Source organism: Vicugna pacos, chromosome 16 (assembly GCF_048564905.1).
Source record: "Vicugna pacos chromosome 16, VicPac4, whole genome shotgun sequence".
Taxonomy (NCBI): Eukaryota; Metazoa; Chordata; class Mammalia; order Artiodactyla; family Camelidae; genus Vicugna; species Vicugna pacos.
In genome coordinates, this window is record NC_133002.1 from 42,169,219 (window position 1) to 42,241,307 (window position 72,089).

Here is a 72,089-nt window from a genome sequence, read left to right on the forward strand (position 1 = left end):
AGTCCAGTATGAACCCAACTTTACAAAAAGTAGATGCATATTTGAAAAAAATGCACAGAAAAGGCAGACTGCTTCAAGGGGAAGTGCAGCCAGCTGACCAGCCCATCCACCCATCCACTTTCCACATCCACCCAATCCTTCATCCATCTATCCACTCTTCCATCCTTTCACCCATTCACATCCACCCAACCCATCCACTCATCCATCTATATATCTAATCTATCCTATGTGTAATTCCTTCCTTCCTTTCTTCCTCCCTTCCTTCCCTCCTTCCTTCCTTCCCTCCTTCCCTCCTTCCTCCCTCCCTCCCTCCCCCACTCCCTAGCTGCTGGTCCTTTAAACAGTCTGTCTGCAGCCTTGGGGAGCTGCAGAGAACTATCCTCAGATTCCCACCTGAGGACAGAGACAGGCATTGACTGAGCTCTGCCCAGGGGCTATAGACTGGCAGCAAGTACTTTTCTTGGTCAGCTCCCCCAGATCATGGGGCCTGAACTAGTGACCTTGGCTTCCCTAGAGCCAAATTCTTCCAGACATATGAACAGCAGCAGCAAAGAGGAGCGACCGCGCCTCTGTCACTCGGCAGCCCTATGTGGCCACAACAGGCTGGGCTCGAGACTCACCGGGCGCTTGGTGAGGTCCCAGTTGTGGATGATCCTGGCCGGGATCACTGAGGCATCGTCTTGGTGGCAGATGTCACAGTAATAGAGGCCAGAGAAGGCACAGAGCTTGGGTCGTACAAACGAGAAGCCGATCTGCCGGGAGCAGCCTGGGGAGAAGAATGGAGGAGCATGAGCAGTGGTGGGGCCAGAGTCAGCTCCAAAATGACATGGATGCTACAAAGCAGAAAGGGCCTGCTATTTAAAGAGAGCAGAAAGATAAAAAAGGAGCATACAAAGATAAAGACAACCACTACTCATATTCCCACCACCCAGAATCAACAACCCTATTCATTAATCTTTACAACAAAACATTAAGAATTATTGTCACTGTTTTATAGCTGAAGAAACTGATGCACAGAGAGGTTAGGAAACCTGCCCAGTCACACAGTTAAGTGGCAAAGCTGGATCAGATTTGGGTTGGGTTAGTGTAGAGCCCACACTCTCTTATTCTTGGTGGCCTCTGTTCGATGTTACCACTGGTGCACAGCAATGCCAGCCTCCTCGAGGTCCACCCTTCCCCTGGGGCTCAGAAATGGAAGAAACAGAGTTAGAGCCTCAGCAACCAGGGATGGACCTAGGGACATGAAGCTCTCCTCACGGAGTGGGTGGGAAGCCAGCAGAGGCAGGGCAGTCTGGACACTGCCTGGTGCCAGCTTGAAGCCAGAGCTGGCTGATGCCCCAGGCCAGGGGTGGGAGGACCAGCTTCAGCTCCTCTGCTGGAGGTCCCTCCACAGCAAGGGGCAGAGGGAGCAGGAGTGGGGTGTGCAAAGGGAAAAACAAAGGCCTGGCTCAAATCCTGAGCACATGCCCAGCCTCCTACAGGGCCAGGGAGAGGGTCCCTTCAGCCTCCTCAGGACAGGAAGGGCTGTCTCTTCTGCTCACCAGCTGTCTCATCCTGACTTTCACCGAAGTTTTGCAAGGTTCCAATTCAGCTACCACTTGCTGTTTTGTGGGGTTATCACAACATTAAATGAGGTTTGGAAAGTGCCCTATAAACTACAAAACAAGAGCCAGATGTCAGCAGTTGGTGTCTGTCCAGCTACTGGGCTCTGCTCACAGGCAGAGAGGCCTGAGCTGCTCAGTTTCAGTTTCCAGGGGGGCTGGTGGCTGGTGGGCATAGGGAGAGCCCCCTTGCAGACATTCACACCCATAGCGTGGGAGCCCTCCTCACAGCCCTGGGGCCCTGGCCTCCTCCCTGAGCCTGGTACCTGCAGGCTGAGGGCCAAAGTGTGAGTGTCAGAGGCTGGCAGGGAGTGATGGGTGAGCAGGGGCTTGAAGATAGTTTCTGCAGGAAGCTCTGCTCTGCCCAGCTTCTCCATCCTCCAGGGGGACCAACCACAGACCACTTCCTTCCAGACGCCTGAAGCAGGCTTTCCCTTTCAGTCCCACAGGCTCCGCCCTGGCAGGATGGCTTCTAAACCGGGTGCAGCTGAATCTCTCCCTTTGGCACCCAGCAGGACAACTTCCTCAGTTCACCCAGCATGATGGAAATGGTTATCTGGATTGGGGAGAAGAGCTAAAAACTGACAGAGCAGTGGAATCCAGCCTTGAAAGCAAGGGAGTGGAGAGGCCTGTGGGCACCTGGCTAAGAGTGCAGGTTCTGAGACCACCAAGTCCTCATCCGGCTCCACCATTACTAGCTGTGTGAACCTGGGACAGGTACTTACCAGCCCTGTTACTCAGTTTCCTTAGCTGTAAACAGAGACAATAGTAGGGTTGTCGTGAGGATTAAATGACTCAATCCAAACAATGCATCTATCCCAGTGCCTAACACAGAAGGGCTGGATTTGATGGTGATAACGACACAGCAGAAGTACTGAGGTAGAAGAATATCCATAAAATATTCCTAAGTAGGAAAAAGCCATGTTGCAGAACAACAGCTGTAGCTGCGCTGTCTGAACCATGACCACGGGCTACAGGTGCCCATTTACATGAAAATACCTTTACACTAAATCAAATTGGAAATTCAGTTCCTTAGTCACAGCAGGAAGCCACATTTTAAGTACTCAGTAGCCACATGTGGCTTGTAGCTACCATGCTGTACAGCACAGATCTAGAACATTTTCATCATCACAGAAAGTTCTGTTGGACAGCACTGAGTACTATGAGCCCATTTTTGTAATTTAAAAAAGTTTGTGTACACTTGCAAAAGCTTGCAAAAACATTTGGAAGGGTACCACGCCCTTGCTCCAAGGAATATAATAGTGCAGTAGTATGATCATGAAGGGGACGGAGAGCTCAGCTCCCAGGAACTCCCTGTGCAGAGAGCAGTGCGCAGCAGAGATGCCACCGCAGGTCCCACCCCTCAGCAGGGGTGCCGGCCCCAGTGGGTGCTGCGGAGGAGCAGAGGCTATTTGCTGCAAACATCCTCGTTTGCTGCAGCATCCCAGGGGTGGGCTGGGGGCACGCATGGAGACGGGAAGAGGTGGAGAGCCTAAAGCAGGAACTCCACCGCAGGCAGAGTGAGGCCGGCGGGACAGGAAGTGGACACCTGCACAGAAGCAGCCCTGGGAGTCGAGGCCTTTCTCCGTGGGGATGGCCACCAGGTACTGCAGCAGGAAGCCATTCTCCCGCGTGGCGAACTTCAGCACCTCCTGACAGTTCTCATCCAGACTCCCGCCAAGTGTCACTGCCTCCTGGGCTGTCTCCAAGTAGGACGCCAGGACCTTGCGCACCAGATCTCTCCACAGGGCGGCCTCCTCAGCATTCCCAGCCTGCAGCTTCAGGACGGCCTTGGCTGTGATGATTTTGAAGAAGGATGGGCCCCCAAGGCTTGTGTCTGGCAGGATATCTCGGATGGTCTCAACTCCATGGCTGTCACTTAGCATCTTCTCGTTGTTTCTCACTCAGAAACATTTCAGAGACTCCAAGGACAGGGAGAAAATATAGGGCATCCAGGTCCTGTCCGTGTACAGGTACAGCAGAGATTCTTTAATAGCATCAGGCTCGGGAATCTGAGAAGAGGACCAGTCCAACTGCGTGCCCTGGAGGGTTTCAGCCTCTGAGGGCAGGTCTGAGTGGGAGGGGTGGCCACCCTGAGGGGCCTCTGGGGGGTCTTCGGGCTGGTCTGGGTACTGGATGTTCACCCACTCCTCCTCTTGCTGGGGCCGACACTTCTGTAGTGCCTCCCGCACCCGGTCCAGCCAGTCCTCGGCTTCATCCTGGGAGGAGGCTCGCAGGGTCAGCTTCTTGCCAGAGAAGACCAGCTCGAAGCGGCCATCACTGTGGGCCGGCCCCACAGACTCACAGCGCAGCAGGGAGCAGTTCTCCACACAGGTGTGCTCCTCGCCGCTCAGGTAGAGGCGGAACTCCAGTGGGGAGAGCTCGCAGAAGAGTTCCTTCCAGATGCCCATCGCCCCCCGCCGCTCCACTGTGCCCAGCTTCATGAGACTCCGGAACGGGTTGGACAGCCCTGTAGGCAGAAAGAGGCACGTTAGACATCGGGCCTGTCCCTTCACCACCCAGGATAATCCCAGAGTCCTGTAGTGGGTGCGGGCAGAGTGGCCACCATGAGAACACAGGCCTCACAGGCCAGAGGGGAACATTTTCTGAGAGCCTCCCTCCCATCCTCACCCCGGTTGTTGACCTTGTTACTGAATTTCCCTGTGAAAATAAAAGCATTCAAATGCTCAAGTCCACGTCCCCCTCCCTACACACCACTTGCAGCATCTGCACCCACACACTGACTTCCCCCATCACAGACTCTGCTTCTGAGGCCAACCCCCCATTTGTGCATTTGTGCGGGGGTTCCCCCACCCCCGCCTATTCAAGGACAAGAATGTCTCTCCAGCAGTCCTCCCTCCCTCTTCTGCGTCGCCGTTTTCTCCTTTCTCTACTGGATCATTCCCACCAGCCCATAAACACACTGCTATTTCCTAGCTTTAAAAATATCTCTCTTGACTCCACTTGCATCTCTAATTACCACCCTGTTTCTCTGTCCCCTTTCCAGAAGCCCTCCCTGAGGAGGTGTCAGAACAGTCTCTAGTTCCCCTGCTCCTATTTTTTCTTGAACCTGCTCCAATCAGGCTTTTGTCCTCTCATTCCACAGAAACTGCACTTGGGAAGGCTACCCGGTCCTCCTTGTGGCCAAGTCTAAAGGCCAATCCTTGGTCTGCATCTGGCCTGACCCATCAGCATCACTGGACACAGCTGATTCCCCTTCCTTTGGTTCTTCTCTGTATCACTGGCCCCTCTTCTGTCTCCCGAGCTCCTCCTCTCGCTGGCCTCTTGATGCTGGGGGCACCAGGGCTCAGCCCTGGGTTCTCTTCTCTGTCAACTCCCACTTCCTAGCTGATCGTCCCTGGTCTCAGGGCTTTATGCCAACAACTCCCCAATTTTTATCTCCAGCCTGGACCTTGCCCTTGAACCTCAGATCCTGATCTCCATCTGCTCCGTGTATGTCTAATAGGCTTCTCAAAGTTGACACGTCCAAAAACGAGTTCCTGACTCTCCCATTCCAAACCAGCTTTTCACCTGATGTTCTTCATCTCATAAAGTGACAAAACTTCTCCCTTCCAGCTGCTTGGGCTAAAAACACTGGAGTTATCTTTGATTTTCTTTCTTTCACACCCCATATCCAATCCATCAGCAAATCCTGCTGGTGTACCCAGAATTGTCCACTGCTAACCACTTCCACCACTACCTCATGGATTCACTCCACTGTCATCCCTAGCCTGGCTTATGGCAAAAGCCTCCTAATGGGTCTATGTCCCCCTATAGCCCTTCAATAACTGAGCCAGGATGACCCTCACTCCCTTTTAAAAGACAAGTAAGATCCCATCTCTCTGCCCCAAACACTACAAGGGCTGCCATCTCCTTCAGAGCAAAAGCTCACATCCCTTCTGTGGCCCAAGAGGCCCTCTGTCACTCTGACCTCATCTCTAGCCATCTCCTCCCCATCACCTCTATTACAGCTACTCTGGGCTCTGTTGTTTCCTGGACATGTCAAGCATGTTCCCATCAAAGGGCCTTTGCACATGTTCCCCCTGCTTGAAACACCAAGATCACCTCGTGCCTCCCTCCCTCCCTTCACTTCTCAAAGATCACCTTATCTGTGAGGGTTTCCTTGTCCATCCTTTACAAAATGGCACACTGCCCACCTCGGCAATCCCTGATTTACTGTTCCCCACAGCAATTATCATCACTCGCCCACACTGTACATTCACCTGTTAATTTGCTGATTTCCTGTCTTTCACACTAGAATATAAATTCCATGAAGATATGAACTTTGCTTGTTTCCCACCATGTCTCCAGCACTCAGGACAGTGCCTGGCACATCACACGTGCTCACTGAGGAATTCCTGAGGGAGTGAGTGAGTGCTCCCTGCTCCCTGGGGGTTGGCCACCAACCCGGGGGGCCCAAAGGACACACACTTCTCTCTCCCAGCCTCGAATGACCTTAGAGATTTCAAATCATTGCATGGGGTCTTCCTACGCTTCAGGGAACCTGACAGCCTCGGCAAGGAGCACACCTCTGGTATGGTTGTAATCATCACATGGGCACACGGGAGCCAACACGGAGACCAGGGCTCTGCCCAGAGTCTCCAAGCCAGTGCCCCTGGACCTTGGCCAGAATTCTCTGCTGGGTCATGCCAACAGAAAATGAGAAGAGAAAGAGACTGCCTCTAGGACACACTTATTGGTTGGTTTGTTTCTGAGGGTTACAGAAAAATTAGATTATGGTTATTTAATGCTTTCTGGAATTTCACAGGGTGTGAAGATCAAGCTGGCCTCACTGTTGACAGCACACAGGGAACTGAACAAACAACAGATCTGATAAACCCCACCAGGGCTGTTAAACCATTTAAGACAAAGGCCTTGGGAAGGAGCAGTTGAAACACCTGGGCCTTCAAGAGGGGGAGGATTTGCTCTGGGCTACAGACAGAATCCGGAGGTCTGCATATTCATAAGATTATCCTATGCATCGTCTGGATAATCATAAGATTCACAGGGTAGTTTCAGGGAAGATATTTTCCGCCTCAATATAGGAAACTGTATTGATGTACTCTGTGGGCAGTTTCGAGCATCACTTTATGAAGATTTTATGAGAAAATATAATACTTTTCCTGAAATGGTTTTCTGAATTACTCAGCAAGGATGCTCCTGATGACACTTTGGGATGAGGTTTTTCTTGTGAGAAGACACCGCCCGACGGGGTAATGGAAAAGAGGACTTTCAAAGTGTTTTCTGAAAGGCACTGGCCCCGCGCACGCCGGGAGCCCTGCGCACTGCCTACCCATCTGCCTGCGGTGCACCACCCTGAAGTGCTTGTGCTCCCGCACCGCGGCTGCCTGGCCTTTCCTGCTTCCTGCAAAAGGCACACAAGCTTTGTCTAAGGCCTCCGTGGAACAGCTTCTTCTTGGCCCTTGAGAAAAATGCCTGAGGACACCAGGCCTCAACTCAGGAGTCCCTCTGGGAGAAGCTCCACCGGGATCTGAAGGGCTCTCTGTGGGCTGCTCCCGGGGAGGCCGGTAGAAGTCGTCTTCTGAGATCCAGCTCTTGCTTTTCTATTAGGAAAGAAGGAAAGATGGGTTGTTTTTACAGTTTTTTAAAAAACATCATTGTTGAGACCTGATTCACATACCATAAAATCAACCCATTTACAGTGTACAATTCAATAGTTTTTGCGTATTCAGAGTTGTGCAAGTATCACCACAAAGTTTAGAGCATTTCCACTCTCCCTCAAACCCTGTACCCATCAGCAATCACTCCTTGTTTCCCCTCAACCACTCCAGTTCTAGGCAACCAATAATCTACCTTCTGTTTCCATAGATTTGCCCACTTTGGACATTTTGTATAAACAAAATCCTACAGCGTGTGATCTTTTGAAACCGGCTTCTTTCCCTTAGCTTAAAGTTTGTAAGGCTCATACACACTGTGGTGTTTAACAGTACTTCATTGCTTTTTATTACCAAATAATATTCCAATGTGTGGGTGCACCACATTTAGTTTACCTGCTCATCTGATGTACAAGTTTCTCTGTGAACTCATGCCTTCTGTTTTCTTGGGTACATATCTAGGACTGGAACCAATGGGTAATACGATAACTACATCTAACTTTTGAGGAACTTTCCAACTGTTTTCCTAAGCGACTGCACCATTTTACAGGTATGAGGGTTCCAGTTTTTCTGCATTCTCTCCAACATTCGTTATTCTCTGTCTTTTTGATTACAGTCATCCTGATGGGTATGAAGGGCAATCTTACAGCTTTGATTTGCATTTCTCTAAGGTCTAATGACACTGAGCATCTTTTCACGTGCTTATTGGTCATTTGTAGATCTTCTTGGGAGCAATGTCTACTCAGATCCTTTGCCCATTTTAAAACTGGTTTATTTGTCCTTTTGTTCGTGTGTTATGTTAGGGGTTTGTGTTCCCCATATCCCCAAATCCTAACCCCCGAGTACCTCAGAATGTGACCTTATTTGGAAGTAGGGTTGTTGCAAATGTAATTAGTTAGAATGAAGTCACACTGGGGTAGGGTGGGCCCTTCATCCAATGTGACAGGTGTCCTTGTAAGAGGAGAAGAGACACACACACAGAGAATTCCAAGTGAAAACAGAGACACAGACGGAGACCACCATGTTATGACAGAGGGAGGGATGGAGTGAGGCATCTATGAGGCAGAGAACGCTGAGGACTGCTGGTGACACAAGAAGTTGAAAGACTCTTCCTCAGAATCTCCAGAAGGAACCAACTCTACCAGCATCTGGATTTTGGAATTCTAGCCTCCCAGAACTATCAGATACAGTAGTTCCCCCTTATCTGTGGTTTCACTTTCTGTGGTTTCAGTTACCCACAGTCAACTGCAATCCAAAAAATTACGTGGAAAATTCCAGAAATAAACAATTCATAATTTTTCACATTGTGTCCATTCTGAGCAGCATGATGAACTCTTGCACTGTCCTCTCCTCCATCCCGCCTGGGACGTGAATCATCCCTTTGTCTAGTGTATCCTGGTTCCTGGTCACTTAGCAGCCCTCTCGGTTATCAGATCTCCTGTGGTATTGCAGTGCTTATGTTCAGTAATCCTCACTTTACTTAATAATGGCCCCAAAAGCACAAGATGAGAGATGCTTGCAATTCAGATCTGCCACAGAGAAGCCATAAAGTACTTCCCTTTAAATGGAAAGGTGAAAGTTCTCAAATTAATAAGGAAAGAAAGAAACTGTATGCTGAAGTTGCTAAAGATCGACAGTAAGAACAAATCTTCTATCCTTGAGATTGGGGGGGGTCAGATAATTAGGTTTACTTATTTACTTATTTATTTATTTAAATTACTTTTTAGAGGAGGTACCGGGGATTGAACCCAGGACCTCGTGCACGCTAAGCATATGCTCTACCACTTGAGCTATGCCCTCCCCCTATCCTTGAGATTGTGATGAAGGAAAAGAAATTTGTGCTAGTTTTGCTGTCACATCTCAAACTGCAAAAGTTACGGCCACAGTGCATGATAAGTGCCTCGTTAAGATGGGAAAGGCATTAAATTGTAGAATATACAAATATGTACAAATTTGAGAGGGAGACCACATTCACAGAACTTTTATTACATTATATTGTTATAACAGTAACACTGGGGGTCTTGGAACGTATCCCTGCGGATAAGGGGTAACTACTGTAATACATTTCTGTTATTTTAAGGCATCCAGTTTATGGCACTTGGTTACAGAAGCCTGAGGAAATGTGTGTGTGTGTGTGTGTGTGTGTGTAAACAGAGCCTGTTCTGACTGGAGTAGGATGGTTCTCTAGGACATTAGTCTGCCATCCTCTCGGTCTCCCGGCTTTCCGAATAAAGTCGCTATTCCTCGCCCCAACGCCTCGTCTCCCGATTTATTGGCCTGTCGTGCGGCGAGCAGAATGAGTTTGGACTTGGTAACAATTTCCCTAGTTATATGGGCTGTCTTTTCACTTTCTTGATGGTGCCCTTTGAGGCACAAATTTTTAAAATTCTGATGAAGTCCAATTTACCTTTTTTCTTCTATGTGCTTTTAGTGTTGCATCTAAGAAATCACTGCCTAAGCCAACGTTACAAAGATATACTCTTCAGTTTTCTGCTAAGAGATTTATAGTTTTAGCTCCTACATTCAGGTCTATGATCAATTTTGAGTTAATTTTTGTGTATGTGTGAGGAAGGCATCTCCCTTTATTCTTCTGCATGTGGATATCCAGTGCCACTTGTTGAAGGGGGATAGAGGTTTTCAATACTGCTTGTAGGGTTTGAGATGAGCGAGACACGGGCAAGCAGGACCTGGAGACCTCACTGGCTGCCCCTGCTCCCCACTTCTGAGCAGGCCCTGCCCCTCCCCTTCTGTTGCTCTCTCTCTGAGTCGGAAGCTGCTCACTGGCCAGGGGAAGTGGGGTGGGTCTGGGGTTGTCAGGAGGCTTGTGGGAATGGATTTTGGCTCCTTTTTTTTTTTCCGCTATTTCAAGTGTTCCCTACACCTTTCTGTGCCTAAGTGTGGACAAGCAGAGGCAAGGAAGCTGGCTAGATGAACTAAGTGGCTGTCCACATAGAGGAAATGAGTCACACAAGGGGGGGGACCAGCCCAGCTGTTTTGCTAAGTGCCACCAACCTCACCCTGAAGTTGGTATTTCCAACCCCTAAATTAAGATTGCTCTCCCTGCTCCCATAGACAGGGAAGGGGAGTAGGTCTGGGGCTGCCCAGAAAGATTGGTTTGGACAGTTTAATCCATTCAGATGCTGTAAAACTCCTTAAGCCAAGTGTGGCGAGTTCCAAGTCAGGAGCTTGGCGCGGGGGTGGTGTGAGGGGGGCTCAGAGCTAGGCCTTCAGAGCTTCCTCCAAAAAACTTCCTTCTGCCAGTGACAGGACAGTGTGTCAATCAGGGTGGCTGCTAGCGACAATTTACAACTCAGGATTCTGAACAAAGTCTGTCTAGGTCATCAAGACCCAGGGGGAATCTCCCCATGGAAAATGGGCAGGAGGGGCATCACATGGCTGTCCGGGCAGCTCACAGCCTGGCACACACACCTGGGAAATCCTGTGACTTTCTATCCCCTGATCATGGCCCTAATGGGAGAGATTACTCTCTCTTAAGACTCAGATCAGGGGTCATCCATCACCTCCTCCTGGAAGCTTTCCTTACTCATCCGCAGCCTACACTCCCTTCTACCCACCCTCAGCTGGGTTTGGGACCCTCTGCGGGCTCCCATGGCATTTTGTGCATATCCCCATCTGAGCACCTACAAAGCTGACTGGAATGGTCATGTTTCTTTGTGCCTAGCGTGGAGCTATAAAAGATGAGGGAATAAATCTCGACTATCCGAATGTCTTTAACATAAAATAATAAGGATGGGGTGAGGGAACAAGGAAGAAGACAAATGTGAACTTTGAGAAGGTGTAAGTCACTGGTGAGGGCTTCTCTCTCCATGGCAGGGACACTGCTAGGAAATGTTCACATCCGGTCCAGTGAGCATAGGCTGGCCACCAGGAAATGGTACTCTAGGGAAGATCTGTTGTTCCCTTAAGCAACAGAGAAAAACAGCAGGAACACTGGGCCTTTGGAGCTTCTACACGTGGGCCTGGACTAAGCTCTGTGCCTGTGCCCCTCTCCGGGGCCCCCAGTCATAAAACGGAGTGGGGTGGTGAGCTTATCACTGCTTCCCTTTTCTCTCTCACCTTCCTACCTCCTGCTCACTCAGGGCCCCACATCTGGCCAGGTCTCTGCTCCTTTCACAGTGGGGAAAAATCACCATTGACCGAGGCTCTGAGCAGCAGCTGCCACCATGTCTTGAGATGATCAGCCCTCAGCGTGTGTTGCTGGTTTCTTAGTCAACCTTCAGGGTCTTGTGGCATTCTGGGCCCTGAAGTCATCTTCAGGACAGCAAAAACTCAGAATCTGACCCACACGTACACAGCTCCAAGATTTATACCGTCATACTCAATAAATGGCACTGGGTCAATAAGACATCCACATGGAAAACAGCTACCTCACACCGTATTCAAAAATGAATCCCAGGTGGATAATAAACCTCAGTGTAAAATGTAAAATATTAAAACTTCTAGAAGAAAATACAGGGATTTTCATAGCCTTCATAGCCTTGGGGTAGACCCAAGATTTTTAAAATAGACACAAAACACGTTAATCAAAAACAAAACGACTGATAAATTGAAGATCATTAAAATTAAGAACTTCTGTTCAATAAAAGATACCATTAAGACAGCTAAAACGCAAGCCATAGACTGTAAGAAGATATTTGCTATATGTATTTTTTCTCCAATAAAACACACATCCATAGCATATAAAGAGCCCCTACAAATCAATAAGGAAAATATATACAACTTAATTTAAGAATGAGACAATGACTTTAAAGGACACTTCCAAAGAGGATCAGATGGCCCAAAAGTAAATGAGAAGGTATCAATATCATTAGTCATCAGGGAAATGCAAATTAAAACCACAGAGAGATACCACTACTCACCTATTAGAGTGGCTAAAATGCAAAATATTGACAATACCATTGACTGTGATAAAGAGTGATGGAAATGCTCATATAGTGCTAATCTGACTGTACATTCGCACCAGCACTTTAGCAAACTATCTGGCAGTCTCTTCTAGAGCTAAACATGTGCCTGCCCGGTGACCCAGCAACTCCATTCTTAGATGCAAACCCAGAAGTGAGTGTGGAGATTCACCAGAAGACAAGTAACAAGAATGTTCACAGCTGCTTTCCTCCTAACAGCCAAAACCTGAAAACAACCCAAATATCTGTTAACGGGAGAATAAATAACTACATTGTGATATATTCCTACAATGGAAAAGAAGGAACTAGAGCCTCAGGCTATAGGGACAGATGAATCTCACATACACAGTGTTCAGTGAAAGAAGTAAAAGAGCACATAGTGTATGAGGCCATCTCTATGAAGTTCAACAACAGGAAAAACTTTAAGGACTAGAAGTCAGATGATGGTTTCCTCTGGAGGGGAGCAAGCAGTGGGAGAAGCCACGAGGAAGCCTCCGGAAATGTTCCATGTCCTGATCTGGATGGTGGTAGAGTGCACACATCATACATAATTATTCACTGAGGTGTACACTGAAGACCTAGGTACTTTAAATATATTGTTCCTCAAACAGTTTTAAAAGGGGAGAGTTTGGACAATTCAATGGGGGAAATAATGGTCTTTCCAACAAATGGTGCTGGTACAACTGTACTTCCACATGCAGAAGAATGAAGTTGGACCCCCTTCTTAAGGCATATACAAAAATTAACTCAAAATGGATCATAGATCTAAATGTAAGAGCTGAAACTATAAAATTTTTAGAACACATTGGAGTAAACCTTCATGACCTTGGATTAGGAATGAGTACTTAGATAGGACACCAAAAGCATCAGTGACAAAAGAAAAAACAGACAAATTAGACTACATTAAAATTAAAAACTTTTATGTTGTAGATGATACCATTAAGAAAGTGAAAAGACAACCCACAGAATGGGAGAAAAAAACCCTGCAAACCACTTGTCTAATAAGGGCTAGAATCCAGAATATATAAAAAACTATGATAACTCAATTTATTAAATAACCCAATTTAAGAATGGGCAAATGTTTTGAATAGACATTTCTACAAAGAAGAGACACAAACAGCGATAAGCACATGAAAAGATGCTCAACATCATTAGTCATCAGGGAAATGCTGATCAAAACCATCATGAGACACCATTTGTCACCCACTAGGATGACTACAATAAAAAACAAAAACAAAGACAGTAAGAACTGTTGGTGAGGATGTAGAGGAATACACTGATGCTTGAAATATAAAACGGGTCAGCTGCTTTTGGGAAACAGTTTGGCAGTTCCTCAAAATGTTAAATATAGAGTTAGCATATGATCCAAAAATCCTACTAATAGGTATGCACCCAAAAAAGTTAAGAATATATGTCTAAGCAAAAAATTGTACATTAATATTCATAGTAGCATTATTTATGACAGCCAAAAGGAAGAAAAAAAGCCAATGTTCATCAACTCATGAACAGATAAATAAATGTATACTCCGTACAGTGGGATTGGTGATGGACTATTACTCAGCAACAAAAAGGAATGAACCTTAAAGACATTTCGCTAATTGAAAGAAGCTAATCACAAACATCACATATTATATGACTCCATTTATGTGAAATGCCCAGAGAGGCAAATTCAGAGACAAGGTAGATTAGTGGCTGCCAGGGGTTGAGGGGGGTGAGGTAGGAGGAGGGGAACAGGATGGGCAGTGATTGCTCATAGAAGTAATTTTATGGGAGATGAAAATGTTTTAAGATTAGATTGTGGTGATGGCTGCACAATTCTGAGAATATACTAAAAAAAAAACCTGAATTATACACTTTAATTAGGTGAATTGTATGGTATGTGAATTATATCATAATAAAGCTGCTAAAAAGGGGGTGGGTGGACCTCTTCTAGTCTATTTCATGGCCTTGGTCCAACCCCTGAGTTATAGGATCTGGAAGCTACAGGCCAAAGGAGAAACATGTACAGACAGAGCTGAAAGAGAGACTAAATCCCCAACATGAGCCCCAGACAGCAGCTGGGATGAGCTCTGGGTTTCATGTGTCCATGTGCACGTGCACACCAATTCCTACTTCTGCTTCCCATGACTCAAGCACAAATGTGAAATGGCAAAAGAGCTTGGGTTCACAGCTTTGGCTGCTGCTTCACTGGGCCCACAGTTTCAGCCTTTCTCCAGCTGCCAGGCTCTCTCCAGGACATTCCCAGGCTGGTCTGGATTGGTTTATTCTACAACAGCACTGTCCCACAGAAATACAATGCGAGCCACATGTGTCATTTAAAATGTTCCACTAACCACATTAAAAAAGTTTTAGAGGGGGAGGGTACAGCTTAAGTGGTAGAACGCATGTTTAGCACCTAGCAGGTGGTCCTGGGTTCAATCCTCAGTACCTCCTCTAAAAATAGATAAATAACCCCCCCCAAAACCAAACCAAACCAAACCAAAAAACAACAGATGCATGAATATATGTATCTATATGCATGACTGGGACATTGTGCTGTACATCAGAAACTGACACATTGTAACTGACTATACTTCAATTTTTAAAAAGTTCTGAAAAACTGTTGAAATTAATTTTAATGTTATTTGAAATACGTATCTAAATTGTTCCCATTTCAACATGTGATCAAAAAACATATGAACGAGACATTCTATGTTCTTTTGTTCCTACCAAGTCTTCGAAATCCAGTGGTTATTTTACACAGCTTATTTCGGTTTGGACGAGCCACATTTTAAGTGTTCAGTAGCCACATATGGCCAGCGGCTGCCAAAGTGGACCATGCGGTTCTAAATCTGCTTCATGTTGCAAAATGAGTATTTTCAAAGCCTAGTATTTTATAAACATGTGAATTTAATAACAAGTACTGAGGAGGAAACCAAATCTCTGTGAGGTGAAGTGAATTGCTCGAGGCCGTAAGCTGGAGAGGGGCAGTGGTTAAGAGCAGAGAGCCTGCTGTCAGCTGAGAATTATCCTCTCCACAGGGTCCACGCGCAGATGACAGGAGAAACCCACAGGAAGTGATGGGCACAGAGCCTGGCTCACATCCACCACTCACCAAGAAACCTTCCCTCCATCACCATGAAGCTATTAATACCAAATCATGCAGGGACAGGGGACTCAGGGGGAGAAGGTGGAGACCACTTGGGGTCACTAGCTGGGGAAACCCTGTACCAGTTCTGAGACATTCACCAACCCCCTGCAGCCTCGCCGCCCCCATGGCTTGTACCACTCACCGGACTGGTGGGTGAGGGAACCACAAGGCTCAGCCTAGGTCCGTCATCCTCTGGAGGCTTCTGCTGGCTACTCCCTTGGCCGACGGCTCTGGTCGTCTCTCTCACAGGACTAGGAGGCTGCTGGTCTGAAGTGCTCCCCGAAGGGCCAGCTTGGGTAGTGCCCAGATGCAGCCGGCCCAGGGGGCCAGGTGCCTGGGAAAGCGGCTCCTGCTTGGGGCCACCATCTTGAGTCCCAGGGAATGCCTGGGCGGGGAGGGGCTCTGCAGGTACATCAAAGTGCAGGGGTGTGCTGGTGTCAAGGCCGTGGAGGGAGAGTGAGGCTGGCAGCGTGGGGATCTCCGTTTCTCCGCTCAGTCCGTTGGTTGGTACAGAGTTTACCTGGGCTTTGCTGAATTCCGACAACACCCTGGAAGTTTTTAAACAGAGAAACCTGTATGACAGGCTTGTCAGGTGGAATGCCCGAAGCTACTGGGGCGGTGGGAAGAGTGGAAAACTGCTGTTTTGTGATTGAAAAAACAAAACAAACACCCTCTTAATGCTACCCTCCTAGCTCACAACCACACAGCCCTCCTCACCTGACACTCCCCACCGAAGCTTCTTTGCAGCTGGGACTTAGGTAGATTGAGTGGGCAGGTGAGCTGTGGGGTCCAGGATCTCAGGTGAAAAAGCTCACAAAGCAGAGAAAAGGACTTGATGTGAATGGGAACTGACTGCCTTTACCTTCTGAACAGGCTAACTGTGGGCCTGGAGAGTTCGCTCAGCCAAATAAACAGTGGTGTGGGCTGTCATTGCCCCAGGCTGTGCTCGGCAGAGCTTTGGTGGACAGTGTGTCTCAGCGCTGGGCTCCCCGACAGCACAAACAGTTGAGGCACCAAGACCCCGCTCCCTGGGACGTGGACTTGGGTGAAGTGAGGACTCACTTTGTTCCTGGAACAGTAACTGGGCAGCAGGGATGGGGTGACGGGCTGGGTGTGGAGCCAGAGAGGCCTCACATTCCCAGAAGCCACTGCTGGAGGACAGTGTCTACAAGCCGTGTGGTGTTGGTACCAGCAAACACAGGGTGTGCTCCCGATGGGACTGGTACCTCCTGCCCCTCAGTGGTGTTCTGGGGCACAGGGAGTCAGTGTTACTGCCTTATGTACACACACACACACACACATGCACACACACACACTTCTGAGGCTTCTGGAACGTGCACTGGCTAGTGGCTGCTCCTCCCTCCCTCTCCTGAAGCTTCCAAGAATCCAAGTTCTACTACTGAGATAAACCTATTAGCTGTCTCTTCCTCTGCTTATGAATCTAGTGGAGGACATCATGGACAAATGCAAGTTCAGGTGGCAAGAAAGCTGTCTGGAGTCCAAGAGATCCCACACATCTGCCCGAATGGCTTAGACTGAGTCCAGAAGACACATCAAACTCCCCTTAACAAGGGCTTATGTAAAAGAGGATTTTAGAACTTAGGTTTTCATCTGGTTGTCTTTTAGGCGAGCTCTGCTTTTATTTACACCATCATAACCCCAAATGATGTTTCAAGACATTTTCCTTAAGTACAAGTGACCAACCCATGCATTTCTGGGCAACTGATTTTCAACATGGGCACCAAGACATTTCAGCGGGGAAAGAATAGTCTTTTCAACAGATGGTGCTGGGAGAAGTGGAAAGTTCCATGCAAAAGAATAAAGTTGGACCCCTATCTCATACCATATAAAAAAGTTAACTCAAAATGGATCAAAGACCTAACAGTAAGAGCTAAAACAATAAAACTCCTAGAAGGAAATAGGTATAAAGCTTCATATCTTTGGATGGGGCAATGGTTTCTTACATATGACATCTAATGCATAAGCAACTAATAAAAAATAGATAAACTGGACTTCATTAAAATTAAAAACTTTTCTGCTTAAAATGGATACTATCAAAAAGTGAAAAGACAATCCATAGAATAGGAAAAATTAATGCATATCTTCTATGCAAAGATGATCCTATATCTGGTAAGGGTCTAGTACCCAGAATATATAGAGCTTTTACAATTCAATAATAAACAAATAACCCAATTTAAAAATAGGCAAAGGATGTGAATAGACATTACTCTAAAGAAGATATACAAATAGCCAGTAAGTACATGAAAAAGTGCTCAAAATCATTAGACAGTAGTGAAATACAAATCAAAACCACCATGAGATACTACTTTACACCCACTAGGATGGCTATAATGAAAAAGACAGAGAATAACAAGTGTTGGCAAAGATGTGGAGAAATTGAAACTCTTCTATACTGTTGGTGGAAACGTACAATGGTGTAGCCTCTGTGGAAAACAGTTTCGTAGTTCCTCAGAAACTTAAATATAGAGTTATATGACTGAGCAGTTCTACTCTTAGGTACACATCTAAGAAAATTTAAAAACATATGTCCACACAAAAACTTGTACATGAATGTTCACAGCAACATTATTCATAATAGTCAAAAAGTGGGAAAAAAACAAATGTCCATTAATTGATGAAAAAGTATATTATGGTATAGCCATACAATGGAATATTATTCAGCCATGATACATGCTCTAACATGGATGAACCTTGAAAACATTACACTTAGTGAAAGAAGCCCCTCACAAAAGGCCACATATTATATGATTTGACTGACGTTAAATGTCCAGAATAGGTAAATTCATAGCTAATGGGTAAGGGATTTCTTTAGAGGGTGATGAGAATGTTCTTGAACTAGACAGCAGTAGATGTTGAATTCACGACCCTGTGAATATACTAAAAGCCACTGCATTGTATACTTTAAAAGAATGAATTTTATAGTATGTGAATCATATCTCAATAAATAACAAGTGACCTTTCAGTGAAAGGTGTAAATGTGTTTGTGGAATAGTCTTGGGAGGGGTAGGTGAGTGCTCGTTCTTGCTCTAAAACACACCCACAAAAATTCCAATCCATGACAAATTCTGGAGTAGCTTCCACAGGCAGAGGAGGAAGGGACATTTGCTAACCGATTATATGTGTCCAAACCATTGTGACAGAATGGGGCCCCCTTCTGAAATGAACTAGGGAGGCAGATTTTTGCTAACATCCTTTGTGAGGTCCCAGCTCCTCTGGGGCTCCTGGGAGGTGATGCGGTGAGTGATAAAGAGCAGGGCTCCAGAGTCCACCTGGCCGTGGTCAGCACATTGCTGGGGGCCCCACAATGTAAACACTGAAGGTCATGGACTTAACTCCCTTGTCTGAAAAGCAGGCGAGGTAATAGCACCCAGCTTTTATGACTGTGACAAAGATTAAATGAGATAATATAGGTAAAGTGCTTAGAAGAGTGTCTAGCAAAAAGTAAGTACTCAACAACCGTCAACCTCATTTTGTTCTTGCAATTGTTTTCATTATCACTGGTAAGACTGCTTAGTCTCCACGTACACAAACATAAAAACAGAAGGAAAAGAGAAGATTTATCAAAATACTCACTAGCATTATCAAAATGATTATCAATTATCAATGAATCCAAATCTATAAGAAAGATTTTAACAATAGGAGCGGACTAGATGTTAGAATAAGTGAGTGACTTCATGCCTAAAGAAATGCCACCAAACAGCAAGAATCTTGGGTGATAAATCAGAGCTTCCAACAAATCAAAACCAAGGTCAAGGTGCAATCAAGTTCACTGAGTTTCCCCAGAATCAGTACTGGTCTTCAGGACCCAATGAGAGTAAGAGAGACATGTACATCAAGTGGGAAACAAAAATGCTAGAGACAAAATTTTGAAGGAAAGGCAAAAGAAAGAAAATTTTCAAAAACTGAGAGGAAATGAAACACAGAAATGAAACAGTGAAACTGCTACACTCCTTCCACTTCCGTCTGGTTCAGGGTCATGTTTTTCAAACTTTCTATTCAAAAAATTTTAAGCTTTGTGATTTCATTTAGAAAACAATCTGAAAAAAGTATACATATTGTACATACTTATGTATGTAAGTGTAAGTACGTGTGTGTGTATGACGGAAATAAAGAGCATGGCCTGGAGAAGCTGGATGGCCACCTTATAAAGCACCCTTGACAAGCGATTCTCAGCCTGCGGTTTTCTTAAACATTCGGACAATCGTGTTGGTGACACATGGTACCATCTGGCAGTCAAAGGCCACTGATAAAAGCACAGAGATGGGCTGCATATGCTAAGACTCATGTCCCCCAGGGAAAGGTCTCATGATGATGACATCTGACAAATATTACTAACTAGGGTTTTGCAGCAGTGTATATGGGGACAAACAGTAGGAGAATGGATGTCACAGGTATCCAGGAATAAAATGACAACATCTGGTTAGCATGCACCCTGTGTCAGGCATCGCTCTAAGCACTTTACGTATCTAAACTCATTTCACATCCCCAGCATTCCTCTGAAGCATTCTTATCTGCCTTTTACGGAGGACATCAAGGTCAGAAAGGCTGAATAACTTGCCCAAAGTGGCAAAGCTGGTTCGTGGAGGACTCAGGCAGTCTGGCTCCTGAGCCCACACTCTTTGTCACTAGACTGCACCTACACTTCTCAGTGACAACTATAATTCAGACCCAATGAACACAAAAGAAGATATTCAGGGCAGTCAATCCTCTCTTCACAAGGCAAACTGTAATTTGGTTTCTGCAAAACACTAAATTATTAAATTTCATTTGGAATGTTACTTTGCTTCATGCTTAATTTGCAGATGTTTTGATCTTATAGTTGTAAGAGTTGTAAGCACAAGGTGTTGATGCCTAATTCTAAGTTACAGACATTTAAGTAACATTACAACTTAAGCAAACTCTTAACTGTTGGTTAGTATCTTTACCCTTAAAACATACGCTCCAAGAAATGCTGGTCTCTGTGGATGCTCACAGACTAACTTCCAGTCCAGCTCCAAGAATGCTGGTGCTGGAGGCGTACTTGTGCGTGTGTGTGTGTAGTGTTGGCCAGTTCCTCACATCACTGTCCAGAGCTGGTCTGTATATCCTGACCCTCTCCCCTTGAGTTCCCCCATAATGCCCAGGACAACACTTCCCACACAGAGTGGATGGTCACTGATTCAACGACTTTAAGCTGGAATTTTCCAATCACAAGACCCATGAAAGATAAAGGCAAGGCACATGACACAGAGAAGGCCAGCTGGTCTGCGGGAGGAGGTAGACAACTCAGGGCTAAGACAGGTGACTGGGCCTCAGTCACGCCACGGGTCCAGCCGCCTCTAGGGTGGGGGCTGCTCCTCCCCAGCACGCTATATCTATTTAAAAATTCTGTCTAATGTGCTCAGTGTTTCTGGGCCCGACCTGATATTTTTATGTGTGCAACTCACTAACAGGCATCTGATTCAATTCCCAAACAGTCCAATGAGGGAATTCCCATTTTAAATACAAAGAAACAGAACTTCAAAAAGAGTTAGCATTTGCGGGACATTACTGGGCTTGTGAGTGGTGGGACAGGACCTGAAACTAGATCTGCTCCAAGCCTAGTCCATGATTACCCAATCCTGGTGTTACTCCCACACCAGATGGGAACCCTGCAAAGACCTGAACCAAGGTCGGGGTGAGGAGAGGAACAGCAGGAGTGGAAAGAAGGCCCTAAACACAGGCTGATGGAACATGGGTCCTATGGAAGGAAATGCTTAATAAACGGTTGCCATTTTTTAACCTACTAGATGGAGCAAATATCCATAAGTTTGATAATCCCTTTGTAATAGAGGAGAACAAATCTGACTCTATATTAGATCTGTTCCTTTAGTTTTAACCACCGCACCCTTTTTTCTAGGTTTATTCCTGCTAGCTCTGCACCTTTTGTAAGTGAATGTTGCCTGTAGCCTGCCTGGTAAAAGGGAGAGCCTTTTCTCAAGCGTCTGACCTTTAAGGATACTAACACTTCTGCACTTACATAAAGATAACAAGCTGCAGAATGGAAAATAACCTTTGTTTTGTTGGAGGTTTTGCAGGAGCACCATGACCTGGCCCACGTGGGCAACTGCAGGAGCAAAGAATTTCTACAGCAAGAAGTTTGCAACAACCAACCACACCCCCTCCCCTGTTCTTTTCTTGTGTAAAAGGAGCCTGTATTCTGACTAGAGCAGGATGGTTCTCCAAGACATTAGTTGGCCATCCTCTCGGTCTGCTGGCTTTCCGAATAAAGTCGCTATTCCTTGCCCCAACACCTTGTCTCCCAATTTACTGGCCTGTCGTGAGGCCAGCAGAACGAGTTTGGACTTGGTAACACCTTCTGTTGACAAGGCTGAGAAGACAGAGGTGCATTCCTGATCAAGTGTAAATAGGCAATATCTGTGAAAATTACAAATTAATTTATCCCCTGGCTCAGCAGTTTTGCTTCTGAATAGAGATAACTTGCATAGAACTAAAAGACCACATAAACGTATTAGTTATAAAAACACTGAACTCTAATGTCCATGAAATTCAGGGCTGATTCAATAAACTAAAGTATATTCATACAATGGAAAAAATCTGGAAAAAAATAGAAGAAAGACAGAAGAAAAGATCTCCCAAACAAGGTGTAGAATAGTGTACTTATAATTTATAGTAGCTTCTGTGGAAAGAAGTGGGAGAATAAGAAATAAGGAAGAAAAAATCTAAATCTGCATATTATTATTTATTACAGATGAATTTAGAAATACTAGAAAAATACGCAGAATTTAATAATTATGGTTTCAGGGGTGGGAAAACACTTTTCACTGTATACATTTTAGATCTTTTTTAACCATAAAAAGATTATCTATTCAAAAATTAATGTTAAAAAGCCTGAATGAAATAGGCTCTGCCCAGGCTCCCTCCTCTAGCCAAGTTCTCACTCTATGTATTCCTTCGTCCACACACTTGCTTGTCCCCATTTGTCTGCCACCCGCTCCAGGAATCACTTAGGTTTTGTGTCCTCCAGAAGGTCTTCTGTGAGGTCCCAGAAGATCACCCTTACGCATTATGCTTTGTTGCACTTTTTGGAAGTTGTATTTATAGCTCTGAACTATTATTAGCTTCCTTCTTTCTAGATGAAGAGGACAATGTTACTTTACACTGAATCCTAAGACCTTGTCAGAGATCACCCAGGACAGTGCTGGGGCTCCATCTACACCCATCCTTCTCACTGGCCCCAGTCTGCCTCCGGGGACAGCTTCCAGCATCTCCAGTCCCTGAGGGAGAGTCCATGGCCCCTTTGTCTGCCCTTCTGCCCTCACAGAGGACAGTGCTCGGTGACAGGCAGTCACATGCTACAGGAAGGGAGGGAGGGAGGGCAAGAGGAAGAGAAGAAGGAAGAAGGAAGGGGGGGGTACTTACTCTTGCAGAGATGGGTCTGAATCATCGGCATTTGCCATCCCCAGGTCTGAGTCGTAGGACATGGGCTCCTCGGAACGGTCTGGGCTCCTGGAGCCGTTCTCTTGGAGGAGGCAGCTATCAGAGTTGAGGCTGCAAGAGAGCTGGGACGAACTGGCCGTGTCCAGGATGAGGGAGGAGGCAGTGAGCTTCCTGTTCCGCCGGATCTTATGGCCCGAGTGCTGGACTTCGATGTCCTCTGAGCCTGAGGAGTGGGAAATTGAATCCAAGGATTCCTTCCGCTGTAGTTGTGAACTAGAGGTAGTGAGGGGATCGAGCTCAGAGAGTGGGCAGAGCCCAGAGAGGGCCAGTGGGGTGAGCGTCCACTCATTCAAGATGGCAGACTTGTAGGAGAGGTCGAAGGACAGGGATGTCAGGCCCTGCAGTAAGCTGAGGAGGAACTCGCCCTCCTCGGCGTCCCGGAGCAGGGCTGTGGGCTGATAGTATTCGCACAGCTGGGCCTGCTCCTGGAGGAGCAGTTTCAGGTAGCACTCCATCAGGCCATCGTTGAGGGCCAGCCGCAGCCAGGCCCGGCAGCGGCCCACATCCGTGCTGACAAAGATCAGGTGCTCCAATTCTGAGATGATGTCTCTGGGAAGGGGGAGAACAAACTTGTTTCAAGAAACAACTTCCAGTCACTGAGATGTTGTTTTACCCACTGGTTAGAAAGAGCCAGTAACAAGACTGCAGATATACAGAGCATGAAAAATTCTTGGAGAATAGCGTTCTACGGGGAATTTAGAAATATTACAACACCCAACATTCGTAGGGTGGTGTCATGAAGGATAACTGCCATTTTTATTACAACTACCCCATGGGCCCCTGACATCATCTGCTCACCCAGGACATGTCTGCTAAGCCCTACGTGCAAGGTCCTTGGAACTGTGAAGACAGGGTAAAGATATGGTCCCTACCCTTAGCCCTAACCACCTCCCAAAGGCACACTCAGGTGAGCCCTGTTGTTCGGAGAGCTAGGGTGGGGGCTGGGCAATCATTTCTGGGTTGGAGCAAGAAAAACGCCATAGAAATGGTAGGATACAAGCCAAGCCTTGAGGGATGTCAAGAGGCAAAGATGGAAGGAGAGTCTTCGAGGCACGGGGGACTGACAGCAACAAAGGCATAAAGGGTAAGAAAGCAACAGACTGTAGCAAGGGTGGTGCGCACTTCAGTTACAGCATGGGGAGGAGGCGTGGGTGACTCGGTGGCAAAGCCAGTTAATGCAGGGTCTTGAGTATCAAATGGGTAAGGCAAAGTGGGGCAATACAAGTCCCGCTGTGCATCAGAATCACCTGGGGAACCAGGTCAGGATATAGGTTCAGGGGCTCGAACCAAGTGAATCAGACTCCAGGCTGGTATTTGGGAACCTGTGGGCTGTAGATCTTTGCACAGGAAAGTGATGTGCCCACAGCTGTGAAGACTTCAGGGTGGGGTGCCCTGGATAAGATCTGACCCCATGTGTGCCACGCTCAGCTCCTGAGTGCCTCGGTCTGATTGAAATGCTCCTCCTCTGACTACCACACGTCTCCTCCATGGGAGCTCGGGCCATACTCTGCAGAACTCAGTGACTGAGCTCCCGTGAGCTTAAGCTCAGTAAATGTTGGCTGTCTGACCAAAGGAAAGACAGAATGAGATAAGGGGGACAATTAGAAAGGCACTATCACCCAGGAGTGAGGTAAGAACCTGAGATAGGGCAGTGGCAGTAAGCACAGAAAGGAAGAGTAGAGACTGACAAGGCACCTTCGGGCAGAAGGTGGCATTTAATAGCCTTGAGAGGCACAGTGCCAGCCATTTGCTCCAAAGCCCAGGTGGTTAAGGGCAGGGCCAGCAAGACAAGTATCAGGGCACACATTCAGATGCTCTACCTGGATGCCACTCTTCTTAAAAACGAACAAACAAAAAAACCCAGACCTTGGTATAAGTATGACACTTAGCACACAGATGTTGCAAATATTCTAAGGCTGGGTCAGCAAACTTTTGGGAACAATCAGACAGGAAAGATTTTAGGCTTTGCAGGTCACAAAACCTCCACTGCAACTAGCAAACTTGCCAGAGTGTGGTTAAAAAAAAAAAGGCAGCTTCTGCTCCTGCCCAAGAGACCAGCCCAGGGACTTGAAGCTGCCCCAGGCCATCCCCTGAGAGGCTCACAGAGGCCTGGTTTAATAATTACCCCTACCTCACCCATCTCCACTCTAAGGACACAGAGTCTCAGTGGCTTTTCCACACAGCTGGAGAGGAAGAGCCCTGTGTCGCACACTCTGAAGCTCCTCCCCGACTCCCCTGGTCCCACAACACCACCCCGGGCTCTCACTTGTGGGTGACAGCTTTCAGGAGGGGCCAGAAGACAGGTTGGGGCAGAGGCTTCTGGTGGGCATTTTTCTTCCTTTTCCCTCCGGCCTCCGCCCGGATGTGCTTGGCGTGCAGGCCGTGGATGAAGACGGCCTCCAGGGCGCTGCACATGGCGTTGGCGTCCCCGTCTTCGCTCGTGACCACTGTGTCCGAGGACACGTACTGCTTCTGCAATGCCTTCACGGAGCCCACTAGCTTCTTCTTGATGACCTAGGCAGTGCCCAACATAATACAGGACTTTAGAAGATCCCATGGCACCCCCTGCAGTGTAACTCTGTTGCCAGAAACGAGGGTCCGTGTACCTGCACAAACTTCTATCTCTGTAGCAAAACTGGCACAGACTAACTAATGTATGTAATGCAATGTAACTTTATTACAGTAATACAAAATTAATAAATTAATGTAACTAATAATGTAGAGAATAAAGAGAAAGCATAGAGAGGAAAAGGAAACACACTACTACCACCCAGAGATACTGTTGTCAGTTTTTTTCCCCAAAGACATTTGTGGGGTTTTTGTTTTTTAAATGTCAGTGAGCTGACAGCCATATAAGTCTTGAGTGTAAACCCTGGCTCCATCACAGTTACAGCTATGGGAGCGCGGGTAATCCAACCTAGGACAGGGGTGAGGCCTCCCACCTTATTCACGTGACCAACATTCCACAGAGAATAAGTTAAGAGGCAAAAGGCACTGCTTTAGAACAACATCAACAACAACAAAACCACTAAGAAACAGGAGCACGTTCTACGTGAGGAAAGAGCCTAGACGTGGCGACTGAAGCCGAGGTTTAGTCTCAGCTGTCAGTCACCAGCTGGGTCACCTCAGACATTTCACTTAACCTCTCTGAACCTCAATTTCTTCATCTGTTAAATGGAAAGAATACTTCATGATTTACAGCACTGGGGGGATTACTCTTTGAGGGCAGGGCTAGTTTTTTCAATTTATCCTCGTGCCCTCAACACTAGGCCTGGTTCCTGACACGTGTACTCCATAAATGTTTGCTAAGTGAATAAACTATTAAAAAACATAAAGTCCTTTGGAAATACAGAGTAAAGATAGTTCTATTATAATATAAGCAAGTATGTCAGAATCACCTAAGTGGAAAAGCTTAGAGGGAGCTGAGAAAAACTGGCTTAAATTATTAGGTAAGGATTATGGACAAATATTTCAGTGTTTCATTTTTATTTTAGCCAACACAATTAATGTTAATGTTCTTTGAAAAGTTAAATGTTCTTTTTTTTAGAACAGCTTTAATAAGACATAATTTACACAGCATAAAATTCACTCATTTACAATTTACAGCTCAGTGGCTTTCAGCATATTCACAGAACTGTGCAACCATTGCCTCTATCTAATTTTAGAACATTTTCACTGCCCTGCAGAGAAACACGGTACCCATAGCAGTCATTCACTATTCCCCTCTCCCCAAACCCCTGGCAACCATGAATCTTCCTGTCTCTGTGGATTTGCCTGTTCTGGACATTTCATACAACATGCAGCCGTCTGTGTCTAACTTCTTTCCCTCAGCATGTTTTCAAGGTTTGTCTATGTTATAGCATATATCAGTATTTTATTCCTTTTTATTGCCAAATATGGCATAGGTATACATTTTATTTATCCATTCACCAATTAATAGATATTTGGGTTGTTTGCACTTTTTGGCTACAACACTGTTATGAACATTCATGAACAAGTTTTTGTGTAGACATATGTTTTCAATTCTTTTGCATATATACCTAGGAGTGGAATTGCTGGGTCATACGCAACCCTATGCTTAACTTTTTGAGGAACTATCAAAATGTCTTCCACAATGGCTGCACCATTCTACATTCCCACCAGCAATGTATGAGGGTTCCAATTTCTCCACATCGTCACCAATACATATTATTGTCTGCCACTTTGATTACAGCCATTCTAGTGGTTACGAAGAAGTATCTCATTGTGGTTTTGATTTGTCTTTGTCTAATGTCTAATGATGTTGAGCATCTTTTCATGTACTTATTGGTCATTTGTATATCTTCTTTGGAGGAATTCTTGGTCTTCGGGTAACCTATATTAAATCTCCATTTTTTTTTTATAAATCCTCATTTTATCACCAATAAGATGATCTAGAAAGGGCAGGATCTCTTCAGAGCCTGCTTCTGCTATAACTTTTTCTCAAGTCTTCTCTTTCTGGACAGTGCCAACTCATTTCAAAGTGAGAAAAATCAAAGGAATGGCTGTCCTGAGCATCCCTTCCCCCACCCTTAATCCTCCTTTGTTACCTACCGGGATGGCAGCCGAGTGGTCCAGTCCATTCTCCACCACTGAGAGCATCTCCACTCAAGCAGCAGCTCCCAGAAGAATCACATGACACCTGAAGAGATACACGAGACCACATGAATGATCACTGCCTCAGCCAATCTCCTCCCCACCCCCAGCCTTCATCTTACTCAAACTGCAACTGGAAGGACTTTGAACCCAAAAGTGAAAACCAAGAGTAGATTTTAAGGAAGGAGACAAGGAAGGAAAAAACGTCTGAGGCTTCGGATCTCATGAGCTGAGGGTCCCTATGTGACATGGGTGGGTCTGCCCCAAGGGTGGGTACAAAAGGCTCTTTACTCCACACCAATGGCTGACATGAAAAGCAGGGAATGAAAAGCTGGTGCAGGGCTCACCATTCACATTCAGGGCCTGGGCCCTGCCACTGTCCCCTGACTCCTGTCCTAGCCCAGGGCCGGCCAACTCAGTGGGGAAAAGCACAACTGAAACAGCTTCAAAAGGAAGGGCTCTCTTGCTACACATCTGCTTCTCCTTTGGGCTGAGGGTCTAGTTTAAGCTGCACAGGAATATGTCTAAAGGAGAACAACACGGGTTCTAATCTCAATTTGACACTAACCAGCTAAGCATGCTGGGGCACGCACCGGGCCTCTCAAATGGAGGTTATGAATGTGGAAAACACCGAGCACAGGGCCTGATATTTACCAAGGATATCTATAACCCTAGTGGATGTGGCCACCCAAATCTACAAGCAAAGAATGCTATTGCCTAAATGAGTGTGCACAAGTAGCTGAAGTCAGTACACAGGTAAATCTCTCAGGCCCTCTCGTGGGGGTGGCTGAGGGTAAGAAGGATGGGGTGGGGCCTTTGGCCTGAGCCTGAGGGGACTGCTGCCTGGCCTGGCCCCACCCACATCTAAACACATCTCTAGTAAGTCACATAGCTAAGCATGAATGGACACCAAAAGAAGAAAAAAAGAAAGAAAAAGGTTATGTTGTCTTTGCTCTCAAAAACTCATGGCCCAAAGAAGTTAACAAAATCAAGTCATGCTCAATGGATTTTGTACCGTTTACGTATATTGCCTCATTCATTCCTTCTAACCACCCTAGGAGCATTTTAATTACCTCAGATGACAGATGAGAAATAGAAGCTGACCCGGGTCAAGGAAATTCCCAAGATTCCAGGGCTACTAAGTGGCCGACACCACTACCTCTGGTCAGGACAACGCCAACCCCAGCTCAAGGGAAACCCCCAGACTTCTGAAGAGGTGTGATCACTGCTCTTCTGGAAGAGGCAGGTGTGAGCCAGGGCTAAGGGGTGGGGGGGGGGCAAAAGGGCAGGGGGGCCTAGGAGGAGGGTTCTTCAGCTGGGGGTCCAGGTGAGGGGGTGCAGTGGAACACTGAGGTCAGTCTGGTGGGAAAGGTTTACAGGAGGATAGCGAGCATGACGCTTGGAAATGGGAGAAGCAGCGTTGCCCTAGACAGTGGAAGATGCTCTGATTCAATCCTTGGCTTCTGGAGTTGGTGAAGGGTAAACAGGACCCAGAGTCAACCTCAACAAGTAAGGACATGCAGAAGGAGAGAAGTGTTAGGAAGGCGGCCCCTGCAGAGCCAGCTCTGCTCAGGGTGTGACAGACCATAGAACACTGGCCCCCGTCTGACTGCCTCACTCTCACCATGCTCCCCCTCCCACACACCAGGGATTCTCAGGGGCCCTTCGCCACACTCTGGCCACCCAGGGAACAGGAAAAGGGGTATGTGCTGCAGACAGTCCCTCCTGAAAAAAATGCCTGAGCCTGGAGACTAGGTTCCTTCCAGGTTACCTAGTGTAGCCCAGGAGGTCAAGTCCAGACTCTCTGGCTCCAAGACTCTGGGCTCCAGGCCCTTTCAGCAATTCCAGCAGCCAAAGGCTTTCCCTCAGGCCTGACCTTCTAGACAGAGCCTCAAGCTCCAAAACTGCCCTTCCCTCAGCCAGCCACAGGCCAGGCCTGGAATGCCTTCACCAAAACAATCTGAATGATAGCCTGGGCCCATTAAGGCCTCATTAACTAATTAACTGAAAATAACATTCATTGGAGGGAAGGAAGCTTATTCGTAAGCGGGTGCCCCAGCCCAGGAATGGTCTGCTAAAACCCCGAAGAAAGCTGACGCTGAGAGACCAGAGCAGGGCGAGACAAGAGATGAGTAACTGTCGCCTAAAACCAAGTGTCGGAAAAGCCACCAAATGACTGACGAGAGTGCAGAGGAGTCCAGAAGGAGAACAGCCACTTGACAATTCATACAATAGGACTGAGGCTTTGGGATTCAGGCCACAACTCAGGGCACACTTTGCAGGCAGCCTCAGCTCCCTACCTGTGCGTGTCTGCTCCATCGTGCCTCGGGCAGGCAGGAAACCAGCTCAGAGGCAGGAATTTGACAGCCTAGGACTCGAGAACTTGGTGGTGGGACCACAATGGGACTTTGGGTCTCCTGAGTGCTGCATCAGCACCCCATCATTCTCCTGGGAGGCCCAGACCCCCAATCTACCATCCCATGGGACTGGTTTCACTTCCGGTCCTCAGAACACTCTTCACTGACACCAAGAACCAAACCAAGAAGAGGTGTGGCTTCAAGGTGATTTAGGCTAAAAAGAGTAAGAAGAGAACTAGAGTAATATTACCAAAGGGTTCTTCAAACATCACTGGTGAAATTTAGCAGAAAAGGTGACTTCTGTCTTCCCTTTAGGCAACTCCTAACCATGTGAAGTCTACCTCACTCCCTAAGTATCGATTCATCCTGACACAGCTCTTCACCCTTCTCTAATCTCATTTACTTCTTAAAACAGTCTTGTGACAGAAGGATGATTATCCTTCTTTTACACAGGAGAAAACTGAGGCTCAGCAGAAAAGAGCCCCATGTAAGGGACAGAATTCTCTGGTTTCCACATTCCTGTGCCTTTCATCAGATCAAACCATCTCAGGTCTTTGGTTCTAAGAGTTTCAGGCAAAATTATTTACTTATAGACTAAGTAATAATTAACTTAGCACTCAGAAGCTCCATTTTATCAAATAAGGCTAAAATCCACAAGAAACCATCTTGCCCATCAGGTCTATAGTCCCAACCAGCTGAGGCCAGGTCCCTTCCATGGTACCCAAGTTCCACAGCTGTCCTTTCTTAAATGTTCCAACACACAGGGAGGAATTGTTCTGCTTGTTTTTCTTCATTATACCTTCCTGGCCTTCCATATACGTCCAATTTCACTGCCTCCAGAGACCCAGAAAGAAAGAAAAGATGGCTTGGGTGAGACTTACATTAAAAGACGAAACGGATGACCTGGCTTCACTGCTTCTGAAATACTCCATCCATCAATAAACAGCAACCTCTTCTCCTTAGAGAGTTAGCCATTCCCAATAGCTTTCTCTCTATAGCCTGAATCCAATTCTGTACCTGGCTGTTCAGAACAAACAGCCCGAAGTTTAAGCCATCCAGCTGCTGTTATCAATCAATGAGTCATGTTTGGAAAAGAATGACAAAGTTATCTTCTGATTCAGAAAGGCAGCTGATCTCTCAGACATGTGAGTGCTGAGTGAGTAGACAGCACCTCCTTCCACCTGAAGAAAGTTGGATTTCTGGACAAGTGTCCTGTGAGTTTAGGCGAATGAGGCCTTTGAAGCAACTGGACACCAGCTGGAGGGTGAGAAATGTCTAGCCTGTGATTCCCAAACCAAGGGCTAGTGACTGAGGCCAGAAATGTGAAGGCAGTGAACACTAGGTATCTTTCTTTCTTCCCTCCTTCCTTCCATCCGGTAACACCCATCTCCCCCACATTCTTGTCCTACGTCCCTCAGGATTCTAGCAAGGACCGAACTCTGAACTTTGCCTGACTCATTCACCACTTCTAATGCCTGGAAAAACGCAGGCACACAGTGGTGCTCAAAAAATACTTGCTGAATGAACAGATGAATGAAATAAAAATAAGGCTCAGGGCAGGTAATCTTCATTTCAAAGACCATGAAAAGTTGAGGTTTACAACTCTTAAGTGGTGGGAAACAACTGGCGCACCGCCAATTCTAAACCACACTGCCAGGAGGCTGAACACCATTCAGATATACTGCACCTTAATGTGGAGGGGGGTGGGTACTGAAGGAGGAAGGGCATTCAGCTTTCAAAGGAACAGACTATATAAATGGCAAGCAAAGACAACAGGTCCTGTTTGAGACCCTTTAAAACTGCTGCCAAATGGCCAACCCTTTGAAGGTAGGTCATCAGAATTTAGAAAGAATTTGTACCCCAAAAGCCTAGATTATAAATGCTGAGCATGGGGTTTGGGTGCCTCAGGACTGTCCGTCTGCCTCAGCCACTATGAGATAACTCAGCTCCCCATGGCTAACCAAATGGCCAAAACTCAGTGATCCAGCACCTGCAAAAAGAGGAAGTGATCTGACAGCCTCTGTGCCTGCTTATCCGCCTTGGCCTCCTCAGGACCCTCTTACTCGTACTCTTCACAACACGTACCATCATCTCTGGCTTCCATCACATTCCTTGTGTTCTGTGTTGGAGTCTGCTATTAGCTCTAGCTGAGAGGAGCACTGGGTGAGGGTCCTTTACAAGTGCCAGGGCAACACACATGGACGTGGTTCTGTGATCACAGTGAATCCCATACAGAGGTACTCAGGTTTCTCCCCAGCCAGAAAACCAGCCAAAAGGAAGTGACGGCTTCCATTGCCCCAGGCTGAGTGAGCTAACTGAGTGGCCAACCCGCACGTTCCAGGTATCTGGGTGATACCTACCATTCCAGCAACCAGCACAGGTAATTTAAGATGAATGCCAGACACCTAATTCCCAGGGGCAGGTACGTGGGACCAGGTACCCAGGAAAAGCCCCTGACCCAAAGCAGGAATCACTCCTTCTCCACACTTATTTACCACCTGAGGCCCTGCATGCACCTACCAAGCTGCTCAGTCTCTAAATGCTGGGTTCTGAGCAAGCTCCTAAATTTGACGGTTGAGGGGCAGCTTGTGCGGTTGGCAGGGGATTCTGCACTAAATTCTCGGACTGAATGGGGATGGGGTCAAGGGAAGAATGGGCGCAGAGTTGAGGTGTGGAGCTCAGGTGGGGACAGCAGAGGTGAAAGGACAAGAGACATCACTTTTAATAAGATTAGGTGGGGGTGATAGGAACTGGGGCACCAAGAGTCGGGGGGCAGCTGAGCAAACACTTAGGCATGGAGCTGTCCTCAGGATGCTTGAAGATGGAAAGGAAGTATATGGTGGGCTAGGAAGTTAGGGGTTGAGTCTGGCTCTTGGGCTCACAAGAAGATACATTTAAGACTCAGGAAAGGGCTGAAATCAGAGTTATCAAAAAGAAAAGGATGAGCTCAACAGGGCATCTCCTTTGGTGGCAGGTCTTAAATGAGGGTGGGACAGAGGTGGGGTGTCCAGGATGGACAGACCTTGGGGAGCAGAGCAGGGGTGTGTGGGAAATTCAGGTAAGAAAACTGATCCTAAAAAGGGCAAACCAGAATGGTGGGCTCAAGGAGGCTTGTATGCAGCATTAGAATTGCCAAAGGGATTGAATGGTGAAGATGAGATGTATTAAAGGGAGGCTGAGGGATGTGGCCAAGGTCGGGGTTGGAACTCAACTAGAGTGAGGTCAAGGGTGAGGCTGCATTTATGCTAGACTGGTGGTCAGGGGGTGGGGGTAGGGCTGAGGCCAGGTCACAGGTGGGAAATGGAGGGGACAAGCAAAGCAGGCTGAAGGCTAGGGTCAGAGTGTGGCGCGGGGCTTGGGCTGGGAAGGGTGAGGGCTCTGAAGCAGGGCAGTCTCAAGGCACGTCTCTGTGGGATCACAGAGAGGGCTCCTGTGCCCCCGCCCATTCGCCTCTCGGCCCTCCCGCCCCTCCGCTGCCCGCAGTGGCCCCGACCCCGACCCCTAACTCACCAGAGTGGGCGGGGAGGGGGTCGAGGGCACTCCCAGCCGCTGCAGCCCCTAAGCCTCGGACCCGACGCTGAGGCCTCCGGGCCACTGACAACAGGAAGCGGCGGCCGCGGCGCCTGACGCCATCACGTCAGCTCGGTGTCCGGCCCCGCCCCCGCCCGAGGAGCCAGTCGCGTGGCCGCGAGGAGCCGCGGGGCGGGGCCGGAGCTCTGGGATGTCCAACGGTTCCCAGCTCCGAGAGTATAACGTCTGGGGGGACTGGGACTCAGAGAGACACCGGAGCCTGGCGCGGAGAGGCGAGGCCGCGGCCACGGCTGAAACGCGTCTTTAACGCCCGCTTCCCGCAGGGAGTGTGTCACACGAAATTCTGGCTTCCGAGTTCCTGCCCTGGCCTAGCCTCAGCGCTGTTGTTGCTGTGGGTGATAAAAACAAACAAAAAACCCACAGGCAATTGTGAACTGGTTGTCGTATCAGTGGTTTTTTTTTTGGATTGGAAACTTACACTTTAGTTTTTTTTTTAAGGCAAAGGTAGATAAATTTATACCTGCATAGCAATGAATGTTTTAATATTTTATAAATGACAGTGAGTTTTTTAAAATTTAACTTAGTTTTAAGTTTCAACTACCAAAATTGCCAGAGACAATTTTAGACATTTTTAAACATCGTTATTTTAAGTTTACCTAAGAGTTCTCATTTTGTTTATTTTTGAGTCTTTGTTTTTAGTTTTTTTGCTTTGTAAAGACTAGATTTGTAAAACAAGAACAGTTTTTTATTTTTATTCAGCTTAGGGAAGAAGTCTTTTTTTTCCCAAAATTCTGTCAGGCTCTAAATAGCAGTTGTGGTTATTTTAGTTAGACTGGCAGTCTCCCATTTTGGAAACTTATTTACAAACACTTTTGAGGATCCTCTCTAGGTTTGGGAACATTTTAAATTACGGCACTCGCTTTGGCCTTTGGTTGAAGAGGCTTACCTATAGTCTCAGGCGGTCTCATTTTTAATGGTAGCCTGACGATAGTTGCTCTGTCAGAGACCTTGGTGTTCCAGACAGTGGCGTTTACAATATGGGGTGAAAGGGAGACCTCCTCTGGCTTGGGACTGAGGCAGGCTCCCAAGGCCAAAAGTAGTCTTTTTTGGGGGTGCAGTGCTATGTTTTTAACTATGAGCCAAGATAACGTGGCGTGGGAATTGTCTTCCGGTGGGCAGGCAGACCTATTGTCTCTCTCACCCTCGCAGGAGAGACATTTTTAGTGGCAAGCGCTGTAGAGGGATTTGCATGCTCAACTCCTGGCCACATTTTTGCGGCAGTAGGTCCGAAAGAGATGACTGATGATAAGGATGAGGGAGGGAGGGAGGGAAGGGGAGGGAAGGGGAGAGATGGGGAGGATGAGGGAGGGAGGGAGGGAAGGGGAGGGAAGGGGAGAGATGGGGAGGCAGAGGGAGAGAGTGAGCCTTTCAAGCACAAGGGAGGTGAGAGGCATTGGCTTACCAAATCTCCTGGCTGGCCAGCCAAAGATGTTGCTGGTGGATGTAACTGGTTTTCCAGGTTCTTGTCCCAGAAAGAATTCAGAGACAAGATGTAGTAAAAGAGTAAAGTGAGAATTTATTACAGGATGGATAGTACTGTCTCAAGGGGAGAGCCAGCAGGCTCAGGTGAGCGGCTTCCCCGAGTTTCTTTGGCAGGTTGGTTACATAGACTGTAAAAATGAATGGGCGGAATATTCATCAGGGAGGAAAGGGTCTGGGGTCCTAGTCCCTGATCTTCATCCAGTTTCATCCTGATTTTTGTCCTTATTTAGGCTGGATCAGAAGTGTCATGGTGTTGGTGCATGATGGGTACTTCTAACCTGCAAGGCTAATTTTATTGAAATGAGGGCATAATAGGCAAACGGTTATGATGCAGGAAAACAGATGTGGGGCATGAGAAGGGCTGTGTCCCAGGCTTCGGTTGAGCCCCTGTTGACCAAGTGTGGGTCCTTGGCTTCGTGCAGGAAAGAATTCAAGAGCGAGCCACAGTTGAGTGAAGGTAGATTTATTTAGAGAGATACATTGAAAGGCAAGAGAAAGGCCAAGAACGAGGTGTGGGAATTGGGTGCTCAGGTTAAAGTAAAAGTAGGTACACACTCCATAGACAGAGTGCGGGTCATCTCCAAAGGGGGGAGAGAGCGCAAAGGACCACTAGGCGTGGTGGTGTTGCTTTTAATGGTCTCAGTAGCTTCACAGGCCTACAGGTGGGATCAATCCAACTGCCCTGGGGAAGGGGCTGGGATTCCCAGGGATTGGGCCACCACCCATTCTTTGGCCTTTTGCGGTTAGCCTTGGGGCTGTCATGGTGCCTGCCGGCATGTTGTTTGATCATGCTGTTACCATGAGCATATAACGAAGCTCAAGGCCTATTAGAAGTCAAACCTCTTAATCTTCAAGGCCAACTAGGAGGTGAATCTTCCACCATTTTGGTGTTAATTGCTGTCATTTCTTGAGTGGTTGTGCCCTGTCCCCTTCCCTCCTGTCTCAGTTACATTCAGACACTATAAATTCCTGCCTTTTCCCACCTTTCTTTGTTGGCCTCCGGGCCACTTATCACCCCCAAAGGTGTGACCACTTAGCCCAGAGGTTTCTGCTTTTCATTCTCTGCTCAGTGACCCCTGGTGCTTACGTGATGTATGTTTTCCTGCATTTGGCCTATGCTACTTTCTGCCCAATTTCTGTGCCATTTGGTCTGTGTTCCCCTTTCTCTGCTCATATCTAGCTATCTGCCTCCTCTAACACTATCTGCAAAGCATTGGGGTCAGCACTTGGTCTCCTTCAGCAAAGGTTGCCCCCTTGTGATAAAATGAGACCAATGCCTACCCTATTTTTGTCTCCTGGAGGGCAGAGCCCAGGCCCAGCCTCCCACCTGGCAGCTCTCAAGAAAAATATACATGTTTTGACCACAGTTTATACCAAGGGAACACCTTGATGTCCCCTGAGCATTCTGTAACCACCATCAGCCCTGGCAGCACACACTCAAGCATCCGCTTACTCTCATATAGCCATGTACTTGTTTGCTTTTCGTGGGAGAAGTGACATTTCTCTTTCAGTCTAAGGACAAAAAGTCAAAATCAGCAGCAGGTGTCCTGCTGTGCTTGAGACACTTCTCACATGCAGGCTTTGGTCACCTGGAAGCCTGCAGCCTGAGTGTGGGCCAGGGGAGGAGAACTATTGGGACATACAAGTCTGCAGGAACTTGGGTTGGCCACAGGGCTGCTGGGTGGTGGTGGTGTTGGTTGGGGATAGGCCAGTTCTTGGAAGCAAGCTCCACTGACCTAGGCTGGGGATTCTCTGCTCCATCAACCTCTCCAGGGAAGGAAGATGTCCCTCATATCTTGGGGAAGGTTGAGGCCCCAGTATAAGCAGATGGGGTAGGAGGTTCCTGGAAGAAAAGAACCAGATACAGCTTAATGACATGAGAAGCCGTTTTAGGCCTAAGCCATTTTGTGATCTAAGTCTAGCCACGATGCTTGCCCTTGAACAGGTCTCAGTAATTAATGACCTTAAGGGAACAAAGGAATGCAGGAACAGGAACAGCAGTAATAAACAAACAAAAAACCAAAAACCATAGTTCAGCAATAAAACAGAGTCCTAGTTTCTCCTTAAGGGATATATATATATATATCTATATCTCTATCTTTGAGTTGTTCTTCAGGACCTAAGGCCCCCACCCAGTTAGAGGATGGTCACCACATGCTACGTGACCCCAGACTGGTCAGAAATTAAGAAATGATGAGGTTGACATTTTCTAACCCTCCTAACTTCAATCAACTAAAGCTTGGACTCAGTCAGCTTTTGTCCCAATTCTATGCTGAGTTCTCCTCTGCTCAAGCCCCTTCATGAATATGCATGTACCCTTAGCTTAAAACATCCCCAATTTTGCTGTTGGGGAGACACTGTTTCAGGAAAGATTCTGGGTGTTTTCCTTACTTGCTTCAAGTAATAAATCCTTCTCCCAATCTTTGGCTTGGTTGTGTTTTTGGCTCCACACCCAGCAAGAGGTGAAGCCAATTTTGGGGGAACATCAGTAACAGTTTCCATTTATAAAAGTGGTTGCTGGAGGTATGGCCCCAGACTGTGTGTGGTCTGCCCCTCCAGTAATTCTCCAGGAGTGAGAACCACCCCTCCTTGGTTTTAGGCTAGGTGAGTCTGGGTGCTGAGTGCCTTCACTAGGGTTAATGGTTGATAGGAAGATTAAAAATAAGGACATAGAGGCAAAGTATTCTCTTGGTGTTAAAGTCATTTTAGACAAGGTGGAAAGTAAGGGACTTACTAGGGAAATCCTGTTACTTTGGCAGAAGTATAGGGTTTCTGGTCATAATTGGCACAGCAAGAGCCTCACTGGCTTGGCACAAGCATACCCTCCCCATAAATGGAACATGAGACTTCCCTCAGTTGTTATGGACTTTTGCGCAATGGCCCTCTGCAAAAGCTGTGGGAGCCCCGCAGAGTAATTGCTTGTCTGACTTTTTCAGGAGCCCCCATCTTCCCATCTTATTTCCCAGGTCTCTCAGCCTCTCTGCAAAGCCTGCAGGCTTGTCTTCCTCTCTTGATCTTGCTCTCCACCCCTTTGTGAAGCTGAATAAAGTCTTGGATCCTGGTGGGGGTGGGGGAGAGGTGGAGGGTTGAGGGAAGGTTGGAGAGCGAAGGAAGGGGAAATACACACACAAGGTGCACATTTCCTTGAGAGATTTCATATGCGGACTATGAGTCCACCAGGAAGACCCTAGCCAGAAAAATCATCTCACATTACCACAATTTGAAAACAATAAAGGCACCCGCAAAGTTCTAGAGAGCTCAAAGAGAGCTTAAAAGATATCCTGGAGGAGGTGACTTTTGATTTGAGCCTCCCCAGTCAATGGAAGAAATGGCGCTGCAGAGGAAGGGACTGGCAGAGAAATGGCTGGTGGGTAGCAATGCAGGCTGAGCTCCGGGGAGGATGCACCAAGAGGTGGAGGGAAGCTAGGAAGTAAGAAAAGGGAAGAGTAAGGGCCGGGGGTCATAATGAATGGGGAGATAAAGACAGGTTAGGCCAGAGGGAAAGGGAGGATGCACAGACACAGTTGGAGGCCAGGGCAGGAAAGGCTCAAAAACATTGGCAAAGGCGGTTCACATCCCACTGGTCTGAAAGCTTAGATTTCAAGCACTATCCAAAGTTACTTGAAGCCAGATACAAGAATTGTAGGCATCCAGATTCCCTGGGGACAGGTCCAACAAGCAGTTTCCTAAACCCCACCCTTACCCTAAAGAGTCATTTTAAGATGGGGTCCAAAAATTGGGGCTTGACCACCCACCTGTCCTGTTCCCTCACTACCAACGGATCTGAAGCATAATAAAATGTGAGATTCTGTCCTGACCTAAGAGATGAGGGGTAAGGGCTTGGCATTTGTGGAAAATAGAAGCTACTCACTCCCCTTTGCCAGGTTGGAATTGTGAATTATCCTTACCAACCAGCTGGAAGGTAGTCCCTTTTTTACCCCACAGGACAGAGATAAGAGAGGTTCAGCGACTTGGGGGCCCAAGTCCACACAACTAAGAAATGGTAGAAGCAGGATTCCTATACAGCTCTTTCTGATTCTAACTGGAGAGGTAACGAGAAGTGAAGTCATTCAGTGTGCAAGCAAGTGAGCTTTGGATCCAGAAACGCTTAAATTTGAATCCCAGCTGTACTCCATACTCTTTCCTGGCTTTCCCTAACACAGTGGGGGCCCAGGGCAACCTAGCAAATGTCGGGCTAAGACAACTGCCACAGTGTCAGTGTATTTCACAGGCCCCTTGAGAGAGCATTGAAGATAGAAACTGCTAAATTGGATTTTACTGATGTCCAGAAAAGAGAAGTCAGTCACAACATCCTCTGGCCCCTTAGCCTCAGGCAGAGGGGTAAGAGTGTGTGACATCAGGGAAGTTCCAATACCTCACTGAGCCTCAGTTCCTCATCTGTAAAGTCAGGAAAATATCAGATTAAGTAAGATAATATCGTTAGGACAGTTTCTGGTCTATAGTAAGCACTGGATGTTGACTAGCTATTATTACAGTTTGACTATTTCTCACTTCCCAGTGCCATCAAGTTCCTGCCTTCCACTGCTATTCTGAGCAATGGAATGAGATCTTTTCTTGTTTGGACCCAGATACATCCTTACTTGGCAACTGAATGAAATCATCAAACTAGTATTAATGCAACTGTCCCTCTTGACACTGCAATAGCTCATGTTCTCCTGGCTTCTGGACACTGGTTCTTCTCTCTCTTTTAAAAAATGGGTTTACATTTTAAAATTATTTGTCAATTATACCTCAATAAAGCTGGAGGAGAAATCACAAAATAATGAACTAAAAACTGTATGATATGCACAGTGTACAGTTTAAATAGCATTAAGTGAAACAAAATGGCCCACTGCAGTGCCTTGCGCCTGACTGGTTCCTCGCCCACCTTTCTGAGCCAGCTCACTGCGCCGGGTTCCTTCTAGGGAGCAGGTTTTAGCTGAATTTTCTGGTGCTCTTCTTCGCATCTCTTTGCACTTCTAGTTCTTGATTTATCCATTTTAAACACTGTCTATTGAGTTCCTACTAACATTGACAAGGACTTAGTTATTTTACACCCCTACTCCCAGTCCATTCTTGAGGTTTAGTTACGTCACTATTTCTAGATAATTGGTAGTTTTTACAGAACTGTGACTGTGTAAATATTGTTCCCCGTAGAGCTTAATAATAGACTCTGATTATGTTCGCATCCCTTCCTGAGAGCCAGGTGCTCAGTTTCCTCTCTGTCTCTCTCTGTACTATCTGCCATGCTGCAGTCTCAGTGCTCCAGTGCTCTGGGGCTTAGCAGCTGGTGCCCATTTCCCTCGGAGTCCCCTCCTCCAGGTTCTGTGCTCCAGTGTGTGCTAGTTACCTCCTCAGCCTGTCACAGAGCTGCCATCCTGGAACTGCCCCTCCCTGCTTCCTGGGTTGGGTCTTTTCCTGGCTTCGTTCTCTTCTTGCTTTCTTTACTCTATTTTCACTGGAGCACATCCCCAGTTAAGAATCCCTAACCAATACTCAAAAACAGAATGGTCTTTGGACCTCCTCATGGTAATACTTATACCTTTAGTATATATTAATTGGGAAAAAGTACGTAAGGACCAAAAATTACTGTAAAAGCACTGCTGCTTTAATGAATTGTGTTTTACTTGCCACAATAATATTAAGGAACAGTGAAAACCTGTGAAGAATTTGGGCTTAAAATTTGGTTTTGTTTTTGGCTGATTTGCAAAGTAATCTCCTGGGAGTCACTGTCCTAGTGGCCCTATGTGCGAATACTTAACTCCAAAGTTATTTTTTAAATTTATCTTTTAATTTCCTAATACAAATATATGATATAAAATTCAAAAGGTACAAAAGGGAATACGGTGCTGCAGCCTCCCAGTCCCCTTCCCTGAAAGGAACCACCATTCAGCTTCTTGTATGTCCTTTGGAAATATTCTGTACCAGCATCGTTCAATAGAACCATAATGGTAAAAACAGTCTATCTGTTGAATGGATAAAGAAGATGTGGAGTGTGTGTGTGTGTGTGTGTGTGTGTGTATACAACTCAGCCATAAAAAAGAATGAAATAATGCCATTTGCAGCAACACGGATGGACCTAGATATTATCATACTAAGTGAAGTAACACAAATATCATATGACATCACTTATATATGGAATCTATATGTGACACAAATAAACTTATTTGCAAAAACAGAAACAGACTCACAGACACAGAAAACAAACTTATGGTTATCAAAGGGGAAAGGGGGGGAGGAACAAATTAGGAGTTTGGGATTTGTGGATTCATATTACTGTATATAAAATAAACAACAAGGTCCTGCTGTATATCACAGGGAACTATAGTCAGTATCTTGTAAAAATCTATAATGGAAAAGAATACGAAAAGAACACAAAAAAAATACTTTTTGCTGTACATCAGAAACCAACACAACATTGTAAATCAACCATAGTTCAATTTTTAAAAGTCTACCTGTGTTGCCCAATAGAGTACTGTCAGTCACACACATGCCTACAGAGCACTTGAAATGTGGCTAGTGTAACTTGGAAGTGACTTTTAAATTTTACTTAATTTGCATTAATTTAAATTTGGATTTACACAGTGGCATAATCTACATATTGTACCACATCTTGCTTTGTTCACTTAACACACATATCTTGAAGATAGACTGTTTGGTCTGCCTTATTTTTAAAAGCCGCTGCATAATATCCTCTTGTAATCTACTGAGGTGATCCCTTACTCAGCCCAGAGAGCCATGGATCACCACTTTTAATAAAAAGTTCTGAAATCTTTTACATCATACCATCATAACCAACACATCTTGCAACAATTCTGGGTTCCTCATCATTCCACTTTTATCAGCCTGAGCCTGAGATAGTTTGATATCCAATAGCCCCTTTTAGGGACTGGAGGAAACAACTTACCACGAGTCACTGCCCTAAAATACAATTTCCACCCACATGCCCTGTGCCTGGAATTCAATGGTGAGGGTGACATTCTTTAGGGTTAATCATGGGTCCCTTTAAGTGGGTCTCCTATAGATTGCAAAGTGCACTGGGCAAGGCAAAAATTAACGGAGAGCATCTGAGGCTGGTTTTGCTTTTGCTCTGATGAGAGGGACAAAGAGATGATGGAGAGGCCAAGGGGCTTTGTGAAGCTGTGCAGGTTCTGATGGTGAATCTCCCTGTTCTTAAAATTGTCCTTAAATTCATGTGGATTCCTAGGCTTGTGCCTTTGGGCAGCCTTCCTTTCAGGATATTTCAGGCAATGAGAACCTTTCCAGTCTTATATGGGCTCTAGAGAGCACATCTCACCAACCTGTTTTGATGTTTACCCAGTGTAGCCCTTTCTTCTCTGAGGTTCCTACGGGAGGCAGTGGATGCACAATTCAACATCAGACAGACCCGGGTACAAATCCCAGCTCCACAAGGCACAGCCCCTTGGCAGCTTATGGAGTGAGTGCACAGCAGCACATGCTGACCTTTGGGTGCTCAGTCTGTACAAGGAATCAAATGAGGGGAATGAAGAAATGGCCTAAATTCACTCAGAAATATTTCTGACTCACCACTGGGCAGGGCTTGCTGCTAGACATTGGAGGGAGGAATGACATGTGATTCTTGTGTTGTCAGGGTTCCTGACTTAATAGAGAACAGTGCTTGGGTCTGCACACTGATGGACACTATCTTTCATGATGACAACAGGGAGAGTGGAATTTGTGCATTCTGCTGAACACTCATTTCTTCTACAGAACTAGGAATAACCTTACCAAAGGGTCATATGAGTGCTGAATGAAAATCACAATTGTCTACACAAATCCCAGATCAAAACTCAGTTACATCCTGGGATAGAATTTTTGACCCCGAGCACTCACCTCCCTGCATCCACCTTTGCCACGTCTCACTGTGGGCAGAGTGTACTGTCTCGTTCCCTGGCTGGGGGCTTTGGCCCATTCCATGGGCAGAAGTGAGAGAGTGCCAGCTCCTTGCCTAGGATGGAGGATGCCTGATGGGTTTCTGCCTTGCTCTCTTATGCCTCCCTTGGGTAGCTGCTGCCGCTTCAGCCTGGGCCCCAGAATGAACATACATGGAAAAGAGCCACGCTGGCTGATCTGCAGACCAGCAGTGAGGTGCAGAGCAGATCTAGCCAGCAGGGCATTAAAGCAGAGCTGTCCCAGCTACGCCACAGACTGGTGACGGTCGTTACTCCAACGCACTGAGTTCTGGGGTGGGTTTGTTATGTAGCACTCGTGTGGCAATAGTTAACCAACACGCGTACCCATTCTTTTATTAGGTTCTAAGTTCAGCTGCTGCAATAGAGACCCTACACAACAGTGGGTCTAATAAGAAATTGACTGGCCTCTATGTAAGAATCTGATTAAGTAAGTCCAGAGCTAGTTTGGTGACTCATGTGTCAGGGAGCAAGGCTCTATCATTCTCCATGTGATCCTCTCCCACGCGAAACCTTCATATCGTTCACAGATTGAAGTCTTAATTTCCTGACGCCCTGCAATCCAAAACACTCCACAGTGTGGCGCCAAACTCTTTTCCGACGTTACCCTCCAATACCTAAAGCCTCACCTTGAACCACTATTCCCACTTCTGCTTCAGGCCTCAGGACTTGTCTTCTTCTTGAATGGGTGTGCTCCCCTCATGCCCCCAAGCTGGTGCCCCACTGCCACCCACCAGGTCTCAACATCTCACTCCTACCAGGGCCTCAGAAGCCAGAGCTGGTCGGACCTGGTGCTCCCCAAGAGTGAGAGGCCCTGACCTCCATGGGTGGGGGGCTGCTGTCCAGTGTCCAAGAGGAGAGTCCAGTCTGCCTCCAGTCATCCTTGCGTCCCTCTGCCCAGCCTCTCCCCTCCTCAAAGCCCTGCTGACCTCCAGCCCCGAAGAAGCCAGGAACCTCTGCACCCCCCACCTCCCTCCCTCCTTCTAGACCTCAGTAGTTTAGTGAGCGTAACAGGGCTTGTTAACATGGATCTGCTTTGGAGGTTGACTCAGGAGAGGCAGGCATATTGGTTTGGAGAGTGACAGGCTCTCTCCTGGACCAAATTCAAGCCAGGTTCCCCTGAGACTTCTGGATTCAACCTTGGCCTATAAAGGCTTGAACAAACACTAACATAGTTTCTAACAGCTCAAGGACACATCCCTAGGATGACCCCAGCTCCCTGAAAAACAATCAAGGATGCCTGAAGAATTGGCTGTTTGTTCCAGCCAATGCCTGAAGGGAGGGACCTGGTCTCTCAGCTTCTGTGAGAGGGTAGGAGCCTAACTTTGATAAGTGACAATTAGTCAACACAGATGGGTTTCATGTGACCAACGCCCCGCCCTTCCTGCCTTTTGCAATCTTTCGCCTCTCTCACTCTACGGAGCCCCCCTCCCCCTTCCTATCCCCTCATTCTCCCTTTAAAAACCTGGTCACCTCGGGTGCAGCTGAGTTCAGTTTACAATGGACCCTTTTCCTGTATTATTGCTACTGTATATTATTGATTGGAATCTGTCTTCACCACTATAAGAAGTGCCTGTCTTTGTTTATTTTTGAAAAGGGGCGGTGTCCAGGACTAGCCTTATTATTTATTCATTTAATACTCTTTTAAATAAGCACCCCAGGGATGTTTCAGTACAGAGGTCTACAGATCATATTTTGAGAAATTGTATTTCTCTTTTCATAATTATATGGGTGCCATTTCTCTGGCAGCCCTTTTGAACGGGAGCTGTATTTTCTGACTGTGTCCCATGGCTAGCACTCCTGCAGGGAGGGAGCCTCCGGGTATGCCCCACAACTATAGGGACAGGCAGGCAGGGAACACGTGTACCACGGTAATTGAAACTGCCCGAGGACAGAAGTGATGACAGGAGAAGGGGAGCCTGCTCTTCCCCGACCCCGCAGGTACCTGCTCAGCTAGTTTTCTGCTGAGTCACTGAAAAGGGGGAAACAAGTGAGTCTCCAAGGCCTTTTGAACTCTTTCTCATCACTTCCTGGATTCCCGATACTTCACTGACCCCCCACCCCATCCCCAGGTTACACTTGGACCTTATTTTCATCTGGAATCTGCCATTAAAAAAATCTCAAAAGTCCAATCTTTCCTTCTCCGAGCATAAGTGCTTGTCCTTCCAGTTCTCACTCATGTGTACTCACCATACACGTGCTTCAGCTGCATCAAAACCTCTGGTCTGGAGCCCCATTTTCTCCCAGTTCCTAGCCCACCCCCCAAATTGATCTCTTGGCCTACTTACAAGTCACCTTCAAAGTACTCTAAAACTCAAGCTTGATCATGTCTCTTCTCTGCTTAAAACATTGCAGTCTGTGCTGTTTGGCAAAGCCCATGTGCTTTTGCCAGGCCCTTTGGGACTGGTCCCTTGCTCCCCACACGGCCTCACACACTGCCTTTCCCTCCTCATTCTTCGTGCTCGGGAACACCTGGGGTTTCACGCTTCTCACCGCTGTACTGTCCTCCCGTGTGGCTTTCTTCCTCTTCCCCTCCTCCAAGCCATCCCTCACATTTACTCCTTTCCAGCCAACCAAGAGCCAAGCCACTTCTTGGCACACTGCCATTGTCATGTCAATGCACTGTCTTCCACGTACATCTGCAGGGGTCTGTCCCTCCTCCCAGTCTTAGGAGTGCCTGGAGGACAGGGGCTGTGTCCTAGCCAACTCTTCCTCCAGCACCAGGCACAGTGTCTGGCATATACCCCGGGCCCAGGTCAAGTCCCACCTTTTTCGTGGACTCTCCCCAGCTTCCTAACCTTCCCTTCTCTGAACCCTGCAACCTTTCTGTGTCATTCTTGCCCTATTCATACATTGCCTCATTTCATTTAGCCTTTTAAAAATGGCTAAATTGTCTGACAGATTTCATTGGAATCAGTGAGAATTTTCACATAGTAGCTGTTGGCCTTGTATCTCCCTCCCTTGTTCTATCACTCAGATTTCAGTAAGGAGCCGGGCTCAAGCTAGTTTGCCCGTCAGGAAGATGGGGACAGAGGCAGCCCTAGGCAGCCATGGTTTTCTGAACCAGCTGACTCCTACAGCCAGGGGTGTGTCCCTGACCCAAGGAGAGACAGCCTGGCCAGGTGAAGTCTCTGGGTTCTGGCAAAAGCACTGCCCAATCTGGGTCAAGCTGGGCAAAGCAGAACCTTACTCTTGGGCATTTTTATTTAGCAATATGGTAGGGTAGCATTTGAGACTAATAAAGAATTGTGCAAATTTGAGGTAGTGTGACATAAAAAATATTACCTAAGCCTCACTCTGTGTACCAACTTTGAAATAATGGGAACACCCCCAAATAGGAACCTGGAGCTACTTGGAATCCTGGTCCACACTTTGGGAAGCCCAGCAACATGAGGGTCTTTATCCTTGGTTTCTTGTCAGCTCTGTCTTTGTGTCCTCCTCTCTGGTTGACATCAACCCCCCACTCATTACAGAGTCTGAGCGGGCATGGGGACTTTCTGTTCTCATGACCTAATGGTGTGACCCAAGTGCCTAGTACTGCACCTGGCCCAGAGCAGGTGCTCAGCAAACAGCTGTCATCATTCTCCTCGTTGTTGTTGTCATTGTTATTGATCATTCAGAATTTCTTTTACTCACTAATGTTCCTTAACCATCACTGGCTTACTAAATGTGACTGATTAATGACTTTCGTCGCAGGAGTGGAAGAACCTTGCAGCTGACGGAGGTGGCACTGTCATTACATACTCACTTGAAATCATGCAGCCACGGGCCTGTGCTGGGTGAGGCAGGAAGTGGGGAGGTTTGGTGCTGGGCTGAGCTGGAGGGAGCTGAGCAGCACATGGCTCCACCCTGCCAAGGGCCCTCGTGCAGGGAAGACCCTGCATGGCCGTGCTGGGCAGAAGCATGTGACTCTCTGGAAGTGTTCACCCCAGTCCTCTGCAGACGCAGTCTCACACGCAACACTTGCTGGGGGCTAGTGGGGAGGAGCCCCTATTTTCCGAGCTGCTTTATCCTGTAAGTTGAATCACACTAAGTAAACCCCTGAGTCCAACTAGCACAGTTATCTGACTCACTGACTTTCACACCGCAGGCTGTCACCGATGCATAAGTGAATTGTGAAATCAGTTGAAAGGCCATGAGCAGCACTAAAACACAAAATACTCTTTTTTTAATATACATAGAATAGGAAAAAATCAGAATGCAAAATCAGAGTTTGTTTTAGAAACTCTTGGTGTCCATATAGTATGTGGTGCTGATTTGTGACATAAAATGTAGCTCACAGCCCAAGCACAGTGTGATCAATAAAGTCCTCAGTGGAAAGGAAGCATCTTCTTTTTGATACTCACTAGCAGCATGGCTGTGGGGCAGGGCCTTTGCCCTTTCTCTTTCTCCATTTCCTTAATATAAACAAATGACTATAGTTTCTCCCAGTTACAATTCTATGAGGTTTGGATAAAGGGAATAGAATGTGGGGGCCTGAAAACCAGCAGGATGACAAGGGAAGTTTTCCTGACACTTTCTAGGAAGGACTCATATATTCTACCTTCCAACAACTTTGAGTGAGGCTGGTCCTCAAACCCTAGAACTATGTGGCCTTCCCTACCCCAGAACCTCCAAGAAGGCCGCTGGCCCGGCCTGGCCTGATGGCCACCACCAGCAGGAACAGGTAACAACCCAAACCTCTCCCCCTCCCCCTTCTTTCTTTAAAGGACTAGGAAAAGCAGAGGCATCTGTGCCTGTCCCATTCCAACTCAGCTTTGGCTGGGAAGTAGTTTTGCTGGTAAATAAATTCGGGTGAAGCATTACGATAAATATTCTTCCCGTCTCTTGTGCTTTCTTCACTGGAAACTGAAGAGATTGAAATAGATGAGCTCTAAGGTCTCCTCTAGTTCTAAAATCCTACGTTAAAAATTACCAGACTAATAAGCAAGATTACACTGTATAGCACAGGGAAATATACACAAAATGTTATGATAAATCACAAAGAAAAAAACGTGACAATGAGTGTGTGTATATGTCCATAAATGACTGAAAAATTGTGCTGAACACTGGAATTTGACCCAACATTGTAAAATGATTATAAATCAATAAAAAATGTTAAAAAAATAAAAAATAAAGGTATTTGGGCTCATTTAAAAAAAAAAGTATCTAGCAGAAACCTAAGCGTGGTTTTAAAGCCAAGAATAACAGTAGGATGCCTATCATTATGGTCACTATTGATCACTGTTGAGGAGGTCCTCGTCAATGCAGTAAGAAAAATACGGGAAAGGAAGAGACAAGCATGTTTGCATATGAAATGATGGACAACCTTTAGGCTGGAAGCAATATAAGAATTCAGGAAGATGCTACATACAAAATCAGGAGATCAACATATAATCCTCAAAAACTTTCCTCTATAACACAAATAACTAAGAAATAGAAGAAATAGCCCATTAAAATACCAATAAAACTGCATAAAGTACCTAGGGATAAACTTAGCCGAGAATGCATAAGACCTATGTGATGAAAACATTAAAACTCTTCTAAAGGACATTAAAGTAAAAAATGTGTATATAGCATGAGATACCATCTTCCTAGAATGTTGTAAAGATATCAGTTGTCCTCAAATTAACCCACAAATTCAATGCAATCCTATATCAATCCAAGATAAATATTCAACAAATTCTGGCCATTTGACATTTGGTAGAGAAATTGTGCAAGAATAGTTATGAAATCTATGAAAAAGATGATGAAAGAGCAGGAGCTTACCCTACCATTTATAAAACATGTTCCAGAGCAACTGGAATTAGGCAGTGTGGTGCCGGTACTGGTATAGGAAAAGGTAACTGGGTCAATAGAACAGAGTCCAGATAAAGACAGTATTTTTAGATTAGTGAAGAAAGAATGAACCAATCAGTAGAAAATTTTGAAACAATTCGATTTTCATGCAGGGGAAAGAAGTTCGATCCCCTACCTCAACTACACTAAAAAACAAAGCAAGTTCTAGATAGATTATAAAAGCACTAGAAGAAAATATCAGAGACTATTTTTATGCCACGAGGTGACAAAGGCCTGGCTGACAAAACCCACTCACCATGAAGACGGGCTGATGTGGGGACAGACTGTCAACAGACGGCTACTCTTCCGAGCCCCTGCCCTCTCCTCCCCTGGATTGTCCGTCTTCTTCCTGTTCATTTCTAACACTCTTTACAATAAATAAATATTGACTTTCATTGATTTTCAGTGTTTCAAGCACTTCCCACTGTTTTTGTCTCTAAGGGGACGAGACAGAAGAGTGGAGTAAGGAGCTCAGGCTTTAAAGTCAGCTGAAACTGGATTCTGCTTTTGGTTTTGTCACTGGGGCCTTAAGTTGATGTCCTACATCAATGAAACAAGGATGGTACTACCATCTTCACAGGACCGTGGGGGTTAAATCAGGAAATATATGGAAGATTCTTTGTCCTGTGCTTGGCATAGGTCGGTGCTAAGTTGGTGTCACAGACGAGGTGGTCAAATCTGCCAAAGGTTTCTGCCTGTGGCATCAGGCTCTGAAAGCCCTTTTCCACCACACGATTATAAACATATTGCTTCTATTTTCTTCTAATACTTTTATGAGTTCTTTTCTTTCATGTTTATAGAGATATGTTTAAGATGAGAAATGGGGACCTGCTATTATCTTTCCCCCAAATAGGCAGATGTTCTACTACCAGGAGGCCTGTTCTGGAGAAGAGCTTGGCACAGGCTAGCTTCATATAGGTCTCAGAGCAGACCATTTTAAAAGTCCAGATCACATGGGAAATGAGGCTTCTCATGTCATCTTTGGGGATGGAGGACCATAGTTGCTGGGTTACCTGAATTTCAAACTGATCACCCAAGGATGAAAGCCCTGGGAAAGTGAAGCCGGTGGGTTTAGGGGGTAATTCGGTGCCCACGTTGTGGTATTCTCATTGTGTTTCGTGGGTGTGTTGAACAGTTGGCACAAAGTTGCCTGCAGTAACAGAATATGTGCTGGGAACATCCGTACCGACAGTGACTTCAGAGATAGCTCCTTCCGGCAGTCACCTTTCCCGTAGTAGGGTCTGAAGGAGAAAATAATTCTGGAGAAGGATTTTCCTGAGAAGTCAGTTCTCCTGAAGTTGAAATAGCTCCTCGTGAAGGAGAATTTATGAGGCTTCTCACTGCAGAGGATGAAGGCCTGCTTGGAGATACTCCCCTGAGTAGCCCTTTCCCTCTCAAGTTGTGATTCCTTTTGGCCTTGAATAATTGTGGATCACACGAGAGCGAGTATCAAGGAAGAAGTTTTTTTTTGGGGGGGGGACGTGACGTTGGCTTAGAAATCTCCATATTTCTAACTGTAGCATCTGCATCTACTAAAACAGTGTAGGATAAGTCTTTTGCTTTGTGTTTAACGTCAGATTTAGGAGGGGTGGAAGCAGAAGGCAGGGAAGAACAGACTGCTGCCTTATGTTCATTTGTAAATGAAGGCGGGAGGAGCTTCCCACTGACTTCCTGGGCCTCTGCATCATTGAAGCTGCTCTAGCTTTCTTGGGGACGGCCTCCTGAGCTCTTCCTTGTCAGTGTTCTCCATAGGTGGCTGAGCATTCTGTTTTCTCTGACACATCAATTCTTTGACATGTGTTTTGATGATGCCCCCTGGGCCCTTGAGGACCCTGTCCACTCCCCACAGCCTTTCCCCTACACTCTCAGTCTTTGCTGGGCTGTTTTCCTGTGGTTGGGCCATTTCCAATTTCTTTTGAAAGATCTGCCATTTAAATTCGGGACCTAAAGTGTGGGCATGTACAAGCATGCCAGTTTCTTCTTTGTTTTTAACCTCATCAATTTTTTTTTGTTTTTTGCATTTCTGAATCGAACCATTTTTTCAGAAGATAGAGTCTCTTCAGTTTATTTTTATAAGGTGAATTGTTGGATTCATGTTTAACAGAATAGTTCCTTGTGTTCTTTTCCCCAAATAACCCAGGGGCTTATCTCCATCTTGTTCATTTGAAAAAAGAAGTTTACTGAATGGTAAAAATGCTGTTTCTACATCTTCTAGATTTCCCTCTGAGAAATAAGGCAGTATGTAACTTACTGCACTGACAACATCACTTTCATCATTAAAGTCTGGCTGCTCATACATGGAGGCTGGCAGGCTGACACTACGTGTGTCCAAGGACACCTTCTCTGGCTCAATAATCAGCTTGGTGCTGGTGCTCTGCTTCCAGGCTTGTAAAACCTTCATGAATGACCCTTCTGCATCCCCTGCTGCTGCTTCTTCATCTGTCAGAAAAGAAAAGACTGTTTTTGATAATTGAAGGCTATTGGACAGCTTTTTGTCAGTCCACAGCCACATATCACAGCCAAATAAATTAGAAATCAGCAAATGTCCGAGTGCCACTTAGAGAGGAGAAAAAGAAACTTCACAACAAGAGGTGAAAAAGATATCTTTTGAAAAAGTGGCTCTCTACTCAGAAAATTCCATGGTGTGAAATAGAATGACAGTGTTTAGGATTATTCCACTGGTTCCCAGGGGCCAACTGCCCAGTACTCAAGAGAAGTCAAGGCTGGAAGACAACTGTTCCTGACTCAGCAGGACGCTCTGCAGACCCACTGTGACTCCTCTCATTCATACACCCCAGCCCGTCCTGCCTCAGATGCAGAGGAGTGAGGCTTCCTCTCTCCACCTCCTCAGCATGCTCATGTTCCTGCTCCCATCACAGATTATCACAACACCCGCTGCTAACAGGTCCTCACCTGGATGTGGCCTTTTCCACCTACCACCAATGCCTCTCCTTGGTCCTGCTCTCGTATATCCCAGCCCCCATAACAGAAGGCTCTACACAGAGAGAAACACTAAGTCCCCGCTGGCTCTCTGCTAAACATTTGGGCAGGGATCTGGGGTGTAGGTTAAGAGATTTGCCAGGCTGTATGCTATTGTGGAATATTCAAGAAATCAATGGAATAATACTTGGAAGTCCTAAAATGCAGAAGGGAAAAAGCAATTTTTGTCAGATTCCTACTTTGCTGTCATTTCATTTCACTCCTAGTATTTCCAGCTTTACCTGGGGACCCATCGAAAGCTTCTAACTGTGTTAAGGTCAGGTGTACCACTGTGCAGCTGGGTCTCTCTTCCAGAAGGATTTAAAGTGTTTTTGGTGGTGGTGGTTAGGGTCAGAGGAGGAGGTGAAGAAAAGAGGAACAAGAGCTCGCAGACAGCCCCAAACTGGGGACAGAAGATCTAGGCACTAGGCCACAGCACTTAACACCTCTGATCTTCCTTTTGCTCACCGTAAAAGGAGAGGGATTAAAAATGCCTGTTCTGCCAACTTCTGGGGGAGAAGGGAGTAATATAATTGGTTAAAAAAAAAGTTTGGAAAATAAGCAACATTTTTATGTAAGTAGCAAAATGTTATTATTTATAAGGTGCTCCAGATCATTGATAGAGACCAGTATTCAAGCTGTTCTGTGCATGAAAGCACATTTTGGAAGTCACCAAGTTAAGTGTCAATAAATCTAACGTACAGAAAAATCCATGAAAGCATCTGAGTGTTTTGTGTATAGAAATGCTTGAGATTCAGAGCAAGTTCAGAGCTGGACAGTCTAAGAATAAAAGAGCCACCCCATCCACTGGAAGGGCTAGATAGCAGCTTCTGGTTATGGAACCAGAAACTCTCAGGCTCCAAATAAAACATAAACACCACCACTTGTATTCTTTTATAAAATTGAAAAAACAAACAAAATAAACAAAAATATATTTACACCTACCCTATAAGACAAAGGGTACTTGAGACCTAATGGACATTAAATCAGTTTACAAACCATGATGCACTATATGAATAAGTTCTCATTTGGGGGTAATGCATCAAGCAGAGAGCACAGTATACAATATGTGGCCCTGAATGGTAATTTCCTTCCTGCTTTCATGCCTTTCTCTTGTTCCTCTATGTATGTGAATCAGTTACATTATTAAGCTAACAGTAACTGAGGTATTATGAGCTTAATAATGTAACTGAGAATCTGACTTTTAGCAAGGGAGTAGTTCTTAGAAATTTAGGGAGTTGAAACTCTGAATGAATGAATAAAAATAGTTCAATTACATCATTAGTTTAAAATTTTTGTCATCACTGATTAAAAGTAAAAATTTTTTTAAAAAGTAAAAATTTGTCATCAGGCAATGCAGACTCACCACAACGTGTGGTGTTTGTCAGGCAGTCCCTGTCACAGTGCAGCTTGACTGTCTTGCAGACAACTTCAATAGTATTTTTAAATTGGCAGAGGCAGCAGGTCCTATGGCTAGGTAAGATCCTATAAATGAAAACAGAATTAAATTAGTGGTAAAGGAGTGACTTGAGTAGGGAGGCAGGTCAAGGCCACCACAGGGCAGTGCAAAAATAAGTCCTTGGGGCACATGGCCTGGAGAATTGGACAGGGACCAGTTGACCAACTGTTGCTTTTAACTGTTGTAAATAAATACAGAGGACACAAGTGCCCAACAGAAGGGTAAGGATGGCAGTGGGTGACGGTGTGCCTAGGAAAAAGATGATAGGGATTATAATTGGGTGACACTGATCTGTAGTTTAATTCAGAAGTATCTCCTCCCAACACAAAAAGCACTGTCCATTAAAAAAAAAAAAAGACAAATAAGACATGGTCACATTTAAGAATTTCTGCCCTGTGAAAGACACTCTTGAGAGAATAAAAGATAAATCACAGAATACTTAGCAAATTACATATTGAATAAAGGACTGTTTCCAGAATATATAAAGAACTCTCAAAACTCAATAAAAATATAGACAAAAAAATTCAAAGATATATAGATGGAAAAGAAGCATGTGAAAAGATGTTTGACATGATTAATTGTTAGAGATGCTACACTGAGATGCCACTATATAACTATCAAATTATCTAAAGTTAAAAACAATGATCATATAGCTGAAAAATTGTGCTCTACACTGGAATTTGACACAACATTGTAAAATGACTATAACTCAATAAAAAATGTTTAAAAAATGATCATAGCAAGTGTAGGCAAAATGTGAAAAAAAAAATGGAACTCTCATACACTGCTAGTAGAGATGTAAAATGGCTGAACAACTATGGAAAATAGTTTTTTAATTTAAATGTACACCTACCAATGATCCAGCCATCCTATTGGCAGGTATTTACCCAACAGAAATGGAAGTATACATACATACCTACTAGAGATATTAAAATTTTTCTTAAAAACTGAAATATAAGGATCAGGTGAAGCTGTGGAGCAAGTGCAACTCTCGTGCACTGCTAGTGGGAATGCAAAGTGGTACCGTCACTGTAGAAAACAGTTAAGCGGCTTCTTAAAAAGTTAAGCATGCACTCAGCATAGGATGCAGCACTCTCATCCTTGGGTATTTTGTCCCAAAGAAATGAAAACATATATTCACACAGAATGTATGTTTACACTTACGTGAGTGTTTTTAGTAGCTTTATTCACAATAGCCAAAAAACTAGAAACAAGTCAAATGTTCATCCACTGATGAATGCACAAACAAACTGTATATCCACACAACTGGAATACTACTCAGCAATAAAAAGAAATGAATTACTGACAGGTGCAACAACATGGATAATCTCCAAAGAGACTGGCTAAGTGAAAGAAGCCAAAAATAAAAGGCCACATACCCTATGATTTAACTTATAAGGCATTCTGGAATGGGCAAAGTTATAGGGACAAAAATCAGACTGGTGGTTGCCAGGGCTAGTGGTGGGAGGAGGGGACTGACTACAGAGGAACATGAGGTGACTTTTGGGGCTGCAGAAGTTTTCTATATCTCAGATGTGGGGGTGGCTATATAACTACATGTTTGTCAAAACACAGCAAACTGTGTATTTTAAGAGAGTGGATTTTATTACATGAAAATTATGAAACTTATACATCAATAAACCTGACTTAAGAAAATAATACAACAAACCTATAAAAAACAACTGAAAATAAACGTAATAAAAATCAACTTACAGTTTTTCCAATTCAAGGGCCATCATGGGGATTCTTTCAATTGTTGTGAGATGTGTGTTTTTCCCAGGTCTCTGAAGGAAAAGCCCAAACAGGCATGATATAAACCCAAAGACAAAAATTCTACCTTTAAAAAGATAACTAATATGTGATTATTTCAAGTATGGCTTCTTACTTGCCATAGACAATAATTCCAGGGAGCTCTTATTGAAGAAATTTAAATTTATTTGCATCATTAAATTAACGACCTTGGTGCTGAACAGGACTTTTTTTTTTTAACATTTTTTATTGATTTATAATCATTTTACAGTGTTGTGTCAAATTCCAGTGTTCAGCACAATTTTTCAGTCATTCATGGACGTATACACACTCATTGTCACATTTTTTTCTCTGTGATTTATCATAACATTTTGTGTATATTTCCCTGTGCTATACAGTGTAATCTTGTTTATCTATTCTACAATTTTGAAATCCCAGTCTATCCCTTCCCACCCTCTACCCCCCTGGTAACCACAAGTCTGTATTCTCTGTCCATGAGTCTATTTCTGTCCTGAACAGGACTTTTTTTTTTTTAACCATTATCCTAACTCTCACACTCAACTGCATCCAATTCTCTTGATTACTTTTTTTTTTAATATAACGTACACCTTATTCCTTTTTGCTTTCTGGGATAAATCATATTTTTACATGTTTCATCTCTATACGTGTTCTTCAACACTGCTTTCTTCCTCTGCTGGCTGTCTTACCCATATACATTCTTTCTTAATCCTTTTCTTTGCCAATAACTCATACCTCAATAACCCAGTTAAAATTTAAATTATGACTTTTTAGCCAAAATCCTCAATCTCTGATGAAAGTAAAAAAAGAGCAGAAATCAACTCAAGAGCCATAAGACTGTTGCAATACTTACAAATATCTTAATGCTGGCAATTTAAAAAGATAAGTATCTTCAACTGTTTTCAAAGGATTATGACAGAATTTTGAAGAATGGAATGGCATTAAAATTATCTGCAAAATAACATCCATTAAAGTTTATATTCATTTTTTTGATATAGAACTCGAAGCTAAAAAAAAAAATTCTGAATCTACCTATAAGTCACCCTTAGAATTTGTAAAGCACTCTTCATTTGGGAACTACCCAGGTGTCTAGATGATAAAGTGGATAACAGAAAGAGAAAAAGAAAAAAAGTGGATAGCAAAGAAAAAAATATGCCAAAAACCCTAGAAGGAACTATGCTGGTAGGAAGCCGTTCCTCTGTAAGAAATACTATTTCTAGTATCCTCCATAATTCAAGGCATTTTTCTTTCATCTCTAGAAATTTTTAAAATTTCATGTTTTAAACTACCCAGTTAAACACTAAAGTAGGACCAATCCCTTGGTTCTGGAGCTGAAGAAGAGAAAAATACAAGAGGAGCTGGGGAGAGCCACGCTCCCACTGCACACTCCCATATGTGTTCTTGTATCACAGCCTTTGCTACCTTATGTGGAATCACCTGCTTGCTTGTCAGTCTCTTGGATTGTCAGCTCCATGAGAGCAGGGACTACATTTTATTGTCATTGTCATCTCAGTGCCTGACACAGTGCCTAATATTTACTAGGTACTTAATAAATATTTGTTGCATAAATAACATTTTGTTTATATATCAACAAAGTGACAAATTCATTTTCTGGAACAAATTTTTATTCCAAAATTCTGGAAAAGATTTTCTTCTCAATTCTTTAAAACAAACAAGAAAAAGAAAAATTTTTTGTATACCCAAAGAAACAGGAAGAAAGAAAAGAAAATCTGCCTTTAGGTTAATTAGTGAATCATTAATGTACTTTTACAGAATATTATAAAGATTATCACAAATAATACCCTTTGGATTGCCAGCTATCTATGATCAACATTTAATATTTAATCCTCACAGTAACCTTATGTGATAGATATTATTATTATCCCATTTTACAGATGAGGAAACCAAGGCACAGAGAAGTTGTGTAACTTGTCCTAAGGCATCAAGCTAGTAAGAAGCAGAGCTGGAACCTGAACTCTGTTCTGACTCCAAAGCCTGTGTTTAACCTGAATTAAAAAAAAAAAAAAAAAAAGGAGTGTGTTTAAAATAACTATTACTTTAACCTTAAGTCTGAGGGCACTAAATATAGAAATACTTTTTCAAATTTCATTTCCCCATCTGGGAGAGCCTCAATGAGAATAACATTATTCTTTTTTATTTCATTTCTTCAATTATCTCCCATGATTAAATATTTAATTGGCCTATGGTCATTGAGGCTTTAGAGATTTTAAACCATGTTGCAGGCTAATCAGTAAAAACGGTGGAGTGAGGACATCTGAAAATTCATCCCTCCATAAAAACAACAACTGGCAAAAATGGTCAGAATCAACTTTCTCAGAACTCTGGAAATTTAACCAACTGGCTTGTAGCAATCTGGGGAGCAATTTATTTAAGAAAAACAAATTAACATCTGTAAGGACAGTGAGATCTGTATTGCTTTAGCTTGTCCTAGACCATGACAGTGATAGCCTTGAAAAATAGCCCACATCCTAATAACCAAAAACTTCCCCAACTTGGGAAAGGAAACAGTTACCCACATCCAGGAAGCGCAGAGAGTTCCACACAGGATCAACCCAAAGAGGAACACACCAAGGCACACAGTAATCAAAGCGACAAAAATTAAGGATGAGGAGGAAATATTAAACCTAGCAGTACCCATACATCCTCTGAGAATAAATAAATAAGTTGAATTACCTCCCACCACCAAAAAAACCCCCCAAAAAACCCCAAAGTTAAAAATGGTGCTTTATTAATTAATTAGCTCTGGCTGGTCTTTGAGGTGGACCTCAGATTCAAAATAGACTCTAGCACACCTCTAACTTGTTCACCTGGTGTTTGTCAATAACATAGAGGTTTCATTCAAGAAACCTACTGAGTTATAATTACCTGAAACCCAGTGATGAATCAAGGTTTTGTGGGGCTTAAAATTCATCTATGTTGGAAAAATCCTAATTAAAAACATGCAAAGTTATAAACACAAAAACTGCTAGGATCCCTCCCAAGACCTTGGAAGGGACCTAGGCAAGTAGGGAGTCCTGCAGCTTCAGCTTCATTTAATTCATGACAAATTCACCTCAGCTGGGGCCCTTTTCCAGACTTATTTAATGCAGAGGACAGTATTATCTCAACTTATAAATACCTCAGTAATATTTCATTATAGGCAACAAAATGACAACTCAAGGGGTGGCACCATCTAGACTTTCTAGATTTGGCACAAAACAAAGGAGGAGCCCAGCCACCAACACACACTTACTGTATTCTGACAACCTTTTGAAAGTAACTGTGAATGAATTTTAGGAATACAGTGTTAACTTATTTCCAACACCAGCTCTGATTCTTCCATTAACTTTTTCTGCCATTTAAGATGAACACAGAAATTCAAGAGGAACAGGCTCGTGTCTCTTCCATGACCATCTTTTCTAGGCCACCACCCATTTTCTACTTCGTTGCCCCTCTACCTTGTTACCCTGCTGCAGAGATGTTAGCATGGCTCTCCTAAGTTTTCCCATCAATTTTCTTCCAGTATGAAAGTTTCTTGGGGACAAAGTCTTTGGCCTATTCTTCTTTGTAACCCCAGCACTTAGTGCAGGGCAGACACACAGCACGCATGGCACTCAGTGAATATTTTTGAATAAATTAATTTTTATCAACTGTGATTCCACAATTCTTTCCCCCTGGGTCGCCTACATAACCATAATGAAACTCAGATTCTTATAAGGGATTCTTGGTGTTATAAAGTGTTTAGAAAAGGTCATAAGTTTAAGACATGGTACTGATGCTACTAAAATCTCTTAGTGGAGGGACCTAATGAGCCCACTCTCTGGCAAGAGAAAAACTGACCCTCTGTTCTCTTTCCACAAGTTAGGCACAAGCAAACTGATGAAGAGGGGAGGGAGATGCCACTGGTAGGCATCTGCAGAACTGTTAATCCAGCTCTAGACACACCCTCAACACCTTCATTAACCCAAAGTGAACTGTGTGAAACTGGATTTCTGAACTACAAGACAAATAGGAGAGTCTTTTCCAAAGCCTGATTTAGAGGAGGCTCTTCACCTCAAGTCTAAAATCCCCTTCAGGCCACTGAACCTACCCGCTGTGATCTGCTTGTGACATGGAGAAATCACAGAATTTTCAAGATTCTGAAAAACCCACACTTCTTATTAGTAGTAGTCAGGAAAGAAAGTACATAGAATTAGGTGATAGCAATGTGTCTTCTGTATATTTTTCACACTACAGCTTAACAGAAACATCCACACCTCAAAGGTTCCTACCAGCCACATATAATTCACTTCAGACATATATACTTTTTGAAAAATAATGTTTTGGGTGGTTGGAGTGAGAGATGCCCAGTGGTGGGTGTTCAGGAATTCTTTATGCTTTACCATTTAAAAGAAGCTAATAGCTGAGAAAGCACCCATACCTTTTGCTCCCTGTAGAATTTTGGGCTAAACTTAGTTCTTTGCAGCTCTGTGCTGCATACATTTTAAGCAGTTAGGAATTTTGCACATGAGCAGGAATTAAATTCAAAAGTGGAATTTCAAGTACCATTCGCATATTGGAGCAACAACAATGGGATTCCATGACAATGCTAATTTGAGTGTTTCTGTTGGGTGACTTTTATTTTATTGCTCGTGCCAAAGATCAGTACTATGAAAAGCAAAGTGAACTCTGAACAATCATTTTCACTGAAGAAAAATTTTAAAGTTATAGAGAATCAGAATTAAAGCCAGATCTAAAACTTTCTCACACCAGGAAAATATCTAAACCACGCATGAACTAACATTTAAGAAACATCCATTAACTTTTGACTACAGTTATGGTCTAAGGCAACCTTCTGAATTTCACATTCATCCTTGATATTATCTATTTTCACAATTACCCCTCTCTGTAACTTCTAGGAAACTGACAGGGCTCAGGGTTTTTTGTTTGTTTGTTTGACTTAACGTATAATGCAAACAGTAGGCCATTCTGAAAGTGATTTACCCTCCTTCCTCTGCTTTCTTTCTCTCCAAAGCACTTATGAATATTTCATATTATATCTATTATATTTATATATTTATTTTTATGTATTTTTTAACCCCCTGAGAACTGCGCTGTTTGGTCTCTTTTGTTCTTGAGCCTGTATCCCTGGCATGTAAAACAGTCCCTGGCACACACTGGATCCTCCATAAATATTTGTTGGATGAATTCAGAAAGTGACAGGTTACCAACTATCAGATACTGTTATTTCAAACAAATCTTCCATTTATTATCTACTTATAGCTTTACAGAAATGTCTTTCTTCACCCATACATTTGTGACTCAATCTTTTGAGACAAGAATCCTTTGAGAATTTCATAAATATAATGGCCCTTTTCCCTAGAAAACTGCACTTTCTTCAATACATGCAAAAATGTGCATGCAATTTCCATTTGTGGATCATCATTTTAGGGCAGAGGTTTGTGAACAGAGTGGACTGAATTCAGAGGCCCAAACTTGGAAGGGAAATAAAATTACTTCTCCATTTTCACAAATCTCTAATTAAAACTAGCAATTCCTTCTGTTCTGAGTGCCGGCAACAAACCACAGGAGATTAGCAGTACAGTTAACTTGGTTCCCAACAGAAGTCACAGATCACTCCATATCACATGTTTGTTGCAGGTATCTTGAAATATCATTTATTCTCACCACTGTCTTGGAGTTATAATAGTTATTAGACTTACAACTATTCTTGTTATTTAATGTGTTAAGAGAAGCCTGTTCATTTCTATATCGCTAATTTTTAAAATATTCTGAAAATGATTTCAGTGTAATCAGTTTCCTTTGTTTTTCTGTATATATATTAATTTATTTTACATTTAATAACATTATCCTAAGAACATAAGCTTATGCAGATCGCCAAAGAGATATATGTGGTGGGGGTACGGGATTAAGAAATCCTGCTGTCGGTAGCCACTGACTCTAAGTTAGGAACCTCTGCTAATAAAGTATAAAACTCAAGCTGCCTTAGAAATTTTCAATCCTTACCAGACCCATGTTATACTGTATTAACTGAAATACATGCTTTAGAAAAATTGGTTTTTTAATTTTGATTTACTTTTCTTAAATATGTAATACATATTCACATGGCTCAGAATTCCAAACGTATATAGTACACGATCCAAAGTTTTCCCCTTACCTCTGTCCCTCAGTCTACCATTCAATTTTCCTCCCCAGAGAAAACTAGTATTATCTATTTCTTGTGCCAAATGACTTTCATTTTTCTTACAAGCCTGGGAAATAAAACCTCCAAGTCAGATACTGTCATGAGAAATATAAACCATATATAGTATTGAAGAAATCTGTAAATTTAAAAAACAAAAACAAAAAACTGCCTGGTTCTAGCATTTTTTTCCTTATCAGTAACTTATCAGATTAAGGGGGCATCTCTTTAAGGGTACTCATAATCTCTACTTTAAGATTACTATGACTATTATTACCTTTATTATTAATTTGGAAGTTATATTTATGATTTGTCTATTCAGGTTGAACAAATAATACAAACTGCCATGAAAAATGCCAGTTAATTGCTTTGAATGTAATTTTCCCCCTAAAATCACTTATTTTATCTAACCTGACTTATCTACAAATCAATTTAAAAAGAAAAAAAACAGAAAAGTGGGTAAAGGACAGACAATTCAGAGATGAAATACAAATGTCCAGCAAACATATAAAGATATTTAAATTCACAGCTTCAGAAAAATTCAAATTCACATGGGACCCCTTTTATTGACCCTTCAGATCAGCCAAAAACTTGGAGAATATCCAGCAGTGGAAGGCTGTGGGGAGGTAAAGGTTGTCAGGGAGTGCTGACTGGAGTGTAAACTGGCACAACTTGCTTGAGGGCAATTAGAAGTTTATATCTACATACTTTTCACCCCAACAATCCCATTTCTAGGCATCTATTCTATGGAAAAACCTGACAGGCTCACAAAGATGCATGTGCAAGGATGTTCATTGCAGCAATGTTTGTAACAAGAAAACTAGATGCAATCTAAACATCCTTCAATACAAACATTATTAAATTGATACACCCATACTATGGAATATTATGCAGGAGTTTAAATGAATGGGGCAACCCTCTACATACTGGGAAAGAAAGAAACTTAAGATGTATCATGACGTTAAAGAATCAAGTTACAGGATGTTATCATTTACGTAAAAAAGGATAAGAAAGGCACATGACAAACTTATTTTATCTGTAAATATGTATGTAGCCAAATACATGGAAAAGAGTCTGGAAGTTTTACTAAACTCAAAATTGTGTGAGTGGGGGATTAAGGCACAAGAAGGGTTTTCATTATACCTGTTATTTCATTTTTATATATTGAGAATATAATCATGTATTACTGGTATAATGGAAAGGAAGTTTAAATTGGTTCTTGCTTATTTGAATGAGGGCCTGCCAAGTTTAATTTTTTAAATAAATATAGAATTTCAATCAATAGGTTGGTTTGGAATATGAAGGGGGAAATACTGTTGACCTCGAAATTCTGGACCAAGAAAATCTGACAAGGCAGTTAGTGTTTCGTATGCATATTCGGAGAGAATATACCCACAGTTTCTCAGTCCAGTAGTAAGGCTTCCCTGTATACTCGTCAATATAAGAAATAGTTCCCTTGGAAATCTCTGTGAAGGAACACAGTTCATATCCTTAAATAGGTAGGAAAAGAATGAGCAGAGTAAGTGAGAGACTCACAGCAACCTTGTGGGGAATACTCAAATGCAGAAGAGACCAACTTTCTAACTCCCACAGCTTCTCAGCTTCCCAGTGGGCACAATTCATAAATATATAATGTGAGGCCACTGGCACAAGCAATGAGGCATCTCCTCAGAACCTGAACATCCTATCTGTCCAATTTATTGGATACATATTGCCAATTGTTTTGAATGTAAGCCTTTTTTTCTCCCAAAGTCACTTATGTGTCTAAAATGACTCCTACAAATCAATGATAAAAATGGCAAAAATGTATCATCATCAGCAAGTAAAGAAATCTTATGCTAGGTAACACCAAAGCTTTGGCTCAGTGCCCTCTAAATCTCTCAAGGTATTGGAAGGATAAGGGCAGTTAGAAATTAGACTAATATGGAAATACGTCTTAGACATACCGCATAAGGAAAAGCACAGGTCACCGAGAAATGAGTAAAGTTATTACCTCATTAGGGGAAAAAATGCAAAGGGAATGGCCTGGAAGGAAAGACACACATCAAAATAGTAGCATAGTTATCTTACGGGTGGGAGGGAGGGTGGGGAGAGAATTTCACATTTTATCCTGTACATACTTCTATGACACTTTCTTTTACATAGTGAGAATGTATCCATGAATTACACATGTTTAAAAGAAGCTGTTAAATGCTTGAGGTTCAGTTTCAACCACTAACCGTGGATGGCTTTGAATCTTTACCTTTAGCTTTGTCCTCTTCCCTCAGCAACGACGATCTGGCTTATATGCACATTTTTCAGGAGGATCAGAACAGTCAAAACAGATACTGGTCTGCCCACCTCCCTATGGGACATTTCCACTCAAACAGAAGCCTTCTGGTTGCTTTATATTCATCAATAAAACTGAACCCATGTCCCTCAAAGTGGCTCTCCTTCCCAATTGTATGTCCACCTGTTGTACCACCAGCCTTCTCCTCATCAACATATTTGATTTTTCTCTTTCCTGTACACCTCATCCCCTGACTCTAGGCAGTTAGTAAACCTTGTCAGTTTTCCCTTTGTCATGCTTTTAGGATTTCCTTCTCCTCCTGTCACAACCACGCTAATTCAGCCCGTTCTCACTTTCCTCCTAGGTTTTGCTACAGCATTCTGTTTGGTCTCCCTGAATCCAACCTTCCTCTCTAGATCACACTACATATGGAATCTAAAATAAACTTCTTGTTTTCATCATTTCTCTCTTTTCCTTGAAAACTTTCAATGGCTCCCCACATCTTATAGCATATTTTTCAAACCCTCATTTGTGACAGTCAAGGTTTTTCATAGGATATCTTTATTGCTGCCTAACCCAGTTCTTCACAATTAGACTGATCTCTTAAATCCTCGTGATTCCTGCAGCCACACCTTTCCCTAGACTCTATTCCCTATTTTTACTCTAACAAATCACAGCCAGTGTTTAAGTTCCAGTGAAAGTTTTAGCTTATCCATGCAGTTTCCCCTGACCTCCACACCCCAGTGATTCCAGGTTCTGGTTAATTACAGCGCCTCTCTGTATCTTTTAATACTCAATTACACATCACCTATCTTTTAAGGTGTATCCCCTTTCTTCCCACCTATCACTGTGATGTTCTGGAGACAATGCCATACTTCTGTGGCTCCCACAGTACTTAGCCTTGGGTTGGGCATCAAATGGGTGCTATACATAGAAATCCAGGGGGTAAAGATGAGTTCTTAGTGTAATTGAGGGATCAAATAATAATAATGGCTAACACTCAGATATATGCTAGGCACTGACGTAAAAGCTTTACACGTATTAACTCATCTAAATCTCACAATAATCCTATGAGATGGTTGGTGACTATGATAATCCCTACTTTCCAGATGAGGAAACTGAGTCACAAAGCTAATAAATGGCAGATCTGGATTCAAACCCAGGTAGTCTGACTCCAGAATCTCTACTCTTAACCACTTTGTTGAATTACCACCAATGATATGGGGAGAGGTATGGGTTGCTGCAATGAGGATGGAGCAAAAATGGGAGAAGAGAAGATGTTAAAAAATTAAATAATGGACTAAAAAATGGAGTAAGAAAAAGAGTAGGGACAATTCAAAAGACTGGAGAAGAAGGAACGATAGTAAGAAGGCGAATGAAGATAAGAAATTTCTTATAAGACAAAAGGTAAAAACAAAGTCAGTCAGTGTGAACTGGGGAGATGAGGAAGACCCAGGAAGACCTCAAAGAAAGGCTGCCAGGTCAGGCATGATGCAGAGAACAAACAAGGAAAAGCAATACTTACAGGATGGTGAAGGTGCCATTGTAGCTGTTGGGCTCTGGCACAGGCACTCTGCAGTGCCTCTCCTTTGGGCTGAGACCAACGCAGGACAAGGTCTCAGTACTGCAGATGCAGAGCTCACAGACGTTCACGCTTGTGGGAGCACTCTGTTCCAGTTGCTCCTTTTCTGAGGTGTATGTTATAGCATGCACCACCGAAGGATCAGTTGAAACAGGTGTCTTCGATGACCCTGGGTGCCGAGTTATGGTAACTTCCAGGCCTACAGCTGTAACTGTGATTCAAGTCAGGAGTGGGTGTGCAAGCGCCACCTCAGGAGAAGGAGCTGTAGTCTTCTGAAGGACTGTAGAATGTTCAGCCTTCATGACAGGTTCTGCAATCACACTGGATTCTCCAGTTACAGTCACTTCCATGTCCACAGTGTCAACTGTGACTGGAGTGATGCTTGAAGGGGCAAATGTCCCATCAGGGTGTTTTGGAGGGGGAGATGTGGAGTGTTCAGCCTTCATAGTAGGTTCTGAAGTCACGGTTAGCTAAAGGTCTATGTGATGATGTGTGATGCTGGACGGTGTTGGGTGCTGTCCTTGACCCTTCCTTGGAGTTGGAATGGTCACCTCCTGATGGGGTGGATATTGAAAGACAACCTCCTTTGTTGGCTCTGGAGGCTGAGTTGGGTTATTTCTTGGTCGGAGAAGGTTCAACCTCCACAATGGATGTTGTTAATGTAAGTTCCAGGTCCACAGTGTGAACTGTGATTCGAGTGATGCTTGAAGGGGCGAGTGTCACCTTAGTGTATTTTGGAGGGGAGATGTAGAGTGTTCCGCCTCCACATGAGGTCCTGAAGTCACGGTTATCTCCAGGTCTAGGTGATGAGGTATGATGCTGGACGGTGTTGGGTGCTGACCTTGACCCTTCCTTGGAGTTGGAATGACCACCTCCTGATGGGGTGGATATTGAACAACAACCGCCATTGGTGGCTCTGGAGGCTGAGTTGGGTTCTCTTGCTTAGTCGGAGAAGGTTCAACCTCCACAATGGATGCTTGTTGATGTAAGTTCCAGGTCCACAGTGTGAACTGTGATTCGAGTGACGCTTGAAAGGGCAAGTGTCCCCTCAGGGTGTTTTTGAGGGGAGATGTAGAGTGTTCAGCCTCCCCACTAGGTTCTGAAGTCACGGTTATCTCCTGGTCTAGGTGATGAGGTGTGATGCTGGACGGTGTTGGGTGCTGACCTTGACCTTTCCTTGGAGTTGGAATGGTCACCTCTTGATGGAGTGGATATTGAATGACAACCTCCTTTGCTAGCTCTGGAGGCTGGTTGGAGAATGTTGAATGCCCACAATGGATGCTCGTTACCGTATGTTCGACGTCCACAGTGTGAACTGTGACTAGAGTGATGCTTGAAGGGGCAAGTGTCCCAACAGGGTGTTTTGGAAGGGGAGATGTAGAGTGTTCAGCCTCCACACTAGGTTCTGAAGTCACGGTTATCTCCAGGCCTAGGTGATGATGTGTGTTTTTGGATTGTGTTTGGTGCTGACCTTGACCCTTCCTTGGAGTTGGAATTGTCACCTCCTGATGGAGTGGATTTTGAAAGTCAACCTCCTTTGGTGGCTCTAGAGGCTGAGCTGGGGTCTCTTGCTTGGTTGGAGAATGTTCAACGTCCAGAATGGATGCTCGTTACTGTATGTTCCAGGTCCACCATGTGAACTGAAACTGAAGTGATGCTTGAAGCGGCGAGTGTCACCTTACTGTGTCTTGTAGGGGGAGATGTAGAGTGTTCAGCCTCTGTAGTAGGTTCTGAAGTCATGGTTAGCTCCAGGTCTACATGATGAGATTTCACGCTTGATGCTGTTAGGGTCTGACCCTGACCCTTAATTTGAGTTGGAACAGTCACCTCGTGATAGGGTGGATATTGAACAACAACCTCCTTTGTTGGTTCTGGAGGCTCAGTTGGGTTCTCTTGCTTCGTCGGAGAAGGTTCACGTCCACACTGGTTGCTCCAGTTTCAGTAACTTCCAGATCCACAGTGTGAAATGTGACTAGAGTGATGCTTGAAGGGGCAAGTGTCCTCTGAGGGTGTTTGGAGGGGGAGATGTAGAGTGTTCCTCCTCCATAGTGGGTTCTGGAGTTACAGTAAGCCCCTGGCCCAAAGGTTTATCTGTGACACTAGGTGACATTACATGCTAAGTGTGATCCTGAACTGGTGTGGGAACTGTCACCTCCTGATACAATGAAGGCTGATGGGGCTCTGGAGGCCAAGTTAGGTTCCCCTGCATAGTAGGAGAAGGTTAAGCCTCTTTATTAGGCTCTGGACTTAATGTAAGTCCCAGGTACGGAGGTTGAACTGTGACCTCAGTCATGGCTGGATGCTGAGCCAGCACCTGCTCTGCCTGTGGAGGTGTCACCTCCAGGTATGCTGGAGATGTCATCTGCTGCAGGGCTGCAGAGTGTCCAGCCTCTGTAAGAGGCTATGGAGTCACAGTACACCCCAAGTCCGAAGGTTTATCAGTGACACTGGGCGAGCTGGAATGCTGAGGTTGATTCTGTCCTGGTGTTCCAGTTGTCATCTCAACCTTCTTAGGTGGCTCTGGAGGCTGATCTGGGGCCTCCTCCAGGACCAAAGAAAGCCGTGGCCCCTCAGGGCAATCTGCAGCCTGAGCTGTGGCCTCTTGTTGGCCTGGAGAAGATTCAACCTTCCCAGAGGGGTTCTGGAAATGGAGAAAGAGGCTTGGACTGGATTGGAGAAAATTTAGCCTGCTCAGGGGGAAACAGGAACTGAGGAGAGCCCTCCTGCTGCTCTGGAGAACTTCCAGCCTCCTTAGCAGGCTCTGGAGTGATGATAACTGCGAGATCCAGGGGTTTTTCTGTGGTACTAGGCATCACTGGATGCTGAGCTTCACCCGGATCTGCAGGTGAGAACATCACCTCGTTATGTACTGGACATTGAGCTGCGGCAGTTGTAGAGGTCTCTGGAGGCTGAGTTGGGGGCTCAAGCTGGACTGGAGAAGGTTCACCATTTCCTGAGGGGGCTGGAGGCTGATCCGGAGCCTCCTGCTGGAAAAATAATGGATCCAACTGCTCAGGAAACCCTGCAGATGGAGCTGAGGCCTCTTGTTGGGGCAAAGAAGGTTCAGCTTCACTTGTGGGCCCCGGAGTTATGGTGAGTGCAAGGTCCACAGGTTTAACAGTGACACTGGGTCCCTGCAGAGACTGAGCTTGATCCTGGCCTGGAGGAGAAGCTGTTGTCACATCATGCTCTGGAGAATGAGCTGCAGAGGGTTTGGCCTCAGCAGGAGACTCTGGACGCTGAGCTGTGCTTTCCTGCTGGGTTGCAGAAGGTTCTATCTCTGCTGGAGACTGAGTTGGGGTCTCCTGCTGTGTTGAAAAGGGCATGACTTCCCCATTAGGCTCATAAGGCTGAGCCGGTTGTCTCCATTCCCCTGGAGAAGGCTCAGCTTCCTCAGGCGGCTCTGGAGGCTGACCGGTGGCAGCCTGCTCAAGTGAAGATTCAACCTCCTCTGGCCTCTCTGGAGGCTCAGAAGGGGCCTCCTGCTGAACTGGAGAAGTTTCAACCTCATTAGTGACCTCTGGAGTTCCAGTAAGTGCCAGATCCAGAGGGTTAACAGTGACACTGTCCAGGGCTGACTGCTGAGCTTCATTCTCTTTGGGAACATTTACCTCTTGAGGCCTTAATGGTTCAACTAAAACCTCCTGAAGTCCTCCCTAGCCCCTGGGAACCTGAAGTGCCTACTTCCTCAGGGGCCTCTGAAGGCTGAGACAGAGCCCCCTGCTAAAGGGGAGGTGGCTCTATCTCTTCCGTGGTCTCTAGATGCTGAGCCTGGGCCTCTGCTGGGGTAGAAAAGGTTCAACCTTCTCAGGGGCCTCTTGCTGGGGTGGAGAGTCAACCTCCTTGGTGGGCTCTGGATGATGAGTTCAGGCCTCCGGCAGGGATGAAGAAATTTCAGCCTCCTCAGGGGGCTCTGGAGGTCAATCTGGGCTTCCCAGAACATCCAAAGGTAGATCTATGTCTATAGCTTTGGTGTTATTACCTTTGGGTCGAGGAGACAGAGCTGGGGCCTGATTCTGATCCCAGCCTAGCACTGGAACCTCCTCTGGGAGCTTTTGATGCTGGGTTAGCTTGTGATTCCCCTCTTGATGTGAGACAGCAACACCTCGATATGGCCCTGCGGGCAGCTCTCCATCTGAATGCACGTCCAGGTACGGAAGAAAAGTCTCAGCCGACATCTGGGTGACATAATTAAAGTCCCCCGACTCTGAGTTGGGGGTCCGCTGGACAGACTCCAGGGCTGAACTCCTTGGACCATAAGCCAGACTGGTTGTGAAGCAAAGAGCTGCAAGGACCAAAAACACTGGGGCAACATGATCCAAAGACGATTCTGGCACAGTGACCCAGGCCAGTGGGGCACTGGCCAGGCACACTGAATGGACACTGAAGTGAAATGGCAGCCTGGCTGCACATGTGCCCCTCCCCTGCCTCACACCCCACCCTTTAGTGACACCGCCTTTATTAGGTCAGGGTGGAGATCCAACCAGAGTCAGGCTTTTTCCCAGGGCCCAATCCATCTTTCCCCCAGCAAAGGTGACACTTATCTCCTGCCAGGCCCTCTCTCTAACCTGGGCCTGGCCCCTGGTACAATGAGGCAGGATTTGGGCTGCAGACCAGAGTGGCCCCGGACTCCAGCAGCGCAGGGGTGGGGGTGATGGTGGGGCAGAGCTTCCCAAGGAAGTCACCAGGGCCCAGCCTTCCAGAAAATTCAAAAGTGCTAGTCCAGCTCTGGCAATCTAAACTTCTCCTCCTCCAAACTGAAACCTGAGAGACATTCTTCCTCCCCCTGGCCACACTGCTTCGAAGAAAAGTAGCTGACCTACAAAATGAGCACCAGTTACAGCGGTGGGAGGGGAATACACCTTACACTTAGTTATTCTAAAATGTTCTCATGTCCTCTAAACTCTCAGGATCCATATCTGAATATAAAATTCACCACTCTGTTATTAGGGGTTACCACTGAGTCAGTGATGACTCCAAAATTTCTGCAGGAAGGGTTTTGGAGTGGGTGAGCAATTCATTCTGAGAAAGAGGGTCGGAAACCAAGTGAAGAGCCCTTTACATTAGCGTGGGAAAATCTCCCCATCCCACTTTGTCTCAGCACAGCCATTAGTCTAGAAAAAATTACAGTGCCACTTTTCAGAGGTCTACCCTGTGTGCACTCACAGAGAAGACACCTAGGATGTTAAAGTCAGCACGTTGTGGTGAGGGATAGCTCCGTGGTTAGTGTGTGTACCTGGCAAGTACGAGGTCCTGGGTTCAATCCCCAGTACCTCCATTAAAAATAAATAAACAGTAGGGAAGGGGGTGGGAAGGGATACGTTGGGAGTTGGAGATTTGCAGATACTAACTACTATGTACAAAATAGATAAGCAAGTTTATACTGTACAGCACAGGGAACTATATTCAGTATCTTCTAGTAATTTATGGCTAAAAAGAATATGAAAACGAAAATATGTATGTTCCAATATGATGAAAGTACAGTGCTGTACACCAGGAATTGACACAATACTGTAAACTGACTATACTTCAATAAAAATACATTTCTAAGAAACAGAATATATGTAACTAAATAAATAAAAACCGAATTACCTCCTCCCTCTCAAAAAGTAAATTCAGCATGTCAAATAATTTTAAGTACTGCAACTAGCACCCAGTTTATTCCTTCACAGTCCTTATAATCATCTCTTTAATTTTAGCCCTGTTTAACTGTCTGGCACACCCTCTGGCCATAGAGTTCCATGGAGTAGGAGCTTGATCTTATTCCCAGCGTCAAGCACATAATGGTTTTTAAATGGAATTGATTCCAAGATTGGCCGATGAGGAATGGGTCTGTTGTTATACTCAGCTTTCTGAAAACTTCAGTATCGATACTGAATCCCTTCCTCTCACATTTCACAAGAAGCTAGACTTTATTTGTAAGTGGAAAGGGAAGAAAATAACAGGAAGTGGAGGCAAGAGGAAGAAGAAATGAAGAATTCTGAAGTGAGGAGAGGAATTCTGGAGTGACTCCACCACAGGCCTGTCCCCTGCCTCATCCCAGGTGGCATCCTGTCATCCAGTAGGAGAGTGGCCGGCCCGCACAGTGCAGCCTTCATTTTACCCTGAGGAGAGAAAAGCCTGGTTCTTGCTTCCAGCTGACAAGCTGCTCCCCCGCCCACATGACCTGGAACTTAGTGAGGCTTCAGCACAGAGCGACACCCAGCATCCCCTTCATTCCCAGCAGTCTAATCTGTCCTCCTTTGGCCCCTCTGATTCTTCCTTTCAATTCCCTTATCCGTGTTGTTTGCCCTCTTCCCCCATTCAGTTTGCTTCCATATATATTTTTTAATAGATATACTGAGGATTGAATGCAGGACCTCCTGCATGCTAAGCATACACTCTACCACTGAGCTCTACACTCCCCACCACAGGCTTTTAAAATTTTATTATTTTATTATTATTATTTGCTTCCACATTTTCGAATCCTTATCTCCCTCTGAAGGAGGAGAGCACTGTTACAGGGCTGAGAGTTACTAAAAAAAAAAAAAAAATCCCAGAGGCAGCAGATCTTAGGAAATCAATGCTGGCATAAAAGAAATGGGGCAGCAGGCCCCTCAGTAGTGGAAGAGTCTGGGGGAGTAATCAGAGAGCTTCCCAATAGACAAGGGTCTTTGCTTCCTGTGGTTGACGAAATGCATACCTGCTGGTGGCTACACAGCATGTTAAGGTTCTTACAGATATTCATTCATCAACATATAAGTATTGAGCACCAGCTGTATGCTAGGTACTGGACTAGATGCTGGTGACATGGAAAATCAAAATGACTCCAACCCTCCAAGGGCTTCCAGAGAGCCAAGTGTAAATAGGTTATCTTAGTCACTCTGTGTTCATCGGTGTTGGAGGGGTGGTTGTTCTGGAAGGGTCTCTTCTTTAAAAAGCTTTATATTCCCAAAGCTAGCATGCAGGATGGACTGGGGGAAGGTACATCAGCAGCATTCTTGACTGTCTTCACCAGAGAAAGGAATGATGGTGAAAGTCTCACTTCTGAGGCTTGTGCCATCCATGAAGTCTTCCTGGAAGGGGCCAGGGAGACATCAACATCCCTGATCAGTTACCATCCGCACGCCAGGGCCACTGCCCTTTGGTTTGTTTCCCTTACTCCCCCTTTTCCCGTTTATCTCAGCATCTTTCTCCCCACCTTATCCCTGCCCCACCCACCCACTTGCCACCCTGCCATGCAGGCCCCAGCATGGGAGGAAAAGAGCTCCCAGCTCTAGGCCCCTGCCCCTACCAGGGCTTCACTTACTTCC

At 45.0% G+C, this 72,089-nt stretch overlaps 2 protein-coding genes across 2 annotated transcripts; both read right to left on the minus strand.

Moving 5' to 3' along the window:
• Positions 1-325: 325 nt before the first annotated feature.
• Positions 326-33,366, minus strand: LOC140686138 (pleckstrin homology domain-containing family M member 1-like). The gene is given in 8 exon segments (XM_072939014.1): positions 326-766; positions 3,151-4,071; positions 6,895-7,165; positions 15,411-15,816; positions 22,691-23,317; positions 25,035-25,282; positions 27,341-27,428; positions 33,250-33,366. Coding segments are annotated over 7 exon segments (2,715 nt in total). The 5' UTR covers positions 27,389-27,428; positions 33,250-33,366; the 3' UTR covers positions 326-572.
• A 15,428-nt stretch (positions 33,367-48,794) lies between these two features.
• Positions 48,795-70,385, minus strand: LOC116283678 (leucine-rich repeat-containing protein 37A2-like). The gene is given in 10 exon segments (XM_072939088.1): positions 48,795-49,781; positions 49,783-50,011; positions 50,649-50,999; positions 52,906-53,024; positions 54,712-54,780; positions 55,619-55,716; positions 64,034-64,139; positions 64,741-65,012; positions 65,520-66,403; positions 68,729-70,385. Coding segments are annotated over 10 exon segments (2,802 nt in total). The 5' UTR covers positions 68,976-70,385; the 3' UTR covers positions 48,795-49,354.
• Between the last annotated feature and the right edge of the window lie 1,704 nt (positions 70,386-72,089).